Genomic DNA, 60,948 nt, shown 5'->3' with positions numbered 1-60,948 from the left:
CCTCTGCAGATGGGGAAACTGGACTTTGGAATGCACTTGAGGGCTGTCTGACTCCAAAGTCAGTGCTCTTTACCATTACATTCCAGATCTCTTAGCACATAGAGTCATGAATTTAATAGGAAATTGTGAACTAGGATGCATATGTAAAATTAGATAAGTTTCAAAGATTTTTCTCCTTTATTTACCTGAAAAATGCATGTAGTAATGCATACTTTGTAGATTTTTGTGGAGAGTTTAATAGCTTCCTGAGAAGTATTATGAGATTCTTATTAAGAGTTAGAGTATGAAAACAATGCCAGTTTCTAAAAAAGAGGTTAATTGAAAATCTGCTCCTTAGTAATAGTCTCTCATGAATAAGCAAACATCCTAAATAGACCCACTGATATCATTCTACCCTCTAAATTAAGCAGTATCAAGCCCCTCCCTCCACCCTCTCCTATGCATAATACATCCTGGAAATGTGATCTTCTCATTGGTTGAATATGTTGTCAGTCACAAGGCATGGAAAGTACTGCCTCTGCTCCGTTTGCATTTATGAATTAACAGATGTGCTTGGTTTGAAGAAACTGATTCATTTCTTGATGGGAAGAAAAATCTTGCTTAGCTTTTCACTTATTTCTTTTTGTATGGGATTTTCACTAACTTTGGACCAGATTCTTGCAAGGAAGAATGTAAGGTGAGTCATTGCACATTTTTTTAATTTGGTGCATCTGTGAACTTCAATGCAAGTGTGAAATTAGATGGTTCTGTAATTTCTTTATATTGTTGCATAGCTATATTTGTTTATAATTCAAGTTGGATTTATTAGATCATTCAGTAGCTTATTAAATCATTGGACTAGAGTTTATAAATATGAGATGAAAACAAAGTCTTTATTATAAGAGGCAAGGATTATTCAAAATGCACAAGAAACATTTGTATTGTGTATCAAAGTATGTATCTACGAGAAAATGACCACAACAGTATTCAGGTTTCTTTTAGACCTACGAGTAAATATTAATTTTATGGTTTTCTCCTTCCATTACTATGAGAGGAGAGAGCAAGGAAAAATGTAAAAACTTCAGAAATATATAACCTGTCCTTTGGAGAAAAGGTGATGAATCATTTTAACTGGTAGGAGATGATAATTGTTTGGAGTACGTACTATTTAAAACTAACAAGCAAAACTTCTATTTCTGTGTCCTTTGTCTTTTTTCTCTTTCCATGTCATATAAGGGAAACTAGAGATTTATCTATAAGGGAGACTATTTGGAATCTGAATATCAATTAACTTATGTCATATCTCCTAATTGCTCATTATGTGCCATCCCAACAAATACATCAGGGAATTTAGTGTGAACACCAAGGATAGCGCCAGGGAGAATGGTCTGCCAAAACTTGTTAAAGAATCTTTAAGTCACCAGCTGATAAAAACTATACGTGTAGGTATTTTCTCATTGTTTCTAAGTTAATTAGTGCTTTTCTTCAAGTTCATTTTCAAATAATAAGTTAAGGCTTAATAAAGTGTCCTTACTTCATTTATACAGAAATGACTTATTTGTGCATTACACTGGTAAAATGTACACCAAATACTATGAAAATCCCAGTTCTGTTTTTAAAGCAAGGTTAACGGGTTTAAATAATCTTGGCTTCAGAAGGGACCCTAGAAATCACATCAATCACTGATCATTTGAATCTAATAATATAGCATATTAATTTATTATGAAAGAAACAAGAGTTGCTGTTTTGTGAATGTCTTTCAAATCATGGATCTGAGATTTAAAACATCTTTCAGGGACACCTAGGTGGCTCAGTGGTTGAGCTGCTGCCTTTGGCTCAGGGCGTGATCCCGGGTTCCTGGATTGGGATCAGGGATCAAGTCCCACATATGGCTCCTTGTGGGGTGCCTGCTTCTTCCTCTGCCTATGTTTCTGCCTCTCTCTCTCTCTCTGTGTGTGTCTTTTGTGAATAAATAAATAACATCTTTAAAAAAAACCAAAAAACCCCCATCTTTCAGTTCTATGGGTCTTTTCAAGGTTATTAAATCTCTAGGAAGAATGATTGTATTTTAAGCTTAATACTTGTTTCCTAAGCTTAGAAAGAGTAGGGGTCACCACTCTCTCTTTACATATTCCTTCCTCAAATTGTATTTAAAGCATTCCTTAAACAAAAGGAAATGTTTTTCCTTTTCTACCCAGCATCCTGTGTGATCTCCCATTTTCTACTTCCCTTTCAGACTTCATTCATTAATCTGTTAGTTCATTCATGCATGTAGCACATAATGTTTTTAATACTTGGTACTTTTAAGTACTAGGCACTGGGCTAGGTACTGCATCTACAATGATGAGCAAAACAGATATAGTCCCTGCCTTCATGAAGCTTTAAGTCTAGTGGGGGAGGTACGATCATTAATCAAATGTGAATTATGCTGTGAAAGAAAAGTGTGGGAGGCTATGAGCACGTATAATAGGTGGATCTGAACTGATCTGAGATGGTAGGAATAGTGTTCTTACGGAAGTGACATTTAAGCTGTGATCTCTAGCATAGGGAGGAAGTATCTAGGAGGTAAGGGGAAGGGGAGGCTAGAGAACATTCTAGGTAGAGAGAACAGCAAGTAGTAAGACTCTTATGAGAGAAGAAGGGAACATGAAGCTGAACTAAGGAATGCTGGTGTAGCTAGAGCAGACAGAGGACTAGGTCAAATGAAGTGAGCACAAGTTTTTTTTTTTTTTTTTTTTTTGTGTGTGTGTGTGTGTGTGTGTATTTTTTATTGGAGTTCGATTTGCCAACATATAGCATAACACTCAGTTGAAGTGAGCACAGTTAACAGGTCTTTGAGGGCCTTAGAGGCCATGGTGGGAATGGGCTCTTCATGCTGCATAGAACCATGACAAAACTGCTTCTCCTTCACCTTCATGAAGGCATGACTTTGCAGATTCATGATGGACTACCTCGTATATAAAAAATGTGGCACCAGGGATCCCTGGGTGGTGCAGCGGTTTGGCGCCTGTCTTTGGCCCAGGGCCGATCCTGGAGACCCGGAATCGAATCCCACGTCGGGCTCCCGGTGCATGGAGCCTGCTTCTCCCTCTGCCTATGTCTCTGCCTATGTCTCTGCCTATGTCTCTGCCTCTGTCTCTCTCTGTGACTATCATAAATAAATTAAAAAAAATTTAAAAAAAATGTGGCACCAGCTACTACAAGCTTAGGGCTCTTGATTACGTTTCAAATGCAGAGTTCCCGTCTACTGGACAAGAATCTGAATGTTTTAGAGACAATGTAGGTTTTCTTAAATTTTTTATTAAAAAAATTTTTAACCAGTGTTTCTCATTTTATTCATATACATAATTTTATTTTTAAAAAATGTTTTAAATATTTTACTTATTTATTTATTTGAGAGAGAGAGAGTACAAATGGGTGGAAGGCCAGAGGGAAAGAGAGAAGCAGACTCCTCTCTGAGCAGGGCTCCTGACATGGGTGTGGGGCTTGATCCCAGGACCCTGAGATCATGACTTGAGCCAAAGGCAGATACTTAACTGACTGAGCCAGCTAGGCGCCCCACACATAGATAACTTTAACCAGTAATTCTTTGCAATTCTTACTTTAGTTCAGAGATTATCTTTGGTTGCGATTGTGGTTTCCCATAAAACCCTGTTAATTCAGTCATATGGGTATGGGAAAGACCTATCTAAATTATAGTTCATTAAAAAAAAAAAGTATGTGAGTGTTAACTGTATATTCATGACCATAGATTCATTGAAATGAAAATAAGCCTTTGTTGTCTTCTAAAAGCTTTTCATTTGTGAACATGTGAAAACTTCTAATGAGTAGAGCAAAATCTCAAGCCAAGCATATTATCAGTATGGTAGCTCATCCATCCATCTATTCATCCACTCATTCATATACTTTTTCTCAGGAAACTTTTATTAAACTGTTCTGCTAACTAGGTATGTCCAAATGACTTGATTAATTTATATCTTATTTAGATAAAATATATCTCATAATTTTCTGTTTTTGTTCATTAAGACCTTTTAAAATTGAATACTTAACCATGTATCATGAAATGTGATTTTTGGATAAATGAAGTTTAAAATAAAGAAATTTAAAAAGTCTATTTGTTTATGATGATATCAGAAAGCTTGAAGCTCTTTAAGAAGTTATTGCCTTGATATTAGTGTTCCTTTCATGTATTTAGTCACTTTGTAACTTGTATAGAGTTTGGAGTTAGGGTAAGATAGAGATCTTTTCTCTAAAGCACATCTCTATTGTAATTACATGATTACTGATTGGAGTCTCACTTTTGCTGCTCAGGAAATTAAATATCTTAGTGCTCCTAGGTGTAATGGGCCTCTGAGGACTGATTTATGCTAATGATACTCATCAGAGACTTACTATATAAATCTGAATGCTAGTTTATAAATTTCAAAAGGAAAACATCTTTTTTCTTCTTTTTTTTTAAGAGAGAGAGAGAGAGAGAGAGTGGTGGGATGGGAAGGGGCAGCGGGAGAGGGAGAGAATGTTAAGCATGCTCTATGCCCAGTGCAGCGTTGGATATGGGGCTCCATCTCATGACCCTAAGATCATGACCTGGGCCTAAATCACAAGTCAGGTGCTTAACTAACTGAGCCACCCAGCTGCCCCAGAAGGCATCTTTTTAAAAAGAATAAACTAGAAAAATCCATCAAAGTAATGCATGTACATGGTTTTAAAAAAATCTGGGGTTACCAAGACATAAATTATAAAAAAAACAACTGTCTCCCATTAAGTCATCTTTTCTCTAGTAACACACAACTTCAGCATTCCAGAACCTTACAATCTCAAACACGTATTTCTCACTCATGTTACATATTGAAGGCTGCAAGTAGCCTGTTGCAGACCTGTTCCAGCTCTGTTTCCCATGTCTTGTCATTCCAAGACCTAGACTGACAGAGCAGCCCATGTTCGGGCACACCATTGTGGCAGAGGGAAGAGGGCAAGGAGGTGCAGACACGTGCAGCACCTCCAGAAGTTTCTGCAGAACTGCTATACTGTCACTTCCACTCCTGTTCCCTTGGCTCAACCAAGACATATAGCAGAGACTTATGGAGCCGGAAATACTCTCTACCTGCAGGGAGGTGCTGCAAAGCATATGGCCAAGGGCAGGGATATATACATTTTGGGTTGTTTCTGAGGAGTTGGGAACAGTCATATAACCCACCAACCTGCCCCCGTAGAAAAATGCAAACTAACCTAAAGTGACAGAAAGCAATTCTTTAGCTTTCCTGTGGCTGAGAGTGGATAGAAGACCACTCTACTGCAAAAGTGCATGGGGAAACTTTGGTGGTGTGGAAGTGTTCTGTGTCTTTACTATGGTGGTCTGTTGTGGATATATGCATAGGCCAGAACTCGTTGGATTATACACGTGGAGTGATGTCATTCATTGTCCTTAAATTATATCTCAGTAGAGTTGATAAAGTGAGAGTAAATTGTATGCATGCATGAATTTATCAGTAGCAATGAGTAGACATCATGGTCACCAACTTGTCCTCTCCAGAAATTCTCATTAGATAGGGGCGCCTGAGTGGCCCAGTCAGTGAAACGTCTGTCTTTGGCTCGGATCATGATCTCAGGGTCCTGGGATCAAGCCCCATGTCAGGCTCCCTGCTCAGTGCAAGCCTGTTTCTCCCTCTCCCTTGGCAGCTCCCTCTCCTAGTGCTTTCCCTCTCTGTCAAATAAAGAAATAAAATCTTAAAAGAAAAATTCTCATTAGCTATAGATAGTAGTTTCATTGCCCTAAGAGAATGGTACATTCAAGTGTAATTGGTTCCATATAATTCGTTTTAAAGCACATTCTGATACAGGTTTAGTAACTCTTTAGCTAAAATTATGTTTTGCATAGGGATCATGATATGTACTATATATATTTCTAATTGTAAATATATTGAGCTTATGTAATAATTATATATAATTGTCTTGAATTGTAATGTCTTAAATACAGTTTGGTCTGCATTCTTACAAACAACAAGGTACAAGTTCTAAACTACCTTGTACTACAAGGTACAAGTTCTGAAAAATTTTAGATAGGCAATAAACTAAAAATTTTTATGACATTTATGATGCAATTAGAGATTTAAGCACTGACATGATATTTAATGTTAAAAGAAATTAATATTTTCTATATGTAATGGGCTATTGGTTTAAAAAGTCCTTATCTTTTAGAAATATATACTTAAATCATGTAATTTCTGACATTTCTTTCAAAATAATGCCAGAGAGGGGAAGTGGGTGAGCTCAAAGGTGAGATAAGATTGCTTATAACTTGATAATTACTAAAGCTGTTGGTGGGTACAAGTACATGGGGGTGGGAAGAGAGCTTATGTTTTTCTGTTTATGTTTGGTGTATGTTTACAATATTCTATGATAAAAAGATATATAGACCTTCTAAGTTAGCAATTTCACTTCTAGGAATATATCTTAAGGAAAATCTTGGGGATACGAATGAACAATCCACAATAATGTTCAATGTAGTATTGTTTATTAATTGAAAACAACCTAAATATTAATGAGAATTTGGTTGAGTAAATTGATACATTTCTATGATGTAATACCGACAAGAAATTCAAAATTATGTCAGAAAATCATATTGAGTACCAGGTGATGTATAGAATTGTTAAATCACTATATTGTACATCTGAAACTAATATAACACAGTATGTTAACTAACAGGAATTAAAAAGTTAAAAATTGTCAGAAAAATATATATTATATGAAAAAATATTTATGATCTATTTTTTATTTTTTACTTTTTAAGGATTTTATTTATTCATGAGAGACACAGAGAGAAGCAGAGACATAAGCAGAGGGAGAAGCAGATCCCCCATGGGGAGCCCATGTGGGACTTGATCCTGGGATCCCAAGCCAAAGGCAGACACTCAACCACTGAGCCATCCAGACATCCCTGTGATATGTTTTTAAGTTGAAAACAATTTTGCAGGCTCCAAAACAGGATGTTTATACATATCTGTTTTTTAATTTTATAAAAAGTAAATTTATGTGTGTTGTGTGTGTACCTCTGTGTGTTTGTGTGTATGTAGAGTGCAACACTGGAAGGATATGTATTATAATTTATATCCCCATAATTTTCAGAAAGAGCTTTTTGGCAATAGAATCTTTTTTTTTTTTTTTAAAGATTTTATTCATTCATGAGACACAAAGAGGCAGAGAACATAGGCAGAGGGAGAAGTAGGCTTCCTGTGGGGAACCTGATACAGGACTCCATCCCAGGACCCTGGGATCATTACCTGAGCCAAAGGCAGACGCTCAACCACTAAGCCACCCAGATACCCCTAGAGTCCTTTTTTAAATAAAAAGGATTGAATATTTTTGTTTTAATATGGTAAAATTACAATGAATATAAAATTTCACTGTAAAAGATTTTATTAGTTGATTATTTGGTTTATTATTTGGTTACTATTTATTTTGGTTAGACCTCTGTAGCACACTTTTTTGCACATGGTAGGTCTACAATAATAATATTCAATGGGTAAGAATTTGGGTTGATGTTTACAAATTTGAAAAAAATCCTGACTTTCCTTATTTTCTTTGAAGAACATGTATTACTACTTTTTTAAAATCAGAAATTCACTATGAAAAAGTGGACAGTTTTGACAGGTAAGGTTCTGTCTTTTACTCTTGAGATGTAATAAATTGAAATACCCTCCTTAAAACTTCCTGTGAAATCTGAAATATAGATATTTGTTCAGCATCTTTTTATTTTATTTTCTCTAGTTTCATCTCTCGAACATCTTCAAATAAAGAAGTGATTATAAATGGTAAGATCTGTGTTTGCCCGTAAGATTCCTTGAAGAGTTGAGAAGAGTGTCGTCTGTGGTGGGCTTCCCTGAGTATTGGTGATTGAAGCAAGAGTCTCTTACATAAAAATCTCTTAAACTGGTATATTTTAAATAATGAACCAGAAGAGGCTCAAACCTGGTAGATTTTACAGTGCTTTGCATTTTATTATCATTCAGTTACATGAATAAATCTGACATTTAGCCTTTGTACTCATATCATTTGTTTAACAGATCATCAGAGTAATGGAGATGTGAATCCAATCCAGAATTTCACAATACCAATCATAAAGGTATGGATATGTTAGGAAACTAGATTGTATCTTTAAAAATATTTTTTAAAACACATTTCAATCAGGTCAGAGCAACTGTGAAAATATAAATAATATGAATATTAATAACTAACATTCTTGCTTAAGCTTTGGGTGGGGAAATGTATTATGGTAGTTTTATAGTAAATAGAAAACTAAAGTTTTACTTGCTCTTGTATATTGTTTTACAATAGTTGCTTTCCAGACAGGATCACTATAGTAACACTTTGTCTTTGGTTACTGGTAAGCTTGGATGGCTGCTGCCTCTTTAATTTCTCTTTTTTCTGTACTTACACTAGAGTAATTGGTATGGGATAATTGATCTAGATAAGTGGATCTTCTTTCAGATATAGTCCTGTCTTTGTGACTTCTGGAGTCAAGTACTGAAGTGCATTGTCTTGGGCTTCCTAAGTTTTCATAAGATGAAGAATGGTATTAGCATACCCTGCTAGTTTATGTACATTAAATGATCTGGAGCTGCACTGTCCAAGGCAGTGGCCACTAGCCACAGGTGCCTATTTAAATTAAAATTCAAATGAAATAATGTTAAGTAAGATTAAAAATTAATCTCCTCAGTTGGACTAGCCACATTTCCAGTGCCATGATAGCTTTAGAAAGCCAGTGGCTGCTGCACTGAGTAGGACAAATATAGAGCATATCCGATATTGCAGAATGTTCTATTGGACATTACTGGTCTGGAGAATTATGCTGATATCTAGAATCCTCTTCTATGTCTTTTTGCTTAACATGCTAATTTCTTTATTTTTAAATCCTGCTTTCTTTGGGTTCCTATTTTCTGAAGAGATTACTGCTATTAGTTTCATGGCATGGTGAATTTTTGTTTTTAATTACTAAATTTTTTTAATAGTTTTAGGTTTACAGGGAAAACATGAGCAAAATAGGAGGTTCCTTCCTATGTGGTCCCTCAAACCCTGCCCTCCACAGTTTTCCCTTTGTTTAACATGTTGTGTTATTGTGGTACATTTATTAAAGTTGATGAACCAATACTGATACATTATTATTAACTAAAGCCCATAGTTTACATTTGGATTCACTCTTTGTGTTGTACATGTTATGGGTTTTGACAAATGTATAATGCTATCTACCTACCATTACAGTATTATACGGAATATTGCTTTTGTGGCCCTAAAAATCTCTGCTCCACCTATTCATCCCCACTCTCTCTCTCCCAGCCTGGTTAACTTTTGAAAGTCTATATTGCTAAAATTATTATTTGCAAAGTTGGCTTTTTTTTTTCTTAAACAATTTGTTCCTTTCCAATCTTGGTGCTTTATGGAACTAGGTTCAAGTACTTTTCAGGTATACCTATCAGTTTAGTCTTGTTAAATAATTAAGTAAATAATTAAGATGAGTCTACCTACCTCCTCTGTTGTTTTTTTTTTTTTTTACCTCCTCTGTTTCACTGTAGTGTGGACTCTGGAGCTAGAGAGATGAGAGTTTCAACAGGTTGTGAATTAGCCCTTTTACTTCCAAGGAGCCTTTTGTGCCATGGAAACAAATCCATCTCTTAAATTTTGTTTATTTGGTTAACTAGGCTTCCAACTACACTCCGAGCAGACAAGGACATTTAGAAAAAGAACCTTGGAATGGATTCAACCATCATAGCCCAGTTAATGTCTCCTTGGATGGAATTCCCTGCATTCTTTTCTGGGCCAGAGGAATAACAATAAAATTTAAGAATCAGACCTGGCTGGACCTTACAGATGAAGCTTTTGGCCAGAAGGCAACCGTGGACATTAGCAACTCAAACTGCAGTGAAGAAAGTGCCACGTAAGTTGACTGCTTTGCTGGAGGAGGCCCTTCGGGCGATTTTAGTCTGTTAACTGGGAGATCCAGTTTTCTCACATTTCAGAAAATGGAAGTAGGTTCCTTTGTAGTGAATTTGAAGCACATCTCTGATGAACTGTTTAATATCTAAAATGAAAGACCAAGTCAGAAATTAAGTTGAAAAAATAATTTTTCCCAGCAATTTTCTTGTTAAAATACCTTGTCAAATCAGAGTTGTGAAAGTGAGGGTTTTCCAAACTCGTTCTGAAAGATGAACAGGATTCCAGGCTTGGTATCAACTCCAAATGTGAGGTGTCAGACTACTTTAGTCCTAACAGGGTGGAAATCATGTATCAGTACGCAGAGTCCTATATCTTCTAGTGGGTGAAACAGAGAAGGCGGACTCTAGCCAAGGCGGATGTCTGCTTCTAGGGAGTGCTCTGAAGCTGTGGAATGATGCCAGTTTGCAAATGTGCAAGGGTACCTTTGAGTGGCAAATGTCAGAGGATTCTTTAGGACGTTTGTTCAAAATGATTATAATAATTCATTTTGATTCAAGATAAGCAGATGGAACAAATATGCTTTTTGAAGAAGAAATCAATTTCCAGTACCTTTCTCTGCTTTCTAGTCATCCAAGCGAAAATTTTTTGCTTGTATTTGTTTTGGTTGAGGAGGAATAAGTCTGGCATATCCCTCTTGCTTTCTGTAAATCTCCTTGCTTTCAACATTTGCTGGTTTAATGAAAGCTTTTGGAAGATTGTCTGCATTTGTTTTGGCCTGGTTAAGATGGGCATAATGCTTTGTATACTGTGTATTTGTGTGTGTGTGTGTATTTATTTTATGTAATTTGATTGGAAACACTTTTTTACTCCTAAGCTTTACTTTTCATTTAAAAATTATTTATGATGGGTAAAAATGGATTATATGAATATTACAAGTTTTAGTAAGTAGCTTGCTATTCAGAATGATGATCTCTTATTAGGGAATTTTAAGTATAAGCGTCCAGAGTCCTCACAGATTTGTTTATTCTGTTGCAGCACGGACTACCAAAGAGATTCCAGCACTGCTGAGAGCTCAGGACTTTTTTCATGGACTCTAATTAATTCCCTACAGGGCTCTTTATTTGTGGTCAGTTGCCTGAAGAGAGGCTGATTGCCTGGGGATCTTCTTGCTTGTCTGTGGCTGACTTGCTTGCCTTGATTCCATTTATTCTGACCCCAGGATATTTGTGGGGAAGATCAGAGCACCACAGTTGTGTTTTTTGTTTTTTTATTTTATTTTATTTTATTTATTTATTTTTTTTGCTGGGCTTTAGAAATCTTAATGATCTCCGGGAACCCAGAGACAAAAAGAATAAAACTTGGCTTCTAGACCCAGTTCTGCTAGTGAACTTTGTGACTTTACAAATAGGAGCCACCATAGCATCATCTATGAATGGAGATGATGCCATCTATTAATTGTAACAGGCCTGGAGCACTTGCCAGGGCCAGGCACAGTGTGAGGACTTCACAGGCACAATATCTGTTATTCCTTACAATGCTATTTGTGAGTAAGTCCCCGAGTCACAGACTGTTACCATCCAAAATCAAGGCTTGTAGAGGTTAGGAAATTTGATAAGATCATGCAGCTTATTTGGTAATAGATCTGGGACCTAAAATGTCTTTAAAAATGACATTTCACCTCCTCTTTCTTGGCCCTGTTTTATAGCATTGTGAAAATCACCTGGGGAAATGTATGCATGAGAACTTCGAGAACTCGTCAAAGGCTACTCAAAGTAGTAGTATTATCTTAGACCTAGTTAGGGTAAAATAGTGCCTATGCCAGTTACCTGGTAGAGAGACCCAGAGAAAGTTTGGTTTTTACAACGCAAAAAGGAATGATTGGGTGGGACCTGACTTTTCTTCTTGGTCAACACCTAAGAATTCTAGTAGGATGAGTCCTGAGTGAGCAGCATCCACCTCCTGGTGTCCTGTTCAGTCAAGTGTGCAGACATTCTGGACAGCCCACCCACGGGGGTAAATGGGAAGCTTCCTAGTACACGAGGCATGCAGGGACCAGCTACTGAGACCATCCCTCATTCTTATGAAATCTTATATTCTCAAGAACCAGAGGCAAAGATGCTGAAAGAATAAACCCCAGTAAAGACATAACCATGTAAGGTCGAAAGCACAGATTAAAAAAAGATGACCTTATTTTAATGCTTGGAAACAAAATGTTCAGGGAAAGGCAAATTGTTGGCAGACAGATTTGCTACGGAAATCTTTTGAAATAGTGAAAGCCCTACAAATAGAGCATAATCTGAGCATCTGTACTTATTTTGAATTTAGGCAATTATAGTCTGAGGAATTCAGAGTCTGTTTTAAACGTGGGAGGTTAGGGCGCTTGGAAGAGTAAAAGCAGCTCTTTTTTGAGTGACTTACTAGATTATATATCTCCTTCGTGTTCCCAGGTTATGGTGCAGTGCCTGGCACTTAGGAGGGTCTCACTGAATCATTGTTGAATTTGCTTTGTTGAAATCAGGCATTTTTTTACTCTGTAGCAGAGCATGTTAACAGCTTTCATCAAAACCAGCGCTGCTAGAGAAAGCTCTTGGAGTGTCAGAAGCTTAGAGGCCATCGAGCTGCTCCCTCAGGAAAAGGGGATAGCAGTTAGACGGGCTCAGTATCCCTTTGCTTTGAGGTTTTAATTCATCAGCTACAGAGTCAGTTTATGGATAACTAAGCTATTCTGATTCCTTGGAAGAAATATAAAAATTTCTGTTAAAGTAAGTGACCAGTCAAGTTTACAAGAAATAAGTTTTATTTCTTTAAAGTATCTTAAGTTCTTTGTAATAGACTATCAGAGTATTTTTAGAGAAAGGCCCTTTTGGAGACTTGCTTTACTGAGTTAATTTGCTTACAATGTGTTCATAAATGAATGCTTCTCAGGTATCTAAGCTTGCAATGTTAGGAAATAAAGATAATTCTCTTAGTAACTTTATTTATCTGATTTATTTTGTAAATACCCCTTCCCCTTTCCCCATAAATAGTATGAGGATAAATTTCAGCTCATTTACTGACTTTTCTATTTCTTGATAAGTAAGACCAAATATCACATTTGTGTGATATTTTTTCAAGCTTCTAATTGGATGTTTTATGGCTATCCACTCTTGCTTTTTTGGTTTTATAATGTATATTTAGGTGTTATAACCTCTAGACATTATAATGTCACATAATTGCATCATCCTTTCTGTATTTAAATTTTTCACATTTTCTCATTTCAGTTATTTAGTTTTTTCTCATTCTTATTTTTCATCCTCATTGAAATATAAATAAAATACACTAAACTGCACATATTTAAAGTACACAATTTGATCAGTGTTGACATATTTGTACATCCATGCAACCAGTACTATGATCAAAACAGCAAACATTTTCATCACCTCAAAAGTTTCCTTGTGCCCCTCTATAATCTTTCCCTCCTACTTACTCCCAACCCTCCAGGTAACCACTGATCTATTCTCTATCATTATATGTGATTTTACATTTTCTAGAATTTTATATAAATATGATCATATGGGGCACCTGGGTGGGTCAGTTGGCTAAGTGTCTGACTCTGGGTTTTGGCCCAGGTCCTGATCTCACGGTTGTGGGATTCAGCCCTGCCTGTGCTCAGTGTGGAGTCTGCTTCAGATTCTTTCTCCTTCACCTTGGCCCTTCCTGCTCACACACTCTCTTTCTAAAATGTATGAAAGTTTTTACTAAATAAAAAAAGTTCTGTGGTGTGTACTCTTTTTTAGTCCGGCTTCTTTCACTTAGCATGGTGATTTTGATATTCTTCTACATTGTCACATGTGTCAAAGTTATGTTTCTTTTTACTGCTGAGTAGTAAGCCCTGCATTATATGGATATACCACAACTTGTTGAGCCACCCACCTCTTGATGGAAATTTGATTTTGCCCAGCCCGTTTTTTGATAGCTTTCCAAGGAAAGTTGCTTTAAACATTCATGTAAAAGTCTTTGTAGGAGTGTATATTTTCATTTTTCTTAAACACCTAGGAATTGAATGGCTAGAGCATATGGTATATGTATGTTTAGCCTGCTTCTCTCTCTGCCTATGTCTCTGCCTCTCTCTTTGTGTCTCTCATGAATAAATAAACAGAATCTTAGAAAAAAAGAAACTGGCAAATTGTTTTTTAAAACAATTGTACCATTTACCTTCCCAGTTGCTTTTACTGACACTTGGTATGATCAGTGATTGTAAAAGAAAACAATTTTCTGCGTGGTTAGCAATTTCCGAACAAATTTGACTGGGACTTGGGTTAAAAAATAAGCCTTGGAGTTAGTAAGAGATTTACCTTCTTAGAAGAATGTGTTTACCTGTCAGGAAGTAATGAAACTCAGAACCATGGAATCATTCCAGCTCTTGGAAACCCACAGAGGCTACTTGTCTTCCTCTGAGAGACAGTTATTTACCTTCGTGGGTATTAGACATGCAGCCATTTGTCTCCCTTAGGGTGAGCTATTTGTTCCATCCAAAATCTGATAAAAGTCATTGGCTTACATTGTGAGGTAGGTACCTAGTACCAAGGTACCTACCAAGTGTGCCAAGGAAAATTTTTGACATTCAGGAAGCAAATATTTCTCTCCCTCTCTCAAGGGGTGAAGGGGGACCACTGTCTCTCTCTTACATAAACTCCCAGATTCAAAACGTTGGTGTCCCTCACCTGTTTTACCAATCCCAGTACGTACAGGATGGTATCTGGCTCTCATCAGTTGCCCAGGCAGAAGAGTTAGGTTAAAAGGGGAACAAATGTGGTTATTGCTATAAATTGGTAATATTCTGTGTGACATTCAGGAAATTCTCATGTTAGGTTTCAGAAAAATGTGAATAAATATGGATATTAAGAGCTTAAGGTAGATTTTTGTTTGTTTTATAGAGCAGAGATGCAGGGAGGGACAGAGGGAGTAGAGGGAGAGGGAGAGAGAGAATCGCACACAGACTCCATCCCTTTGCTGAGCCTCACTTGGGGCTTGATCTCAGGACCCTGAGACCACTACCTGAGAGGAAACCAAGAGTCGGATGTTCAGCTAACTCAGCCACTCAGGGACCCCAAGAGTAGGCTCTTAAAGTTTTAATTATTTCAATTACTTTGCGATGATGCTTCTGTCTTTTTTTTGTTTGTTTTGTGATCCTTCTATCTTATTGTAGTTTTATTTTATATTTTACTGATAACTAATGATGCTGAGCATCTTTTCATGTACATATTACTTCCATGTATATCTTCCTTTGTGAAGTGCCTATCTTTTTACCATTTTTTAAAAAAGATTTTATTTATTTATTCATGAGAGACGCAGATGCCCTGCCTGATGTGGGACTCGATCCTGGACCCCAGGATCATGCCCTGAGCCGAAGGCAGACACTTAACCACTGAGCCACCCAGGCATCCCTCTTTTTACCATTTTTAAGTTAAATTGTCTTATTGAATTGTTAGTATTATTTATTATATTCTGTATACTAGTTCTTTGTGTATTGTGAATATTTTCTCTTGTTTCATAGCTTGCCTTTTTTACGTTCTTAACACTGTCCTTTGAAGAGTAAAAATTTTGAATTTAATAAAGTCCAATATGTGGATTTTTTTTTTAATAGTTTATACTTCTATATTTTTTTCAAGAAACCATTGGCTAGTCCAAGATTATAAAATTGCTATCTGTTTATTCAATAAATTTTTATTTTCAGCTGTTCCATTTTGAGCTAATTTTTTAGAGTAGCATGACATAAAGGTTATTTCTATTTTGATAGACTGTGTTGTTTGTTTCCTTAGTTTGTCTCTGAAGTTTGGTGATGCTGAAATTCCCAAAGGTCTTGATATAAGGTAGGTATGGATACTACTTTGGAATGTCATAGATTCAGCACTTCACATTGGCTCCATGTAACTTATTCATTGAACATGTAGTATCAAGGGCCTGCATGTGCCAAGCACTGTGACACATGAAATGCCACACATAGCTAGCTATACAAAGTTAGCGATATTATGGTGGAATCATATAGTAATGCTTTCTTTAGTTTCTATGAAAGCATCTATATAGATATTTCCTTCTTTAGTTAGGACTTAGAATTCACATGAGCCTGAAAATGTGATACTCGTTAATAGATAGTGCCTTACATTGAATTATATTTATCATTTAATAATAGCAAAAAAGTCTTTGTTAGTTGATGTCTCAGCAGACAACACAGGCCTACATTTCACTGTGTTTATGTGTGGAAGAATGCATCTGCCAACAGTAATTTATTTAAGGAGTTAGGAATTGCTCCAGGAGTAGGGGACATTACATTTTTTTTCTTATAAAAATAAAATGTCTCTGTTCCTATAGGACCAACCTCTTAGTGGAGATAAACAGCTGTGTCTTTAACATTACTTGAACAAACCATCAGGATGTGCTAGCGCAGTCTTGCCTAAGCTATGTTCTGTGGAACACTTCTGCTATGTAAAAATATTTATAAGATTCCCCAGGAAAGGAGTTCTGTGGTCAAATGTGTTTGAGAAAGACTGTACACCATGTCCTCCCTTTGGAGATTCACAGCATAAATTTGTGTATTCAAGTTACTGTAAAGACATGCTCTTAAGGAAGATTGCTGCACTTGGTGACTTTGATTAACCTCTCATTTCCTATGTTTACTTTGGAAAGCTCTTTCCTCAGAATATTTGCCTACATATCATGAAGCACTAGTGTTTTACTGGTCGTAATGTAGAAAATACATGTCATCACCTTTCAGAGAAACTTTATAAGGAAAATAGAATCCCACAAGGTGAGCAAACATATATACAAACACAAATATACATATCTGTTTGATATAGGAACGAGGAATAATTTTTATTCAAATAGTGCTTTTTTTCCCCTGAAAGGAAAATAGCTATATATATATATTTTTTTTTTCTAATGATAAAGGTATGTGGCCAACACTGTCAGTACCTCATCTATATCACTTGAATGTTTCTATTTGAGAGCACTATAGTCCATTGCTCAACTTTGAACTGTCAGCCTTTCTTTACCTAAAAGTTTTCTTTAGCCAAAGGGATCCACTGCCTCCAGCAGTTCTCAACTGATGATGGGAAGAAGTGTATAAATACCCCAGCTCCCTCACCCTCAGGTCAGATAACAGGCATGTAAACTACCCTGGCTCCCAGGGTACCCTGTGAGTGTTAAATCCCACTTGCCCACAGTGGAAACTTGCTTAATAATGTGTCCTTTTTGGATGTCTTCCATCCTTCTGTCATTTCTCTTTTCTCCATTTGACATATTTTGAATTCTCAAATAAATTTGAGACTATCTTTGCAAATACTTCTTCTATTCACATTGTTGTCTCAGGGCTTCTTTAGGAGCCCAATACATGACCAGAAAACAGAAAAATCAGAAAATACTTATATATAAAAAGAACATGAAAATCACTCATAATTTAACCACTATTTGTAACCATTAACATTTTAATCTCTGTCCTTCTAGAATTTTTTTTACACAGTCACACATTTGTTTTTAAATGAAAAAATGATCATGACATATTATAACTTTTTATTGCTGAGTAATATTCCATTCTAAAATGACTAAGAGTGAGGGCTCTGGTCTCAAATTGGATTTGGAGCCCAACTTTAATACTTAATCTCTGAATAAACTTGTACAAGTTATTTTTTAACCCCTCTGTATCTTGAATCCTCACCTGTGAAATGAGGATAATATTATCTATCTCAAGTTAGGGTAAAATACACATTAAAAACATAGAAGGATGTTTGATACAGCATATGCTTTCATTATTATTTTTGACCATTGTTTATTTAGCAAATTCTATATTATTATCCATTTCATTTTTTCAACTTTTTTGAAATAATAAATCAAACTTTGATTTTAAAAAAGAAAATAAAATGAGCTTTTTGTGTGTTTTTTTTTTTTTAAGGAATTTGTACTGTTCACATTGGGGGTCTGCTCTGACATTTGTTTTCATTAGTACCTATTAGATTATGGTTCAGAACTAGAAGTAAACTCTCTCTCTGAGTCAGTTCTACTGTTTGACAAGAGAGGGTGCAATTGCACTGTTCATAGATGATTTCCTGTGTCAGCAAACATCAAAGGATTTTAAGAATAATACTGTTTGTAATTATTTTCAGATTCACCCTTACCAATTACAATAAGTTGCACCTCCAGAGCTGGTTTAGTCTGCATCGAGTTGAGATTATTGTCAATAATTCAATCCAAGCAACTTATAACGCAACTGGTGTATATGCTCCGTCAAGTTATTCCTACCACTGCCAGCATGTCAGCAGCCTGCAGCGATATGATGCCCTCTTGTTGCCCAGCGACACAGACGATATGTCAAGCCTGTGGGAGGTCACCTTTGTTGATTTCCAGGTAACAAACTGAAACATATGCTCAGTGCACCTGTATATTTGGTGCCAAAGAAACTCGGTGTTTGAAAAAACCTGAAATACAGATATTTAGAGAAAGGAGAGGAATGGATACCTTTAAAATGATATTGGTATTTTTTTCTTTATCTTCCAAGTTATGAAACGGAATAGGATAGAACAGTATCCACACCCTATGTTCCCCCTACTTGCGTTTACATTCACATTTATGCAGTCACTAATAATTATCAATGAGGAATGCCAGCAATCCAAGCTGGAGGGAAGCTGTGGCACGAAGCCCAGTGACTGACACTTCCTGGAGTGAGAGGCCCTTCTGGGGAGAGGAACTGTTGGATAATTATTTTATTTCCTTCAGGGAGTGGAGCAGTGATCCTATCAGGACAGATAAGAAGTACATCTGTGGCATGAGTGACAGCTTTGGCAGTTAGCACAGGAATGGAACTGTCAGCCAGGGAGTCAAAAATATCCCAGGATCCTCTTGAAAGTATTTGGGGAAAGGCATGGGGGCATTAGACATTTCTTTTCACCACCAGAATGTCAGGCGGAGAGACATCTGTCAACTTCCTCTGTCCTGTTTACCTACGAAGAAAAGCTTCACTTGTTCTTCCAACACACTGAAATGGGCGGGATTTTGCATGTCCCATTTAAGAGCACTTTCCAATCTCTTGCGAATGTAAATGGGTTTACTTCCAACCCCCCCCACCCCCCCACCCCCCGCCCCCCAGCAGCTTGAAGAGGTGTGGTGTTGAGAGGCAGTGTGGGATAGGGAAGGAGCTTGCATTTTGGAGACTGAAAGAAAGGCTTGGTTTCAAATTGCTTGTCAGCTCCCTGGATAAGCTAGTTTACCCTCTTAATATCTGGTCTTTGTTTTATGGACGTAAAGAAGTCATGGCCTAACATATGTGGCAGTACCCAGGACTGTGTCAAGCATGGATAACAGTAACTACTACTTCTGAGTCCTCTCTGTGTGTCAGCTCCATTGTGGTTGTTTTCCATACTTTGTCTTCAAGATGTCATAATGTTGCAAGATTGCTCTTGTTATCCCTGTTTTAAAAATGGGATGACTGAAACGCTGATGATTATATATTTTCTTCAAAGTGATATAACTGGTAAATGGTAGAAGCAGAATTCGAATTCTGGGCTGTCTGACTTCAAAGGCACTTATATATATATATATAATATATGTATTTATTAATATTTATAAAGTATGTATTATATATATTTCTCTTACGCCTTAAAAAAGAGAAGCAGGCACAAAGAGCAAGAAGTAAGTAATAATGGAGACAAAGAATAATTCACACATAATCTTGCCTGATTAGAACAGAGGAATTGATCAATTTATACCTCTACCTTGTTTCAGGAATGATTTAAGGTGACTTAGAGAAACACTGGAAGAAAACTGATTTTGAAAAATTTGCAAACCACTTCATAGTTTTTAGGATGGTTATGATAAGAAAACAAACAGGCAAACCCAAAATAGAAAATAAGAATTGTTGGCAAGGATGTGGAGAAATTAGAGCCCTTATATATTGCTGGTGGGAATGTAAAGTGATATAGCCTCTGTGGAAAATGGTTTGGTAGTGTCCTCAAAAAATTAAGTGAAGAATTACCATGTGATTCATCAATTCCACTTCTGAGTATATACCAAAAGGAATTGGAAGCAGGGACTTGAACAGATATTTGTATACTCATGTTCATAGCAGCATTATTGGCAATAACCAAACGTTCATCGATGGATGAATGAAAAACAAAGGCTAGTGTATACATGCAATGGAATATTACTCAGCCATAAAAGAGAGGAAATTCAGAAGCAGACAGCAGCTTGAATGACCTTTGATGCCACGCTAAGTGAAATAAAGCGGACACAAAAAGACAAATATTTACATGATTTCACTTATATGAAGTATCTACATTAGTCACATAGAATAGTGTTCTCAGGGGGCTGGGAGAAGAGGGGAAGGAGGAATCAGTGTTTAATAGTTACAGTTTTGCAAGATGAAGAGTTCTAGAGATGGATGATGGTGATGGTTGCACAATAATGTGAAAGGACTTAATGCCACTGAACTGTACACCTAAAAATCATTAAGTTGGCAAATGTTATGTTACATATATTTTACAATAAAAAATGTAAAACAAAAAAAGGGCAAAGATATGGGACTTAAGAAAAAAGAAGAAAGGATCAAGTAGAGACACCGATGAGGTTGGTCCATAAAACCACAAGACCATCTATCTGATCTGGGTGGAAACAGCACAGTGATTTGGCTCTGAAGCTTTGGAGCATCCAGTATAAGAAAGAATTGCTCAATTACATGTTTTTGGGGCTCATAAGATTATTAAAAATGTGCTTGCGAGCAGTACATTTTATGGCTGGTATGGTGCAGCCTATGCCAGTATCTTCAATAGCAACCTTATAGTGAACACAGCAGGGGATGCCAGAGGTGGGCCTTGTTAAAACACATTTAATATAAGAAGATGCCAAAATGCAAGCTCAGTCTAGGCAAGAGGTGGTAGCGCTAGTGATTAAGGTATACGTACAGGAGGCTGCATTCCACATTGGTGACTGCCCATCTGGCTTATTCTAAGAATAAAGTATAGAGTAATGCCATGTGCATGGCAAACAGATGCCTTTGGTGGGCCATTTGGGGACTGGTAAAGTGTAGGCTGCATCACAAGGAGTATATTTATTCAACTCCAGTTAAGTCTTGCTTCTTAGGAATGCAGGCTCAGGGTTGCTGGATCTTTGACTTTTCAAAAGAAGCTAGAAGTCTGGATTTTAAAGGGAAATCTCAGGATGTTCAGAAATCTGGGCCTAACAAAACTAACCTGTGGGCTAGATAAAGCATGTTTGCAACCAGTAGTCTAGAAAAATGGATGGACAACATACCCTTCAGGCATTCTCCACAGATACCATCTTAAGGATTAAACCATCTCAACCGTCTTAAGGATTAAAGTAGAGGCAATGTGAGGACATTTTCTTTGACTGGAGTTGCAGCATCAAATGAGGCCATCTTTTGTCATTTTGTCAAGAGCTTGATTTTTCAGGCACTAGTCTGAAGAGAAGACCACTTTGCCTCTCTGGAGAGGGGTGGGCCAAGGATCCCAGAAGTCAGGCCAGGAATCTCCTTTAGGAGCTGTTTTGGATTCAGTCTAGTGTATGGACAAGGCCTCTCCAGTCTATGGCTACAGTCATTTTAGCATGAAAAAAAAATGGGAAAGCACCCACTGAAGTCATAAAAATGAGTTCCCAAAGCACCCATGGATAATTTGGTTTTCTGGTGTACTCCTTTGAAACCCAACTGGGTGACTGAGTTGCTATTGTATAGGACTTTATTCTAAAAGCCAGCTAAATGTGGGAGCTGCCTTCCACAACTGATTGGTCTTAATAGAGTAGTCACCCTGTAGCCCAGTTTCTTTCATTGTGACTGTATTTAGATACAGAGCCAGTTGTCTGTTTGAACCTCTTCTAGTTCTAAGTACTTGAGCTGTTTCATTTGCACATGTGAGAAAGCTCTTCTTTCCATTCTCTGGGCAGGGTGCAAACAGGGACTGGTATACAGCTCTTCCAAAAACAGTACCAAGTCTGTATGGTACAATTGATAAAGAGTGGGGGGTAATGTCCGGAGGAAGAAGATAACAGAACATACCAGGGCTTGTAGAGTTGTAAACCAAGAAGTGACTCTGAGGCCAAGCTGCCTGGGTTTGAATCATAACTTCACTGTACTTAAATAAATGATCAAATCACATAACATAAAATAAATTTAAAAAAATAAATTCACTGCACCTACTGCTGTGTGACTCTGGGCAAGTTACTTATCTTTTCTGCGCCTCAATTTCCTCACCCATAACATAGTAACTTATTCATAGGCACTTGTGAGTTTTAAATGAATTAAAGCAGCATCTAGTACATAAAAAAAGTTCCATGTTGGCCTTTATTGTCTGTATTTTGCCTCATTGGGGATCATGCTATCTTCTCCTATGAGACTCTTCCCGCCTACTTCCTTTCAATAGAATCAAAGGCAGCGGAAGTGAGATTTAATTATTCTTTGTGATATTTACCCTAACATTTATAAAATTTTGAGTGCACTTTGGATTTTAGAGACATCACAAAGTTACTTTTTAGATGGGCTACAGTATTTCTAAGGATCAGATTAAAAGAGGTTTTATTTCAGAGCCTTGAACTTCATGAGCCTTTTAATATGATAACCATGCATCTCAGAGTGTCTGGGTCAGGCTTGGTTTAAAATTGCATCACCATCCCCATAAGCACACTCACGTTTGTTAAATCGTGTGCTCAAATTACTCAGTAAGTATGGCCCCCATATCTTAAATTTGGTTAATTCGGAGTCCAGAATCCTCAGCCCAGCTGAGAGGTAGATCTTAGGAGAGAAAGAATATGTCACTTCAGCTCTTTGTCCTGACAGATCCAAGGCTTTACCATCAAGGGGAGGCAGTTTGGCAAGGCCCGAGACTGTGCCTCCTCCTTCTCACCAGCCATTCTGATCGGCCTGGCCATGTCCCTGATCCTGCTGCTGGTGTTGGCCTACGCACTACACATGCTCATCTACCTGCGGTATCTGGAGCGGCACTATGGTTTCATCACCTCTCCGGCCCACTTCCCCCAGTTGAAAGCTCGAGATGCAGCAGAAGAAAAGGAGCTGCTGAGGAGCCAGGGAGTCGAGTGCTATGAACTGAGAAGCCAACAGATCTGCAAAATTTATGTGTAATAGCACAGGCCCCTCTTCCTCACAAAGTCCACAATGGGTTCTGAAAGGAGTTATTTCTGTTCTGTCCTCTTTGGCTTGTGATATAAAGTTTTAACCTCATGGCTTGATTTTCTTAAAAAAGGAAATACATGCAAAAAAAACATTTTGGAGCATCCACTGGCCTATTTAGATAGACTTGAGGTAATGAAAAAGTTGTCCCAGGAACCCCACAGAGATAAATATGATTGTTGCCCCAAAACTACTTTGAAAGCAAAGGGATATTTCAAGTTACAAAGACAGAAAAAAACAATGATGTCATTTAGAGAGGGGAAAACATTTGGTCTTTCTTGTTTGTGTCAGTTCAGATGTGATAATATAGAATAATAAATCCAACTTTGGAAGTTCAGAAAAATAAATCCAACTTTGGAAGTTCAGAACTTAAAGTTATTTTGAAACAGTTTGCATTTTTTGAAATTATATCCTGATTTTGTCTTAAAAATTAATCTTAATCTTTCCCAGAGCTGTTTTGGGAAGACCATTGTCAATATGGTAGGACACTTTATTCAAGGGCTTTTTTGTCATTTACTTTGCTGTTCAGAGGCAGCCCAGTTCAATTTGTAAAAGATGGGTAACAGTCTTGCAGTTTCTTACCTTTTCCATCTGGTTGTGGTGCCAAGGCTTGTCTCATCTGTCTGATGTAGACGTCCATTAACATCTCCTCGGTACTACTTGAAATAAGCAACTGAGCTAACAACAGTGTGCTTGCTATGCAAACACAGCTTCAAAGCAAATCTCTTAAACCCGCTTGCAATAAGAGGGTGTCCCTTAAGCTCTCCTTTAATAGATATTTTGCAGCCATCACCATTCTTCTTACATATGGATTTCTCCATCGTCTTTGCCAGTTCTTGACAGATACTGAAGATTGGCTTCCCCTGAATTTTCACCAAAGATTCTCCAACATCTCTTGCGTGTTACAGAGATCTTTTTTTTTTTTTAAGATTTTATTTATTTATTCATGAGAGACACAAAGAGAGAGGCAGAGACACAGGTAGAAGGAGAAGCAGGCTACAAGCAGGGAACCCAATACAGGACTTGATCCCATGACCCCAGGATCACACCCTGAGCCAAAGGCAGACGCTCAACCACTGAGCCACCCAGGCGTCCCTGTTACAGAGATCTTATGTATAAAAGGTATATTGTTTTGGTATATTGTCCCTAACTAGGGTTCTACACATGACCTGTACAGAACTTAGAAAGCAGATGGGAACAATGTGGGGTAGAGGGTCACGCACAGAAAAATTGAATCTTTTGGGCAGCTGTGATTGATGAGTTTACAGTCTGGTGCCATCTTTGATGCCAAACGTGAATGGCAATGTTTGGGGTTTCTAATAAAACAGTCTTATGTTGGACATTTCTCTTGGCTGTGAATATAGGTTTGGTTCCAGCCCTCTCAGAATTCTGTAAGCTCTTCATACTCTATAGTGAATTTTTGTTGTTGTTGTTTTAATACCTGGAATAGATTCTGTAGTTTGTATCTAAGAATCTTGATTTGTGTACTTCTACTAAAGACAGTTATAGGGAACAAACCTTGAAGAACATAGGAACCTAGGATTGATTTTTTTGGCCCTATTGAGCAAACCAGGGAGGACTCGTAGCATTAGAGAGTGGGAAACAGCTCATGTCATTCCATAATGAAATTTTCATTGTGGTTGTTTTGAATGTCCACTGGTGGTATAAATGGTTGGTGTGGTAGGCTATAGAACTTGAAGGGTAAACATAACTTATGGTCCAACTGGGGCACTTTTGAAAGTGAAAGTCATTAACAATTCCAGGATAACAGACATAAGCAGAACGGTGCCAGACAGACTGGGGTAGTCACCCTAGATATGGTAAGACCCTACAGGTATGGTCATCACTCTATAGGGTGATATCCTGTAGGGTAATCTGGCTCTTTCTAACTGTGCTAGAGGGCTTACAGAAAGAAAATAATAGCTTGAGATTTAAAATTCACAGCTATAGGGCAGCCCGGGTGGCTCAGCGGTTTGGTACCTGATCCTGGAGACCCGGGATCGAGACCCACGTCGGGCTCCCTGCATGGAGCCTGCTTCTCCCTCTGCCTGTGTCTCTGCCTCTCTCTCTGTCTCTCATGATTGAATAAATAAAAATCTTAAAAAAAAATAAAATTCACAGCTATAGATGTGGTAAAAGAAAAATCCAGGGAGTTTCTATGACTGATCTATAAGGATCTTATAAAGGGGTTGACATAGTTGCAAATCAGACACACAGGTTTGATCTTGCAAATTGGTAAAAGGCAGTATAGGTAGAATTCACAGACTTGCCAGCTCTTTAAAATTTTTAAAAATTTATTTATTTGAGGGAGAGTGAGAGAGCGCATGTGCAAACAGAGGGAGAAGAAGACTCTCTGTTGAGCAGAGAGCCCGACATGGGACTCAATCCCAGGACCCTGAAATCATGACCTGAGCCTAAGGCAGATGCTTAACCTACTGAGCTACCCAGGCGCCCCATCGGATCTTAATGAATATGAGAACGCTGATTACAAAATAGAAGGCATTTGAAAAACTTTGGGGATAATTTAGACAACTTTAAGGATATTACCTGTAAACTCCACTGGTTTTCTTGCTAGCAGAAGCAATCCTGTGAAATGAAGCTGTTCTGGTCTCACCAGGGGTGCCGATTTTCCTCAATGTCTTTAGACAATTGGAATCACACTCTAGTATATCCCAGGGAACCAATTGCAAAGTCAAATATAGGGGAATAAAAATTTCAAGGTTTTACTAATTTATGCAGCAAAAGACTTGGAGAATATATGGAGGAATTAATTCTGGAGGTGCTAGCTCAGAGAGGGAAGTGCATAATTTTAGATTGAATTGAATTTTTTTTAATAGGTCCTCTTACCAGATTTTGGGTTAAATATTCTGGTTTGAGCAGCTGGGAATATTTCTAACCGTTTACTTGGTTGATTAAAATATGACCTCGACAGTGACATGCACTAAATGAAATAGACCAGAAACTCATTGGCATAATATATAGGAAGAAAATGAATTTAATAAATTAGAGAATTGGAATATAGGAATGGATTTATCATGCATGTCCTGCTCTCCATCCCAAAAACGATTTTCTTCTCTGAAGGCCCAGAGGACACTTATAGCACTGAGCTGAAAAATACATTGGGAACACAGGATCAGGATTTTTGAGAGGTGCTTTAGAGGCTGTCTGTAGGCTATGGATGAAGGCAGGAGTATCTTTGATTCCTTAGTCTCAGTTGGAATGCCGGGATCCTGGAGTGGCAGAGGTCAGATAGCAGCATAGCAATGTTAAGGGGCTGTCGGGCAGGAGTGTTAATCAGATTAGATGATGTTTGTTAATGGTAAAGTGACGGATGACAGAGGTAGTGGGCTAGTCCACTAAAGAACTCATTCATCTGAATAATCATAATCTTAGTAAGATCTAGTCCTCATATAAAAAGACCTTATTTGACCTATCATGGTGGATTTCCAGAGCTGAGTCTACTGATAACTCAGTAAGAGAGCTCTTGACTGAAATGGAGACTTTTCATTTTTCCTGAAAAAGAATCTTTGCTCTTTGTATTTAATGTTGAATATTATGAATGATATTATGTCTGTCCATTAGGTATCTTTTTTTTAAGATTTTTTATTTATTCACAAGAGACAGAGAGAGAGAGAGAGAGAGAGAGAGAGAGAGAGGCAGAGACACAGGCAGAGGGAGAAGCAGGCTCCGTGCAGGGAGCCCGATGTGGGACTCGATCCCGGGACTCTGGGATCTCGCCCTGAGCCAAAGGCAGGCGCTAAACCGCTGAGCCACCCAGGGATCCCCCGGTATCTTTCATTTTGTATCACTTCTAGTATGTTCTGATCTTGAGGTAAGGAACTTAGATTATTCCCATGGATACCTTTATTATTAACCCAACAGTATGTAATTGTTAGTGCTTCAGGAGCATAGCCTAAGAGATGTCTGTCTTCCTGAGAGGTCTGGAACAGTATGTCAATGAAAGTAATGTTTGATATGAGTAGGAGTTGACCGGGCAGGTGATATGGAAAAGGACAGATATGGCAAAAGGAAACGCATACACAAAGACTCGACTATCATGTGAGGAGAACTATGAATACATATCTGTGGGAAGGCACATATAATGTATTTAAAGTAGTGAAAGAGAGATTAGCCTGGAAATAAGGAGAGGGAACAGGTCATTTTGTTCCTCAACTAAAGACTTAGAATCTTGACTGGAGGTAATGGAGAGGTTCCTCCATTGGAGAAGTCTCCAGTGGAGATTTTGGAGGATTTTAAGCAGTGGGATTAGCATTGCAGGTAAGCATGAGTAGAATAGGGACAGATACTCCATTAAGAAGATTATTGGAATATTTCAGATGAAAAATAATAGGACCAAACCTAGAGGTGGGGTGAGAGGAAAGAGCAAGAAGAGGTATTTAGGAGGTTGGTTCATTAAGTTTTGGGAACCAACTGGCGAATCACAAATGTCTGTTAGGTATCTTATTTGGGGTGCTTGGTGGAGAACGATACCAATTTCTGTAATCAGAGAGAAATAAGAGAGGGTAGGAATTTGATATGGGAGATACCTTTAGGCAGATCCTATAATAGAGGTCCAAGTAGACAGTTTGGTTTATGAATCTGGGGCAGAATAAAGAGATCTGGCCTAGAAATTTGGAACTCAAGCAGAGCCTGTCAGTGTCCTACCCATATTTCTTTGCCTCCTACTGCATCCTGACCTATATCTTCATTGCCAATTACTGCCCCCTAAATCGACTCTCCTTGTGCTCATGGCAAGCTGGAAGTGCTAAAGATTTAATGTCTCCTGGGAGTTAACCCTCATGCAGCAACTCTCAGGAGTTGTGGATAAATACCCCAGCTCATTTGTCCCTTGAGTAGAACATTTCTAGAGTGTGTCTTACACCATTTCCTAGAGCTCCCCAGGAGGACTTAACTCTTTTGCCCATTGTGGTACTTTGCTTGATAATGTTCACTTTATTAACTCCCTTCTCTTTCTTGTCTTCCTTGCTTCCCTAATGATGTTTCCTAATGATGTTGGCATTACCTCCAAAATAAACTACTTCTGTTTAAATCCTTGTCTCAGGATCTGCTTCTCAGGAAATCCAAACTAAGACAAGCAGTAATGGGCATAGAGGAAAAGTTGACTGGTTGACTACATTTGGAAAACAGCTTATTTTTACATCTTTTACAAAAACATACAATTGTTAGAACATGATGCCAGAAACCTTTCCAGGGTCCTGGACAAGAGGCTCTATAAATGAATGTGTGTGTGTGTTTTCATGAGAAAACATGAGATTTGAGATTTCATGAGATTTGACCTTTTATACAATACTTAACACTGGTTAAATAGCCTTGGTGAGTTGGTTGTCTTTATCTTTGATGCTAAAATTTGAAGTTTAGCGTAGCTGGCAATTGGAAAGAGAAAATTGATGTGAGGCAGCGGAGAGCAAGGGCAAGCTAGAATTCATGAAGAAGAGCTGGGACTGTAAGAATGAACTAGAACCTGTGTCAGTTTTCAGTAGTACCCTTTGTCTAAAATGGCGCAGGGCCGAATGAATGGCCCAAGGATTGAAGATGTTCAAGAAAGATCCAGGAGAAGGTGGAGAGCCTGCCAGCCTGGTTGCTGCCCTCCGCCAACAAAGGGAGCCAGCAGATAATTGACAGTTTGCTTGAGCTACAAATGGACCTTGATCCCACCATTTGAATGTTAGAAACAATATGGTTCCTGCTTCACTTCTACGTTCTAAATCTCATTCAAATAGTTCTCTCTAATATGGCTTACCTTAACCGGAAACATTTCTGTAGGGAAATTATTTCTGGGAAACATAGTTCAGCTTAGCTGTATTTTCCTTCCAGGCAAAATGAACAGTCAGGTACCATGCTTAAAGTCCTGTCCACGAGGAGGATTTCCCTTTACCTCTGTCCATCAAGGCCAACTTGGCATAGGGCTGTAGCGTTCCAAGTGCCCACTTATAGGATGTGCCTGCATTTATTAAGCAGAACCATCTTCAAACTAAGCCTGAGTTTTTTTCTTCCTTAAGAGCTGCTCACAAAGGACTGCCTTCCTTCCTACACATTAGGCCATAGGTATGGGTTGAGACAGTGAAGGCAGTTAGTAGGAGTGGGAGACATGGGCATCTAGGCTACTTCCTCAGGCAACTGGCTTGTGCCTCCAAGACTTGCTTGAGTCTACTTTCTGATCCTGGAATGCTGATACTGTGCATGCCTAACTTTGTGGGCTTGGTGAGTCAGACAGTATCGACTTCATGATGGGTGCCTCAGGTCACATGGTAACTTGGTGGCCCATGGTCAGATGTTCTGTTTCTACTAAGGTCAAATAGAAAGTCAAAAAGCCAAAAGCTATTTCTGAAAAGGAGAATAGTTATCTTCATAGGATGGCATGGCTCTGTTGTGACTCGCTAATAGTGCTCTGCCACAGGCTCCATTCAACATCCCTATCCACCACTGACACTTTAAGCTCTTTATGCACGACCTCACAAGATTGCAGCTTTTGCTCCTTGTTACTGTTAATTTTATTTAGTTCTAGGGGAAGGATATATAATCACTAAACTCTTGGTGTATGAATGTTTGCTATGGACCCTGTGGTAAGAAGAATAGTGCTGGGGATCCCTGGGTGGCACAGTGGTTTGGCACCTGCCTTTGGCCCAGGGTGCGATCCTGGAGACCCGGGATCGAATCCCATGTCGGGCTCCCTGCATGGAGCCTGCTTCTCCCTCTGCCTGTGTCTCTGCCTCTCTCTTTCTCTCCGTGTGACTATCATAAATAAATTAAAAAAAAAAGAAGAAGAAGAATAGTGCTTCTCATCCAGGGTTGTCCAAATCCTAACTCCTACACGTGTGAATAGGTCAGCTTTCAAGGCATAAGGGGCTTTGCAGATGTGAATAAGTTAAGTGCTTTGAGATGGGGAGATTATCCTGTTTTATCCAGGTGGACTCCATGTAAAGATGAAAGTTCTTTTACTTTTTTAAAAAGATTTATTTATTTGAGAGGGAGAGCAAGCAAGGGGAGGGGAAGATGGTGAGGGAGAAGGAGAGAAGCAGATTCTGTGCAGAGCTCTATGTGGGGCTCAATCCCATGATCCTGAGGTCATAACTTGAGCTGTAATCGGATGGTTAATGGACTGAGCCATCCAGGGGTCCCCATAAAAATTCTTTTAAGAGAAAAATGGAGTCAGTACACAGAGAGGAGGAGATGGATGCGACAACAGAGGTAGAGGTTGGAGTGATACAAGGAAGGAACCTGGAACTAAGAATGTAGGTGGCCTCTAGTAGTTGGAAATCCAAGGAAACGAATTCTGTCCTAGTGCCTCCAAAAGAAATGCAACCCTCCTGAAACCTTGATTTTCAGACTGCTGACCTTCAGAACTATAAGATACAAATCTACATTGTTCAAAGCCATCAAGTTTGCAGCAGTATGTCCCAGTGACAACAGGAAAGTCTGATGTGAAACTGGACCCAAGAGGAAATGAAGTGTCTGAGTAGAGTCCTCTCCCTCTATGTGCATTCCTCCTCCCCTCCCCAGTATCCATCATTCTCCGCAAGACTGGCTCCAGGCCAACTTACAAAGGATGCAGGGCGGGTCATCATTGCAAGACTTACTTTTCTCCCTTCTTCTGTGCCCTGTGTCCTTAAGTAAACTGCTGGCTACTAGAGGTCCCTGCCTAGTGGCCCCTTGGTCACATCATTTTTTTTTTCAGCAAGCCTTTTTATTTTTAATTCTTTTTTTTTTTTTTTTTTTTTGCTTAGGATTTGAACTCTAGTGGGAAAATGATAAGTTGTTGATGAAGCAGTGACTTATATTTTCAAATATATTTGAAACACATATTTTCATATGTGTTTTTCACAGACTGTCTTAGCCACATAAAGAATTACTTTAGGGTGGCCCAGGTGACTCAGTGGTTTAGTGCTGCCTTCAGCCCAGGGTCTGATCCTGGAGACCTGGGATCGAGTCCCACGTTGGGCTCCCTACATGGATCCTGCTTCTCTCTCTGCCTCTCTCTCTCTCTCTCATTAATAAATAAATAAAATATTTTAAAAAATAAGAATTACTTTATTGGTAGAGATTTCAGTATTGTGGCAGGCTAATCCTAGAAATTTTGGAACCTCTCAAACTGCATCAGGTAAATGCCAGTCTGTGTGCAGGGCATTTTCTGACTCTTTATTGTTTATCCCTGATGTCCATCAATGAATGTTTACTGTTGTTGGGTCCAGCAAATCATAAAATCTTCAAAGGTTTCTGTTGTTTAAGTACAAACTTGTGTTAGGGCTATGATTTAGAATCCACCACCCAGTGAAATAACTAAGTTCTCTTCCCTAGTTTGTTTGAAGTCCTGTAGATGTGAGAGTGACACATTTTCTGCTGCTCCATCCTCCGTATCACTCAAAATGTGTTGCTGGTCTCTTGGGGACTGGATAGCCTAGGTAAGTAGAGTTTGTGTTAGTGGCTCTATAAGGACTGTGAGTCAATGCAGGAATGGGCAAGATGTACTTCCATCTTTCTAGCCAAGGGATTCTAATTGAAATAGGACACACAAAAAAGATACTTTTCTTTGTACTTTTTTTTAGTCCAGTTTTATTGAGATACAATGACACAGAACATTTCATGAGTTTAAAGTATACAGTGTGTTGCTTTAATACTCTTTCATACTGCAAAATGATTACCACCATAGTATTAGCTGACACCTCCATCATGTCACGTAATTACTTTTTTTTTTTTTTTTTTGTGGCAAGGAAAAATAAAATGCAATCACTTAGGAACTTTTAAGCATACAATACAGTATTATTAGCTTTAATAAAATACATACATTAGATCCTCAGATCTTAGTTATCTCACAATTAGAAGTTTATAGTTAAAGAGATACTTTTAAATTGCCATGGTCAAAATGTACCATCTCATACCCTGACAGTCTTGACAGTGCTGTTCCTTGGATAAAGTCTTCTCTTTGACTATTAAAACAAACTGTGTCTGTTTTCCGAGCTTCTAGCCTCCAGTCTTGCAACCTTCCCATCTCTCCATCTCTATCCCTTGTGATACCCCTTCACTTAAAAAGTGGAATGAATATACTTCCCCAACATTTGAATCTGGCCTGGCCTGGTGATTTGCCTTGACCAACAGAAGAAAGCAGCAGAAGGCGATGGAGGGCCGATTCTGAGCCTAAGCATCCACTTGTTCTTCTGGAATCCTCTTTAGCTGCCAAGTAAACAGTTATGGGGCAGAGCCTGCTAGAGGATGAGAGACCACCTGGAAGAGACGAGCCATCTGAGCTGAGGCCATGCTAGACTAGCAAGCCTCCAGCTGACCCAGCAGCTGACCGTAGATGTCTAAGTGAGCCCAGCTGAGACCTGAAGAACTGCCAAACCGAAGTCAGCTTAATTGCCCACCTGCAGAGTTTTGAACTAAAAAAATTATTGTTTCAGTCACTTTGTCTTGGAGTGGTTTGTTATGCAGCCAAAGCTTACTTATTTGTCATCAAGGTTGGAAGCATTTTGAAGTTAGGAGTTATATCCACATCTGAATTATCATACTTAGCACATAAAAGGAGAGAAAAAGCAGAAGATGAAGCATATATTGAAGAGAAGAGATATGAAAGAAGGAATATATAATCAGGCTGCTATTACTCTCAGCCCATTCTGGTTGTAATCCAGTTTCTTCTCCCACTAAATAGATCACTTATAATTCAGCAGGAATCTTTTGTTTTCAAGACTCAGAAACTCCCCTCTGGCTTAAGTAAAAGAAAATTAGTCTTTGGGCCATCTCATGGATTCCCAAGAGTTCTCTATCTCAAGACCTAGCTAGTTCTTCTTGAGTGACTAAACCTGGAACTGACCATATAATGTGAAACCACGGGAACTACTTTCTCTGCTTTGTTGTCTTTCCATCTCTTTTTCTTTGGTATAAGATCTCAGATCACTTCTGCCTATTTGCTTCACTTTTTCTCTTCTCAGTTCTCTGCTTGCCCATAGCTTTGGCATGCCTATTCCAAAATAGCAGCCTCAGCTTTAAGTCTTCATGACCTTCTAGCTTGCTTTCCATAAACTCAAATTTCCAGTCAGAGAGAATCCAGTTGATATGCTTGAGTGGTAATTGGTAGGGCCAATAAAAATACCCTTTTGTTGACATTGGGCAGGCATCTTTTGCAAGAAACAGAGGATTTTATTGCCCTTCTTAATATCTACTGTTGGCAGGAGTCACCACACTGAATTTCTGGAACTCCTTCTAGACAAGTCACCAATAAATTTTTACCTCTGTCTTTCAGTAGAGGATTGCCTTCTGCATCCTTCCATTGAGGAATGTGAATGAGAATGATCAGCAGTTTCCTTTCCTGATCAGGTTGGGGCAGGGATTAGAAGACCTTTCTTAGCCCAGTGCCCTGCCTCATATGTGTTTATAGTACTCTTGGTATGCCAAGATTTAGCAGTTCCAGCCTCTCCTTCATATAAAGCTGCTTCCAATGCTATAATGTTCTATTCAGCATCTGGGTCTGTCCCCCCCCCTTTTTTTTCTTTTAATTCTGTTTTTGTTTTGTTTTGTAACAAAGTCTAAAAGGCTGCTGGTTGAGACATTCTCTAGTGGCAGTTTATAGTTACATGGATTTTGTGGACTCAAAATTTAAAAAAAAGAAATCTGGGTATTGACATATGGTTCCCAGGTCTGTATTTTGCCACATAAAGTCGTTACAAGCTCCCATATTCAATTCAATCATCATCATTTAATGTTGTATTGAAACCTAGGAAATTGCCATTTTTGTAGGTCAAAAATAGCTAAATATTGGCAATTTCCTGTGGTTCAGTATGGTATATTAAAGCATATTTTAACTTGAGAACTATAGAAAGGATATAATCTTGCAGTGCATTTATTTATGAAAAATGTGCTACACTTTCCTTAATTTTCTTGTTTCATGATGGACCATGAAAACTGCATCATGGTGTGACACTAGTTTTTGATGTGTGTTTTTAAATCTTAATCTTAATTTAATTTCTATTTTTTAGTATCCAGATTTTATCTAAATTCCGGTTAGTTAATATTTATGTGTCTTTTCTTTTTTTCTTTTCTTTTCTTTTCTTTTTTTTTTAACACAGGTCTAGTGAAACATGTCTGTGTGATCCTCCTAGGATCACTTTCATTTCTTAGAATGCTTTTTTTCCTAGCCTCTGAGGTAGGGTTGTGGCCTTCCCTTGGTCCAAAGTCATGCTCAAAGAGCAGTCATGTTCTCTTAGGTGGTTGTCGGGTAGATTCTTTGTTGCACCTACCTTGGGAAGCTGGGAGACATGCTTGCAGCATCCAGCTCATTTCCACATTCCCCCTCATATGGTACCTGGTCACATTTACAAAAGGAGCTTCAGGAACTTTCCATGCCTTCTCAGTGAAATATGCAAACTGAGTTTTCTATCAACCATGAGTTAAAGATTCTTCCCTTTAGACTGTGTTTTTTTACACAACTTTTCTATCATCTCAGACAACTCCCTCATCACCCTCTACTTCCTACCCAAGGGATCTTCGTCTCTCTTATAAGCAAGATCCAGACAGATTGTATAACAAACTGGCTTTAGCTATTAAAAACATCTTTTTGGCTCTTGGCACAACAAGCAAAACCACTCCTGATGAAAAGAAAGTCTCTCTCTCCCATATGGTTCTCTAAAGAAGTACAATTTTCTGAATTTACTGTACATGTGAAAACAATAAACAATTTGCATTTCTTTCTTTTTCTAGTAATTCAAACTCTAACCTGAGGGTTTTTAAAGAATAGATTTAGTAATTTCTACATTGCACCATTTTCTGAAATATTATTGATTCTCAGTGAAGTAACTAAGCCTTAGCCAAATGTTTCAGTTTATCTTTCTTTCTTTTTCTTTTTTCTTTTTTTTTTTTTTTTTGTGAATCTGCAAATGCGTCAGAAAAACGTTTACTGTAATGTTAGAATGTGCATGTGTTGGCATTAAAAGTGTGGTTTTGTCCCTACGGGGAATCAAATAGAAGCAAAATTACAGTTAATTCCTGGTATCTGTGGTAATGGAGAACAGACTGAGTTTGTACCAAATAATATTTGAGAAATTTATTTTAGAAATTAAGTTGAACCTTGTTCTTCACTAAACCTGCCAGAGATTCACAAGTAGTCAAGTTGTGCTGCTCTCCTGCTGGCTCAGCCAGAGTCTGGGGGAGAGAAATGGCCAGCAGGGAAGAAGGGTAGAATCAAAAGACTTATTCACAAATCTCATGGTCATTAGATTTTCTCAACATGTTGACTGCAGCTCGTTTGTGGGAAAAGGAAACCACTCTGTAGTAAAAAAAGATGACAGCCTTTCTACTCCTCTGGTAAGGCGTCTTGTCTTTCCTTATGATTTAAGAGATGATCGTCCACCAAAATTCATGTTACCTCCTTTCCAAATTCAGTTAATAACTGAAAAAAGAAGTAGACAGATTTCCGAGAGTTCTCAAGTCTCTTTAAAGCTATTCTCTTGGGGCACCTGGATGGTTCAGTCGGTTGAGTCTGCCTTCGGCTCAGGTCATGATCCTGTGGTCCTGGGATGGAGACCCGCATCAGACTCCTGGCTCAGCGGGGAGTCTGATCTCCCTCTCCTCCTTTCCCAGCTCATACTTTCTCTCTTTCTCTCTCTCTCTCTCAAATAAATAAATAAATAAATAAATAAAATCTTAAAGGTGAAATAAAGCTATCCTCTCAAAAATGGAAGATTTGAAATGCCACCACAGAACCATCTACTTCTAGCAAGTAGCCTGCAAGAGAGAGGATTTATTTCATCTGGTTGAGTCTCTGACCCTTTGGGAGAGGAGATGATATACATGTTCTCTTTGACCTCTCAGCTTGCACAAGGGTTTTCAATAGACCAGAATGGTAGGGCTTCACTTATTCTGGATCAGTAATATTTCCTGAATGCAAAGAGCTCACATGCTTGCAGAGAGAAGAGTGCATTGCACTCGCTCGTGGTGTCCAGATGTGATGCTCCAAGGATGTAAGCCATTAATTTGTTCTGGAACTATTACTGTTATCTGTTGAGGAAGATTTAGAAAATGACTTACAGTTTTAAAAAATCATGGAGAATTTTGCAACTCTCTGCCCCTCATAGCAGCAATCTTGACATAGCTGCAAATGCTTTGGAGATATGTGATTATGAAATATTTTATGATTATGGTAGGGATACGAGAAACTTTAATTAACTACATTAGGGAAACTCGAAATACAAAATGAAATGATGGTTTTGAATGAGGCTGGATATCATAATTAGTCCCAGATGGTTCCTTTGTAGTCAGGAGAGTTCTCCCAAACTGCTACATTTCTTTGTTTGAATGTCAAAAGTGAAACTGAATTAGTCTTCTGCATTGTGTTCTCATACTCACAGCTTGTTTGGGACCTTACAGGGTAGGCCTTGTGAGACAGCCATTGAGACAAAAAGATTGTGTCCTCCATGACATGCTCTTTACCAAGTAGCAGATGGTCTTACATCCAAACTCTACAACCTCAGAACTAAAGGTTTCTCTTTCCTTCCAGTTCTCTGTATTAGCTTTCGGTAAAGGAAAACATTGTCTCTTTCTATGGTTCATCTACTCAGTGTCCATTGCCCTAGAGGAACAGGCCTCAGAGGTCTCAAGGTGTCATCCCCATTTGCTGTGGGAAACCAGACTCATCAGAAAAATAAGGAGCTCTGATTCCCATGAAGAATACCGGGTAGATCAAGGGAGAGGTGTCTATAAGCTAATTCTGTTTGCCAAGGAAAACCAGCGAAAATCAAACCGAAGGAAACATGCAGCTGATTGCCAGAGAGGGCGTTGTCTTTAGTCCTTTCCAAGAGACATCAGTTGTTTCTTGCTATCTCTAATAGAAAACTTGTCAGAATAAATAAACTTGTTTCCAGTTCTGTCCTACTAACAAGTTTTGCCAATTAAATTATTTAATTGGTTGCAGTCATCAGTAAGGAAAATATAGACACACCCAGTCTTTTCCTATAAATGATTCCCCCAAATCTGCATTTATTTGTTTTTGGGATCCAAGGTTCCTATTAAAAATTTTCAGAATATTTCCCTTTTAAGTAGATGGATTAACACACACAATCTGTTTCTTCCTTAGTCAAAGAAAACTACGTTAATGATTCACTGCTTTTCTGTCAGCTAGTACTTGATTCAGAGCAGTATGAAATAGGCCTTACCTCCACAATGTTGGTGGTGGATGACTTAAAAAAAAATTTTTTTAATTAAAAAATTTTTATTTAAATTCAGTTAATTAACATGTAATGTATTATTGGTTTCAAAGGTAGAGGTCAGTGATTTACCAATCTTATATAATACCCAGTGCTCATTATATCATGTGCCCTCCTAATGTCCATGACTCAGTTACCCCATCCTCCTACTCCCTTCCCCTCCAGCAACTCTCAGTTTTTTCCCTATGATTAAGTGTCTCTTATGGTTTGTCTCCCTCTCTGATTTTATCTTGTTTTATTTTTTCCTCTCTTCCCCTATGTTCCTCTGTTTTGTTCCTTAAATTCCACATATGAGTGAGATCATATAATTGTCATTGTCTGACTGAATTATTTCACTTAGCATAATATCCTCTGGTTCCATCCACATCATTGCAAATGGCAAGATTTCATTTTTTGATGGCTGAGTAGTATTCCATTGTATATATCTATATCTATATCGCACATCTTTATCCTTTCATCTGTCAATGGACATCTGGGCTCTTTCCATAATTTGGCTATTGTGGACATTGCTGCTATAAACATTGGGGTGCAGGTGCCCCTTCGGATCACTACATTTGTATCTTTCGGGTAAATACTCGGTAGTGCCATTGTTGGGTCATAGGGTAGCTCTATTTTCAACTTTTGGAGGAACCTCCATACTGTTTTCCAGAGTGGCTGCACCAGCTTGCATTCCCACCAACAGTGTAAGAGGATTCCACTTTCTCCACATCCTTACAAACATCTGTTACTTCTTGACTTGTTAATTTTAGACATTTTGATTGGTGTGAGGTAGTATCTCATTGTAGTTTTGATTTGTATTTTCCTGATGCCTACTGATGTGGAGCATTTTTTCATGTGTCTGTTGGCCATTTGTAGGTCTTCTTTGGAGAAATGTCTGTTCATGTCTTCTGATCATTTCTTGATTGGATTATTTGTACTTTGGGTGTTGAGTTTGAGAAGTTCTTTATAGGCTTTGGATAATAGTCATTTATCTGAAATGTCATTTTCAAATAGTGAGAACTCAGAAATGGACCCTCAACTCTGTGGTCAACTAATCTTCAACAAAGCAGGAAAAAATATCCAATGGAAAAAAGACAGTCTCTTCAACACATGGCGTTGGGAAAATTGGACAACCACATGCATAAGAGTGAAACTGGACCATTTCCTTACACCATACACAAAAATAGTCTCAAAATGGGTGAAAATCCTAAATGTGAGACAGGAATCCATCAAAATCCTAGAGGAGAACACAGGCAGCAACCTTTGTGATCTCGGCCACAGCAACCTCTTACTAGACACGTCTCCAAAGGCAAGGGAAACAAAGACAAAAATGAACTATTGGGACTTCATCAAGATAAAAAGCTTTTGCACATCAAAGGAAACAGTCCACAAAACCAAAGCTGACAGAATGGGAGAAGATATTTGCAAATGACATATCAGATAAAGGGTAGTAGACTTCTTAAAGTCCACATGAGAGTTAACAAAGAATAGAGGAGGCATTTTTCATCTAGTTAGATTCATTTGTATTTAGAGTCAAGGAAATGATATTTATTAGGTAACATTTGGGTTAATAAACAGTGCTACTTCCTTCCTCTCTCTAGATCAACATATTCATTAATTGTGGTTTTTAAATTTTTAATTTTTTTTTATTTATTTATGATAGTCACAGAGAGAGTGAGAGAGAGGCAGAGACATAGGCAGAGGGAGAAGCAGGCTCCATGCACCGGGAGCCCGACGTGGGATTCGATCCCGGGTCTCCAGGATCGCGCCCTGGGCCAAAGGCAGGCGCCAAACCGCTGCACCACCCAGGGATCCCGGTTTTTAAATTTTTAATCAGTAATATAATACAACCTATTTTGCAATAAGTGCAATGCATAGGAGCCTAATGAATCACACTAAAACTAAGGTTTCCCATGGACTAAAGGTTACTCACTACATGTAACTACCAGTTTTTTAGGAGAAAACTGGGGTTATTTCCCAGAGCATGTGAAACAAAACCAGTCCTTAGTTTTGTATGGGCTATTTAGTAGACTAAGAAAAATACAGTTCCTCTTTTGAAATATCTGGATAATTGCTGAAATTCTTCACTTTTCTCTTGAGTGGATACAGAACCCAAACCTGCAATTTTAAAATAGATAGATCTGTTTCACTTGCTGATATAAAAAACACATTATTTCTGTTTTTAATCCCCCCCTAATTTGTATTTTTCCCATAGGACATCTTGCTTTTATAGCTAATTTAAAACAAATTATCCATATTGAACAACTAGCAAAATTTTCATCAGCAAACATTGATCAGCCAGCAAAATTGTCATCAGCTTGGCATTCTCTCATTAATGTCAAGATGATCCGGAATGCAATCAGGGGTTATCAAATATTTGAGTAGGAAAATAGCGTCTAAATTATAGTGCATATCTTAAATTATAGTACATATTTTATTAATATTCATATATTTTATTAACATATCACACATATTTTTTGATTTCAGGCTCTGTGCTTATCAGCTCACATAGATTTGCATGGCCCTATTATTATATTTAATAATTTGTTGTTGGAGCTGATTTTTCAACGGTAGCATTCTTTTTTTGAGCTTAGAAGCACTAAAAGATTGGAATTAGAAGTGTGGAAAACTGGGCAAGTCATTCAAATTAGTTTTATATTATTTAAGATTGCAAATGCTATAAGACAGAAGGCAAATGTGAAAGTCTGTTATTAATGCTATATAGCATTTTTCTCCTTAAAAGAGATATTTGGAATAAGTGATCTGTCATTTGTTAATTCATTCATTTACTCACTCATTCGCTCACTTATTCGACAAATAGATATTAAGCACTTATTATGTGCCACACTCTGGTAGATGCTGAGACAAACTGATGAGAAAATTTAGATACAGGCCTTATAGAAAGTCTGGTGGAATAAGAAGTAACATTTATTGGACATCTAATCTCCAGTGACCTTGAGAATTTTGCAATTGATGAATCTGACAACTATTTAGTTATAAAATGGAATCTGTAATCCTGACAGAAGTCAAGGTGATGGAAGTCTTCCTATTTCTATTTCTCACCCACACTCTTGCACCTGGAGAGTCAAAGGCTGGGAAAGGGAACATGGCAGCAATGTTAGTGGAAGAGTACGCAACTGCCCCTGGTAGGAATGGGTTTATTTTTGTTGAAGGGTAAGGGTGGCTATATGTGTGCGAGACATACTGTGTAGGTAATGGTTATGTTCAGATTAAGGAAATGCAAAGCTCAAATCTCCTCATTTTTCAGTGACTGAAGGAAAGTCAGCACCAGCTTAGGAAATATGAACCCCAGAAAAACACTTCTGAGGTCTTTGTTTTGAGGTCTTGCATTTCTTCCCTTGCCTAAAAAATGTGTTTCCTCTGAGATCTCTTTATTGTATGGAATGAGGAGTAAAACAGATTCCTTGAGGCCAATGAAATAAAGGAAGTCCGTTTTCTGAAGGGAATTCATGTGGTAACCCCTCTCTCATCTCTGGAATTTCCTGGGCTTGCCACTAAAGGAGTGGATAATAATCTTGCACATAGTTGTGTTGCTAAGTGAGCAACTCATTTGGATATGCTGAGTACATTTTTGGTATAGTAGAGTTGTTAGAGGACTAAAGAGAGTAACAATAGATTATTGAGTAGATTTTAGTGCAGCATTCTTTTTAGGGTTTGATGAGCTATTACCTATGAGGTGAGCTATGGATGTGTTAAGCTGTATGTTTTCTGATCCATGAATGAAACAGACCATGAGAATTGAGAGCTGAGACGATATAGATGTCCACTCCACTGTGGGGAGATGTTTTAGGCATTAAAGAAGTTGTGAGGTGCAGGCTTGTTGAACATCTTTAGAATATTTTGGTGAAAGATGTCAATAACACATAACTGACACTGGGTGGAGAGGTATATTAGGAGTCAGTGAGCACAGGGAGACAGCAAAGTCTGAAGCTTGGGAGATAATTTTTGGAAAATGTAGTTCACTTGAGGAAGATTGAAGGCAGAATGACATGATGAGCTGGATACAAAGCTGGTGCTCATGTGGACACCGATGAATGGCAAACTATGTGTACTAGGAAAATGACTCTTTTTTAATCAAAAAATTAAAATTTAAAACATTTTAAAAAATATTTATTTATTTTAGAGAGAGGGTGAGTGCACTTTTGAGTGGGGGGAGGGGCAGAAGCTGAGGAAGAGGGAGAGAAGTAGACTCCCTGATGAGCTCAATCGCAGGACCCTGAGATCAGGACCTAAGCTGAAATCAAGAGTCAATGTTTAATTGACTGAGCTACCCAGATGCCCCAGAAAAATCAGTCTTAACCTGAACCTTGATTCCCAAGAAGAGCAGATGAACAGAGAGAAGTTCCAGAAAGGAGCAATTCAAATGAAGAAAGTAAGAAATGTTTCAAAGAAACAAGTAAGTAGAATTTAATATGAAAATAGAAACTTAAGGAACTCAATATATTATAGTATATCAATATGCTATATATAATGTCTTATATAATCTGTATATATATAATTTTTTCCAGGAGGAAAAGGGTACTCTAAATAAGATAAGTATGCTGAGAGGGAGAAAGAGTAATAACATTTAAGACTCAGAGTAAAGTCCCTTCTAGAAGGGGACTATTTTAGTTCATATAGTAGGTAACATTGTCATGGATCAAGGAATCCAGCATGTGGTCCCACATATAGAACTTTCCCCATACCCAGTTCAGGAGCAGCAGCTCCCTGACCCCTCAGTGTGACTCCTTCATATGGGGGTATGCCAAGAACTTGTCTTCTGACCACTTCATCCTCTCCTATCTGAGGGCATGGAGGACGGCGTCAAGGACCACCACTGACGATGTGCTGCTACACAGATTCTGAGATGAATGAGATGCAGGATCGAGGCCACCAGGTGACAAGCAGGATTCATAATGAGCATCTGCAAGAGTAAAGAAATGTTAGTGGCTTCTTTACAAATTGGTTTGACTGCATGTTCACATACAACTTAGATAGTGAACAATAACATTCTTAACGTGTTCACTTCATTTTGAATAACCTGACAGATATTCAATAAATATTTGAAATGAGTCTGTTATAAAGTAGCATTTATTACATGTCTGGGATGTTCCCAGAACTGTGATAGAACTGTAAGACATTTTTAAAAAAAAGCTCCAAGGAGTTTATAATTTTGTTGACTTGTTTAAAAATGGATGTACTAAATTCTTAAATTTTTTATTTAAGACATTTATATAGAGAATTCTGTGTGCCAGGGATTTTTCTAAGTGCCTTATAGATGTTAACTCCTAGATTCATCTAGATTAAATGACCTAGTGATTGGAAGTGCATTTATGAAGGACTTTTATAGATAAGCCTTCTTGAACAGAGGGAATACAAAAGGTTGGATATGTACTGTGAACATATGAAAGCCTAGAAAGGGACTGTGTGGTACTATTTTTCATGTTGAGAGCCCATTCTATGTAAATTTGTCAAGTAAGCAAAATTTGCCTACATATTACTCTGCCTTTAGATATCAACTGAGCCCTAAATTTGTGTTTTGTTTTGTTTTGTTTTGTTTTGTTTTTTGCTTCCTATAGTCTCTCATTCTGGTTTCCTGGTTGAGTTTATCTACCTGTGATTTCTGAAACCTTGGGGTAGGCCATGCACTGATGCCCGGAATTATGGTAAACTGTTCATAGGCATACCTGGGATGAGTTTTGAGAAGGTGTCCAATGACTCTCCTTGCATCTAAAGCTTTTGTCTTTTATAAATGGAAGATGTGAATTTAACAAATTACCATGTTGGTTAGGGTAATGCTGACTAGAAGTATCCATCACCTTTTTAAAAAAAATTTATTTATTTATTTATTCATGAGAGACACACAGAGAGAGGCAGAGACACAGGCAGAGGGAGAAGCAGGCTCCATGCAGGGAGCCCGATGTGGGACTCGATCCCAGGACCCCAGGATCACACCCTGAGCCAAAAGGAGACTCTCAACCGCTGAGCCACCCAGGCTGCCTACCCTTCACCTTTCATGAGAAAACTCAGAACCATTGGTAAATTATGTTGAGGAGTTGGATTGCAGGAATTTCTGTTTACCCACAAGATGGTTTAAAATATTCTCACTGAAGTTGCAATCCCCATGCTCCATTCCTCACCAGAACAGACATTCCTCTAGTGGAGGCGCCAACCTGATCCCATCCAAATTCAGTGTCATTCCTAGAATAGCTAACAACCACTGCCAAATATTTCCCAAGTAAGCCCAGCTAAGAATAGTGTCTTACTTCTAGAGCTCTGACATGAGGAACTCAACACCCTGTTGGAGTCAGATAAGCTGAACTTTTTTTTTTTTTTTTTTTTTTTGAGAGCTTTGTACAAGTGAGACTGAGGAGGTTGAAGTCAGAGAAAGATTCAGGTTGACTGGGAGTAAGACTGTGTATCATTTTTTTTCTTTAAAGATTTTTATTTATTTATTTGGGAGACAGAGAGAAAGAGAGAGATAGTGAGAGAGAGCATGAGTAGGGGGAAGAGGGAGAAGCAGGCTCCCCACTGAGCAGGGAGCCCCACATGGGTCTTGATCCCAAGACCTGGGATCATGACCTGGGCCAAAGGCAGACGCATAACCTACTGGGCCACCCAGGTGCCCCGACGCTGTATCACTTGTGACATGGCATTGAGTGACGTTGTATGAGACCAGAAGTGCCTGTGGGCATGCCTAAATGATGAATCGACCACTTGTCAGTGCCTTGGGCACCAAAGAGCCTTTCATTAATTCTGTCCAAAAATCAAATACAAGTTTCACTTTTACTATCTTGTGGTTCTTAAACAGTTGATACTCTATGATACCTCCCCTACTTGTTCTGCTACAATTTGTTGAAAAGTAAAATCTCCATCTTGCTTTCTTTAAGCTAGAAAAATTTAAGAGATTCAATTTATAAGGGCTTACTATTAGACTCCAAATTTACTATAACCTTGTAACTGATATGATCCTGGATCCTCCCAAGGACTTTGAAAGAGCAAGAATTATCATCCCATTTTTATTAATGAGAAATAGAGGTACCTACTCCTGGTTCAGATTTAGCAAATAGCAGATTTTGAACTAGACCTCAGGCCTTTAGACTTCCTTATGTGATATTCTCATTACTTAATCCAGTTTTTGCCCACATCTTTAAGTGTCCAAGGGCTAGTCCCCACCTCCTCTTGCATACGTCTCTGCTTTAGTTTGGCAAGGGAAAAGGGTTAGGGATGGGTCTCTAACCATGGCCCAATGTTTGAGGCAAATGGTCTTATTTTTCCCAGTACCAAAAAGGATCATTTCTATATATTTCTTATATGATTCTCTGCAACCCACGAGAGTATCACAGTATTTTTTGGTCTGAAGTACAAACTGTATTGTTTCAGCATGGCTGCATTTGTTTAACATAGATGGTTTGTGTTTAGGCTGCCTTGTGCTTTCTTCTCTGGCCTAAATTATTCCTTCCAAGTTGGGATATTTTTTTCTTCTTTGGCATCCATTAAAAATCATCAGCAACATGGCCACTCTCCAGAAACACTTCTGTAATGCCAACCACAGGACTCCACGTCTAAAAATACAAATTGAAAATGAGATTTAAGTTAATGCCCAGAAAGAAACCTTTCCATGTGTCTTTACTAAAATTTGGTAAAATGTGTCTAGGGAAAAGTGTGAAATAAATGAAACTTTTATTACTACTTTCTATAAAAACTTTGGCTGAGTAATTAGTGAGAGCTCGTCCTTTTCAACCTTTTTCCTATTAGCCACTTTTCATCTTTTGACTTCAGGTTATGTAAGTTCAGAAGAGATTCTCATTCTGTCCAGAGCCCACAGCTGAGCAGTCTTAACTGGGAAGAAGCAGGGCTCCTCAGTGATGATTCCCAAGCTCTTGAAGTTTATATTTTCATTTGGCCATCATTTCTGCTTCCTTTATGGAACTGATTAAATGCGCCAAATGATGAAACACGAAATAAAATAGTTTGGGAATAGTGTGGGCAGTTCAAAATTTCTTTGACATTTAGCGGGGAAACTGTAAAATTTTTAAAAATATCAAAATTAATTATCTGGGATTTCCTCACCCTTTCTTCCATCTAAAACTCCCTTCCAGTTCATTCCATAAGAATGATTATATCCTATAATAAACCATTCTTAGTTGCCTTTTATGTCTTTACTCAGCTTTCCCCTACATTTTTCATCTTCTGTTTTTCAAGTACACAGTCTAATGATAAAGCCCTATAGAACCAGTCCAATCATTTATAATTCCTCAAATGCTCCAAATCCAGCATATTACTCCTCTTCCTTCCCTCCCCTCTTTCTTCGCTCCCTCCCTCCCTCCCTCCTTCCTTCTCTCCCATCCTTTTTGCGCACAAACTAGCATAGAGATTCTTAGGGCAGGCTGTTAGGAATTAGTTATAATTACCTTTCCTAGAAGATGTAAAAATAAAAGGCTGAATCCAAAGGTGAGACAATAAACTCATTTAATATGTAATGATTGCTGGCTTTTTTCCCTTATTGTATTTTCTTATTTTCACAGCTTTTATGTGTGGTTGGAAAAATGTTATGGACTTTAATTCTGGAGAACAATGGGACAGTTCCACAGCTGTTCTCTCTCCTCAATAGTCTGTAAACCTCATGGCACCACATTTCCCACCCTTACTCGGATTTAGATTTAGATTAATGGATTTAGTCAGTCAGCCGGGTTTGAAATGTGTCAGCCTTATTGCTACTTTTGAAAGAAAACTTGGTTTTCTTTCTTCTAAAATTGACTATCTTTATCTACTGTGGATTATTGTGGATTTTTACAAACCTAAAAATTAATTATTTTTTCCCAGAATACTTTTTTTTCTCTCTTGGTGTTTTGGACTCGGATACTTCTGGCAGACTTTTGTGCGCACAAGTGATGATGTCACAGAGTTATAGATTTTAAACTTCTGTGGCAGCCCTTTGGCTGTATCTGTATTTTTTCAATAAGGCAGTCTTAGCTTTTGTCCCAGGCTGAACCTAGACTGATCAGTTTTCAAAATGTTGAGTTTTCCCTTGCCAAGGAGACCAAGCTAGGACCCACTGAACCAAAAGGAAGATTCACAAGTCTATGGCTTATTGCCCATAGTTCTTGGGGGATTTTTTTGGGGGGGTTTCTTTTTTTTTCTTTGTCTATTTTCTTTTCTTTCCTTTCCTTCATGTTCATTTCATGTTTTGCCCTAGTAGATTTCTACTGTTTTTTCAACTTTATTCAGGTATGGTTGACAAATTAAAACTATATGTTTAAAGTACATGTTTATATATATATATATATATGATTACCACAAATGTGTGTGCAGTGAGAATACTTAAGATCTATTCTCTTAGCAAATTTCAAGTATACATTACCATTAACAGTAGTCATCATGCTGTACATTAGGTCTCCATACTTATTCATCTTATAACTAAACCTTTGTACCCTTTGACTAACATCTCCCCATTTCTCCACCCTTCAGTCTGTGATAACAACAATTATCTCTGCTTCTGTTAAAAGTTCTGTTCAACTTTTTTAGATTCCACTTATAAGTGGTACCAGGCAGTGTTGGTCTTTCTCTATCTGGCTTATTTCATTAGCATAATGTCCTCCAGTTCATTCATGTTGTTGCATCTCTTTCTTTTTTTAAGTTTGAATAATATTTAATTTTGTATGTGTGTATGTATGTATGTGTGTGTGTGTATTACACTTTATTCATTCATCTGTTGACAGACACTTAAGTTGTTTCCGTATCTTGTTGATTACAAATAATTCCCATGTCATGGGATTGCAGATATCTTTTTGACGTAGTGATTTTATTTCCTTTGGATATGTATCCAGAAGTGGAATTGCTGGATTCTATGGTAGTTCTATTTTTAATTTTTTGAGGAACTTTGGTACTGTTTTCCATTAAGGCTATACCAGTGTACATTCCCATCAATAGTGTAAAAAGGGTTCTCTTTCCCCACATCTTTACCAAAACTTTTTATAGCTTGACTTTTTGATAATAATCATCCTAAGAAGTAGAAATTATATTTCATTATGGTTTTGATTTGCATTTCCTTGATGATTAGTGATGTTGAGCACCTTATCATGTACCATTTGTAAGTCTTCTTCTTCTTTTTTTTTTTTTTTTTTTGTATGTCTTCTTTGGAAAGATATCTATTTAGGTTTTTTGCCCTACTTTTAATCTGGTTATTTGTTGTTATTTTTTGATTGTTTGTCTTAGCTGATGAGTTGTATGAGTTCTTTATATATTTTGGATACTAATTTCTTATCAAATATATTGTTTGAAAATATTTTCTTCCATTGCATAAGTTATCTTTTTGTATTATTGATTGTTTCATTTGTTGTGCAGAAGCTTTTTAGTTTGATGTAATTCCATTTGTTTATTTTTGCTTTTGTTGCTTTTGCTTTTCACCTCAAAGCCAAAAAAATCATCACCAAGACTTATGTCAAACAGCTTTTTCCCTGTGCTTTTTTTCTATGAGTTTTATGGTTTAAGGTATTATGTTTAAATTTTTAAGCTTTTTTTTTTTTACATTTTAAAAATTTAAATTCAATTTGTCAACATAAAACACCCAGTGCTCATCTCATCAAGTGCCCTCCTCCATCACCCAGTTACCGTATCCCTCACTCACCTCCCCTTCCAGAGCCCTTTGTTTCCCAGAGTTAGGAGTCTCTCATGGTTTGTCTCGCTCTCTATTTCCCACTCGGTTCCCCTCCTTTCCCTTATAATCCTTTTCACCATTTCTTATATTTCCTGTATGAGTGAAACCATATGATGATTGTCCTTCTTCAATTGACTTACTTCACTCAGCATAATACCCTCCAGTTCCATCCATATGGAAGCAAATGGTGGATATTCATCTTTTCTTATGGCTGAATACTGCGGTTAGTCACTCGCGGGGAGCTTGACTCCAGAGCTGGAAATCTGGCCGCCGCCATTTTTTTCTCTTTTCTTAAGCCATTTTTAAAATTGTAATTCCATTGTAATTAATATAGTGTTATATTTGTTTCAAGTGTACAATGTAGTGGTTCAACAATTCCATATATTACTCAGTGCTCTTTAAGATAAGTCTAATTGTAATCTCCTTTACCTGTTTCCCCCATCCCCACTTCCACCTCTCCTCTGGCAACCATCAGTTCTCTATAGTTAAGAATCTGGGTTTTTGGCTTATCTCTTTTTTTCCTTTGTTCGGTTGTTTTGTTTCTTAAATTCCATATATGAGTGAAATCGTATGACATTTGTCTTTCTCTGACTGGTTTATTTTGCTTAGCATTGTACTCTCTGGATCCACCCACATGGCAAATGGCAAGATTTCATTCTTTTTTTTATGATTGAATAATGTTTCATTATATATATATCTTATATATATATGATATATCTTATATATATATCATATATATATCTCCCACATCTTCTTTATCCATTTATTTATCAATGGACTTAGTTGTTTCTGTAATTTAGCTATTGTACATAATGCTACAATAAACATAGGGGTAAATATATCCTTTCCAATTCGTGTTTTTGTATTCTTTGGGCAAATATCCAGTAGTGTGATTACTGGATTATAGGGTAGTTCTATTTTTTAATTTTTTGAATAACGTCCATATTGTCTTTCATAGTGGCTGCACCAGTTTGTATTCCCACAATGCACAAGAGGGTTCCTATTTCTCCATATGCTCATCAATACTTGTTTCTTGTGTTTTTGATTTTAGCAATTCCAATAGGCACGAGAGGATATCACATTGTGGTTTTGATTTGTATTTCCCTGATAATGAGTGATGTTAAGCATCTTTTCATGTGTCTGTTGGCCATCTGGATGTCTTCTTTGGAGAATGTCTGTTCCTGTCTTCTGCCCATTTTTTAATTGGATTGTTTGTTTCTTTAGCCTTGAGTTGTATCAGTTTTTTAATATATTGTGGGTACTAAACCTTTATTGGATATGTCACTTTCAAATACCTTCTCCCATTCAGTAGGTTATCTCTTAGTTTTGTTGTTGTTTCCTTTGTGTGCAGAAGCCTTTTATTTTGATGTAGTACCAGTTGTTTATTTTTGCTTTTGTTTACCTTTCTTCAGGAGACATATCTAGAAAGATGGCTTATGTCAGAGAAATTAATGCCTGTGCTCTCTTCTAGGATTTTTATGGTTTCAGGTCTCATATTTGTCTTTAATCCATTTTGAGTTTATTTTTGTGTATGGTGTAAGGAAGTGATTCAGTTTCTTTTTCTTTTTTTGGATGTAGCTGTCCAGTTCTCCCAATACCATTTGTTGAAGAGACAGTCTTTTTCCCACTGCATATTCTGCATATTCTTGTCACTTTTGTTGAAGATTAATTGACCGTGTAATTGTGGGTTTATTTCTGGGCTTTCTATTCTTTTCTGTTGATCTATGTGTCTGTTTTTATGTCAGTATCACACTGTTTTGATTACTACAGCTCTGTAATGTAACTTGAAGTCTGGAATTGTGATACTTCCAGACTTCAAGTTACATGACATTTTTTTTTCTTTCTTTTTCATATTGCTTTGGCTATTAGAGATGTTTTGTGGATCATTCCATACAAAATGTAGAATTATTTGTTCTAGTTCTGTGAAAAATGCTGTTGTTATTTTGATAGGGATTGTATTGAATGTTTACATTGCTTTGGGTGGTATAGACGTTTTAACAATATTTGTTCTTCTAATGCATGAGCATGGAATGTTTTTCCATTTCTTTGTGACATCTTCAATTTCCTTCATCAGTGTTTTATAGTTTTTAGAGTACAGGTCTTTCACCTCTTTGGTTAAGTTTATTCCTAGATATTTTATTTTATTTTATTTTTTGGTGCAATTGTAAATGGGATTGTTTTCTTAATTTCTCTTTCTGTTACTTCATTATTAGTGTATAGAAATGTAACAGATTTCTGAACATTGATTTTGTATCCTGCTGCCTTATTGAATTTATCAGTTCTAGTAGTTTCTTGGTGAAATCTTTGGGACTTTCTATATATAGTATTTAGTTTTAAGTCTTATGTTTGAATTTCTAATCCATTTGAGTTGGTTTTTGTGTATTCATGTATGGAGAAAGATAAGGCTCCAGTTTCACTTTTTTCCATATATATCCATTTTCCCCACTATTATTTATTGGGTGAAAGCCTGAGATGCATCCACCTGTGGGCAGCACATGTCCTTTGGGATGGCACACAGTTGGGCCTCACAGACGATCTATCACATAGTTTGCACTCATTTGATGAACTGAACATGTGGCTTGTCAGAAACATTTTTCTTCAGTGTTTTAGCATGTGCCTTGTAAGGGAAATTTAATCCAGATGTGTTGAAGATTCATTTACACTTAAATCATTAAAGCATTGTTCTGAGGTTTTGATGCCTAACAAGTCTTTTGACTTTTTCCAAGCCATCCAAAATGCCTTGCCAAAGGCAAATCTAATGCCCAGCACCAGAAAATCTAAGTTTTCTCCTTGAGTCTAAAATCCTTGCTTATATCTCAGGTAAAAGTTTGTTTGTTTTTTTTTAAGCAGTCAAAATCTACCTGCTTCTGTTTCTAAGTGTCTCAGCAGAGTGGAGCTCTGGAAGGCTAAAATATGATTTGGCATGATTTATACATCTGGCCCCAATCTGGGCCTGTTTTCTAACTTGGCAGGAGGTACAGGATGTATTTTACTTTCATCTACCCTCTGCTTCATTGGAGACGTTGTGTGATGCAAACCCCAGATGATTCTGAGTTCATGTGGTCAATGAAAATGGAAAGGAAGGAGCCTCTCTTCACTGCAAGGATTTGGGGTAAACATATTAAAGAGCATGAATGCACAGAGAAGTATTATGTTTCTATTGTTTCTAAGACAAGAGCCAAGCTCCCATGGATGAATCTGTGTTTTACCAAAAGACTTACATCCCTCACCTGGCTAATAACTTCAGTTACCTCACTTAGGTAACTGTGTTAGGCCTGGTTCTAAGGTAGTGTGGTGATGCCAGGAAGGCTTCTACCAGAAGGAATCTCTTTTAGTATCTTTCCCCTTCTTGTTCCCTTTTGGCATTTAGCTTTAACTCTTTCCTTGTGCTGAGAATTTCCCCAACTCCTTCTGGGCATCTAGGAAAACATGAGCTGAATCAAGTCCTATGAAGTTCCTACTGAGAACATACCACTTCCCCAGGACAGGTGACAACTTGAGGCAGGGATTTTGTTTCTTATTTCTGTATCCCTGGTGTTTAATAAAATACTTCCACATACAGTTGGTGCTCAACTCATGTTTGCTGAATAGACTTAGTATCTTTGTACGTGAGAGAGTTATGCTAAATTCAAAAAGCTGAATTCCTCACCATGAAATTTCAGCTGTTGACCTAATCTCAAAAAACATCTTGCCTTTCTGTATTTTGTATAGTGGTTTCATCCGTTTGAACCTCAATCCACAGCAGGAAATAAACCAACTAATGGCAGCCCATGGGGCTTTGTTTTTGATCTTTTTTTTTTTTTAATTTTTTTATTTATTTATGATAGGCAGAGGGAGAAGCAGGCTCCATGCACCGGGAGCCCGACGTGGGATTCGATCCCGGGTCTCCAGGATCGCGCCCTGGGCCAAAGGCAGGCGCCAAACCGCTGCGCCACCCAGGGATCCCGGGGCTTTGTTTTTGAATGGAAGTCTTTCCACTAGACAAGTCACATTTCCAGTATAGGAAATGTAGGAAATGTCCAACATTTGGGACAGAATGAGGCTGAGGCTTCTTTGCAGATTTGCTTGCTCTCATGTTGAGGCAGGGTGCGGGACCACTTATTACCTGTGAGATTCTAGTCTTTTATCTGTGGGTTGAAGTTCTCACCTCTGTAATGAGAGATTTAGATTAGTTCAGGTGTTCTATCTGTACCGTTGATTTTGTATGTCACTTTTTGTGAAGATAGACTTCAGAAATTATTTAGTTTCAGGTTATTTGGGGCAGAAAAGACAGTCAGTCTTTTTCTGGCTATGCCTATTGGTCTCTCTACTATAGTTTTTTTTTTTAAGATTTTATTTTTTATTCATGAGACACACAGAGAGAGAGAGAGAGAGAGAGAGAGAGAGGCAGAGATAGGCAGAGGGAAAAGCAGGCTTCCAAGGGGAGCTTGATGGGGGACTCGAGCCTGATCCCAGGACCCTGGGATTACAACCTGTGCCAAAGGCAGACACTCAACCACTGAACCACCCAGGTGCCCCTCTACTATATTTTTGAAAACTCATGTAAGCCAATTTAGCCAATGACAATATCAGTTTATCTTGGTGATTAAGGGTTGCTTCCAACAGTTAAAAAGACGTGGGAATTGGGTAGCTCCCTTCCCCACCCTAGTTACTGAGAGTTGGGAATAATGAAAGCAAGCCTTAAACCTAATTCTACTATAATCTAACATTTATTAGCCAGCAGTCATGTAATTGGCTTGATGAGGTCCTTGTCCTTCTAGGCACTCAGGCTGAACCAACTTTGCATAAATATTCACTTCAAGGCAGCTAAAACAGTATTCTTGAAAGGGGGGATGGCACATCTGGATGGCTCAGTGGTTGAGCATGTGTCTTTGGCTCAGGTTGTGATCATGAGAGGGGTCGTGGGATCAAGTCCCACATCGGGCTCCCTGCAGGGAGCCTGTTTCTGTCTCTGGCTGTGTCTCTGCCTCTCTCTCTGTGTCTTTCACGAATAAATAAAATCTTAAAAAAAAGGCAGGGGGTGGGGGGAGCCTTCTAGTGTGAATAGGCAAAAAAAGTCCTTCATCAAGTGATGCAAGACTGGACCAGACCTAGGGTCTCACATTGAAGGGGAAACATGACAAATTTTTATATTTTGTTCATGCAAAGGTTAAGGTGCCTGCATACAATTTCCATCTGACCACTATCTAGAACACCTGTTATATCACCAATGAAAATATTATCTGACCTGTTTACATGAATTCTGTCTTTTAGTACAGATTTGGAAAGCCATATTGAAAGCTGCTTGTAGTAGGCTTCTCAGAGAATGTCTGATAAGGGTCTTTTAAATGCTAACTAATCACCTCCTGAAGCCTTCAGGTTAGTTGAGTTTCACAGACAAATATATTACCGTTTGTGTGCAAGTATTTAGGAATAAGTTAGATAAGATAACATTAGCCTTGAGAACTGATCGTTTTTATGATCCTATCCATAAAAATGTGATTAGCCTCCTTCTATGTGTATGTAAAAGTCTAAAATGTCAAACTGAAACAATTTTGAACCCAGGTTAGTTGCATGGTTCTTTAACTTAACATCCAACAATATATAAGATGATCTCAGGCATCTGCTGTTTTTAATGTGTTTATTTTAAATGAAAAATGGAAATAATGCTTTTAAAAATGAAATTATTTATGTAACCAGCTTATTATTCACGACATAGTTAACATAGATATTTTTAAAGTTTTAAAATGAAATATTTTTGAATAAGTTATTTTGATAGTTTCAAAAATTATATAACATGACATCTTTGTGAAATCATGTGTTTGTATAAGGAAATGGGTTTTAGTCACAGCAGGGAAATTTCATATAACTCATTCAAGCATGACTCTTACATTTGTTGAATATGGTAATTGTATTCTCCTAGTAGAAGATTCTTTTATTCTGTCATTATATATTGTCATTTTTAAAAGATTTTATTTATTTATTCATGAGAGACACACACAGAGAGAGAGAGGCAGAGACACAGGCAGAGGGAGAAGAGGCTCCATGCACCGGGAGCCCGACGTGGGACTCGATCCCGGTCTCCAGGATCACGCCCTGGGCGGAAGGCAGGCACTAAACCGCTGAGCCACCCAGGGATCCCTATATTGTCATTTTTAGATGCAAAACTAATTTCTGTCATATCATGCCAAAAAATGGCCACATTTCCAAGCAATCACATTATTATTTGTACTCTGAGCATTTCTTTCTATTATAAAATGATCTCCCCTTTATCAGCCATGCATAAATCTGGACTTCAAAGTAAATAGATGTATACATGTGATGGTTAAATGTGGAGGGAGGATGACTTGCCTCATTCATCTGTATTTCCCCCCCAAGTGTCTACTCTATGCCAGGTTCTATGCCGAGCATGGGATTGGGTGTGAGAATGTAGCAATGAGCCGACAGATGTGTCTGTCGCCTCCTGGGGCTACAGCCAAATACCAAAGGAGAGATGTGCACTGGTTTAATGGGCCAGATGACAACCTTTGTGTCTTCCCACTCTGAGTTCCAATGTGAGGTCAGAGGTTGTTTTGCTAATTTTGTTTTCAGTGAGTGGGGAGGGGGAGGTAAAATATGACAGCAACTAATTCTGTGTGTTAAATACTGCATACACATGATCATATACTCAAAGACAGAGTGAAATGATCTTCCATGTGCCAGGCATATATGGAAGTCTCCCCAGGGGATCACACACACACACACTCTCAAGGTTTAAAATGTTACCCATATGCTGATGATGCCAAAGTATAAATCTATAGTTCTGATTTTTCAGACTTGTGCATACAAATGCCTTCTGAGCCCTCCACACAGACTTGGTCAAGAACCTCAAATTCAAAGTGAACCAAGGTGCTGCCCATCTAGACCTGTGTGCCTCAATAAATAGTAGACCCAGTGCTGAGGCAGAAACCAGGGAGCCATTCTAGACTTTTCCTACTCTTTCAGATCCATGTCCAATCCAGTATTAAATCCTACTGAATCTAGTTCTTAAATGCTTGTGATCATTATCTCCTCTTTATCCCTATGATTTCTGTTTTAGTGCAGTGCCCTCATTGCAGGCCACCTTAAGAATCAGAAGAACCATCTATTTGATCTGCTTCCTCCATTTATCTTCTTCAAAGTCAAACTCCATACAGCCCGTAGCATGATTTATTAAAAACACAAATCTAACCAGGCTACTTCTTTGTTGATGTCTCTTCAATGACTCTACCTCAATTATGGCAGCAGTGTTTATACTATGGGTGGGAACCCATCAGTGGGTTATGAAATCAGGTTAGTCACTTGTGATCAGATCAAAACTTTTTGTAAAACTTTTGTTGGAAATGTGTGTGTGTGTGTGTGTGTGTGTGTGTGTGTGTGTGTTTGGTGTGCATGTGTCTATTATTGGATGACTCTGAAAAAAACATTTCATTTTTCTTTTTTTTTCAAGATTTATTTATTTATTCATGAAAGACAGAGAGAGAGGCAGAGACACAGGCAGAGGGAGAAGCAGGCTCCTCGCAGGGAGCCCGTTGCGGGACTCAATTCCAGGACCCCAGGATCAGGACCTGAGCCACAGGCAGCCGCTCAACCACTGAGCCACCCAGGTGTCTCCTCATTTTTCTTTTTAACTGGGAATCATAATTTAACAAAAATGAAAGCTATATATCTAAAGGACATCTCAAAATTTGCTATAGAAATAAACTTAAGGATTGAAGAGGATAAATACAATCCCCAGGGAACATAGGGATATCCTCTTTATAAGTAAAAAAAAAAAAAAAAAAAAATCCAAATTGTCTTTACAATTTACTCATCAAATTTTATATTCTTCTTACTAACACATCTATATTTGTTTTATCATAAATGCAATGCTTTAAATTATTTACATGTGTTTCTTTATCCTGAGGATTTGCCGTATCACCTGAGATCCTCATTCCTGGTCTCAGAAGACAGACCATTGAATGTTAATGGTCAAGCTGCTCAGCATGGGCTACGCTATCTTTTGATGATCTACCCCCTCTCTGGGGACTCCTTTGATTGGAGTTTGGGTTCCAGAAATACCCAAGTGCCTTTGTGTCTCCCTGCCCTTCCCCTTCCATGACTATGACCTTCATGCCTTGCCCTTCCTCCAACTTCTGTTTCAAATATCCTCTCTCTTGTCCTTCTCCAGGAGTATTCCCCTTCTTATGCTAGAGCTCAGCTTAGGAGGTATTCCCCGTGAGAAGCCACCCTGACCCACATTACCTGCTGACATGGCCAGGCAGCTGCAGGTGCAACAATAGAATACAATCATGTTTAAAAGTATAGATCCCGGGGCGCCTGGGTGGCTCAGTCGGTTGAGCATCTGCCTTCTGCTCAGGTCATGATCTCTGGGCCCTGGGGTCACGTCTGGCTCCCTGCTCAGTGAGGAGCCTTTTTCTCCCTCTTCCTGTGTCCCTCCTCCCTGCTTGTGCACAATCTCTCTCTCTCTCTCTCTCTAATAAATAAATAAAATATTAAAAAAAATTATAGATCCTGGTGACTCTGTCATCAGCCTGGTACAATGGAACATTTATTTCCTATTGTGTTATTGAAGCAGAGTGCTACCTTGGAATATTAAGTTGTGTTTTGCTTGTTGCATGTTCCCATTTCCCCTTTTAAGCAGTTGGCTGACAGGCACTTTGGAATCATTACCTCCAGGAGGAAAGTAGAAACTGTGTAGAGTGAAATCTGCCTGCCTTTTGTCAAGTAATCACATAAAGTGTACTGGATGGAGAGAGAGCAGCAGGATTGTGGGGGCACCTTTGTGGACAAGCAGAAAGGGAAAAGGGAGACTCCCAAAAGGGGAGATGAGAGAGGCTGGTAAATATGGGCAAGCCCTTGTCCAGCAGGAAGACCACAGGGGTGGCTGCATGGGGCATTGATCACATGGTCTCCAACCTTGGCAAAGGCCCCTGATCCTCAAGAGGGTCAAGGAGGTAGCAGAGCTTCTGGCCCAGAGGGAATTACGTGGGCTGAGACTTCAGGCACTTCAGGAGAAACCAGAGCATCAGAGCAGGCAGGTGCCAAGTGGAGAAGGCTTCCTGGTGTCCTAGCGCTATGGAGGCTCAGGCCTGAGAGGTAGGGAGTCCAACAGTGACTGTGACATTTACAGGGGCCTTGAGTTGTGCTTTTTTTTTTTTTTTAAGATTTTATTTATTTATTCATGAAAGACTCAGAGAGAGGCAGAGACACAGGCAGAGGGAGAAGCAGGCTCCCTGCAGGGAGCCTGATGTGGGACCTGATCCCGGAACTCCAGGATCATGCTCCGGGCCAAAGGCAGGCACCAAACTGCTGAGCCACCCAGGCACCCCAAGTTGTGCTTAAATTGATTTAAAGAAAATGGGAGAAGTGTCCCCTCTTACCTAGCATTGTAGGCTGTTTCATGTCCATCATATTATCTTTTGTTGGCTTTATATTTGATATTTTGTTCATATCCCATGAAGAGCTGACTTTTGTATAAGTTAATGCCTTATGTACATTGGCTCATTGCAATCTCATAGTGGTTCTTATAAGGTTGACCTGCATTGCCATCTTTATTTTACAAATGAGAAAACGGCAACATAACAAACCCTGTCCTAAGTTCTGGCTAGAGTGCTGGAATCTGGATTTAAACCCAAACCATCTAGACTCACCCCTACACCACCCTGCCCCATCTGTTCTAGGTTTCTGGTGGATGCCATCCCTTTGAGAATCATACCTTATGCTCCTGTCTTCTTCACAATGCTTAACTCAGTGAGGGACATTGGAGATGATCAACAAATATGAGTTGGCATCATAGGCACTTACCTTTTGGAAGTAGCCCAGCTCCCCAGTTTTGGCCCCCATCTGACGTTGTTTGGTAAAGAGAAGAATGGTTCAAGATGAACTCTTCTCCATTTCAAGCCTCCCACTCTCCTGCCGTTTCTACTGCCTGCTCAGCCACGGAGAGAACAATAGCTGGGTTGTCCACAAACTGGCTGTGTATCCTTTCCATGGTTCTGGTCTTTGAGGTTCTGTGAGAGGGTACCCAATGAAGAGTTGAGGGCATTCCAAAACTGAATCCCACCATTACTCTTCTTTCCCTGACAAACTCCAGCATTCCTCCCAGGAGTGTCCCTAGTGCTTGGGGACAGGAACCCAGGAGATCTTCAGATGAATTGCAAGGATGTTTGGGGCTATGGTGGTTAAAGAAGGAATCCTTGAGAAAGTTTTCCTTGTGATCAGTGAAAAGGCATTTAGAAGTATCTTCTAGTGCAGAGAGCTAAGGCCCCCACAGAGAGCCAGATTCTCTCTCAAACTCACACTCTTATTTCCTGGAGAAGAGGATGCATTCAGCTTTTGTGACTTGATTTGAAACCATCGAAATTGAGTGTGCCATCAGGACAGGAGTGCTCTATGCAGGGGCTGTCTGCACAGCAAGAGCGACAGTGTGAACCTTCACAGCACACCACATCGGGGCCTAGTCAGGGGTGACAGAGGGGGTGATTCATGCCCATCTGGGGCCACTACATTTGGTGAACTCCGGGAGGAAGATGTGTGACTGAGGGCCTCTGTAGCTCAGGGGCTGGAGGATGAAATACGAATGACTTGTGTTGCCTTGCCTTGTTCTTGCCTAAGCCCAAGAAGTGCGTTGAGCTGAAGCCTGGGGAGACAGTCAAGCAAGCTGTTTCTGGAAGGTCCCCATAGGACTGTGGGACTTTTTCTGCTAACTATTGTCAGGCTCACCCCAACCTGTTCAGTCTCAGGAGTGTTAGACCTTCTTTCAAAGTCAGAGCAACTCATCGAACACAAATGACCACAGGTTGAATCAGCCTCTCCCTGAAGATTCAACCTTGGTTGTTTGGGGTATAGAACTGGGTGGTTTCTTTTTTTTTTTTTTTTGAACTGGGTGGTTTCTGAAAAGTGTTCATGCAGCTGCAGCTGATGCCGAGGGATCTATCACAGCTGTATGCTGAATTTTTGATTCTGTAGCTTGTGTGCTGGCCGTACTCTCAAGCAAGCGAAGGAGTATTATTAATAATAGGTTGTGTTTCTCTAAGGATTGCTGGAGAGAGCTAGTCATGAGCTAGTCTTCTGGCCTTTGTTATAAGTTTCATATTTGTTCGGTTGTACAAATTGACCCCCTCCCCAAAACTAGTAAGAGGGCCCAAGAGAGTCTTTATTTCTTCATGGTAACACCACATTTTAAACTTGAGAATAGAGTTGCAGGGTCCTCATTCACATAGCCTCACTCTGTCTTTGGAAGCCAGCCTTCAGGTAACTTCCTGATGCCCAGGTGGCCCCTAGCAGGAGGATCCCAGGTTTGGTGTTGGGTACATTGGTCATCCCACTACCTCCCACCTTGATGGACACAGGCTGACAGACCCTTCCTCGGCTTGATGCTGGGAAAGCCCTTGGGACCTGTGGATGGAGTGATGGGAGAGACGCACATTTACCTCTGCCCTCTTCCCCAGCACCAGAGCCTATTGTGGCTGCTGCAGAGTATGTGTTTCTGCAGATGTATCTTTGGCTCTCAAGAGGCATAGCATTGGCTAGTCCAGTGCTGGGGGCTGCCAACAGGGGTGTCATGTGTTCTGTGTGTTTTCTGTATATGTGATTTTAATGTTCCCAGCTGGAGTTTTCTTGCTCATTGCAACAAGGCCTCTCTTCTGTATATGTTCAGCTTTTTTTTTCTGTCAATGAAGTAGAGAGTTGGTTATAAGGGGACTGAATAAGGAAAGAGCAGATGCTCTGTCACTTTCTTCCCCCCCACAACCAGCATGCCTTCTGCTCTGCTTTTCCTGGCAGGACTTAGGTCTACTCTCAGGAGTCCAAGCCTGGGAACTGGCTGGCCATGTCCGGGATCTGTTTTGGAGCTCAGCCCTGGACCACATGGGGAGAGCATCCTCCACAGGAGTATTGTGGTCTCCCATTGAGGGCAGAGTTGGGGATGGACTGTCTGAAGGGAAGAGGATGCCTTCACCAAAAATGGTTTTGAACCCTTCACCCTTCATGACATCTGGGGCTGCATTCCTAAATGATGCAATGAAAGAATGACAGGGGAAAAAGGAGAAATATATATGCTTGTTTCTTCTGTAGTTGTCTCTTTCATTCCTCCAACTATGTGCATGAGATGAGAGGTGGAGCTGAGTGTCTGGCCCTCATTACACATCACACCTCTTCTACCCTCCTTTGCCCTGTGTACATAGCCACTTTGCAATCATGTCCTGGGTCACACTTGAAATCTCAGAGTTTCATGAATTTTAACCACCAGTCTATGCCCTACTTTGGATATAATCTTCTTACCTAGGTTGATAGTAGTTTCTCATTTATAGATATTTCTTCTTATGCGCAAACCTAGCTAATTAGTTTCTCTTAACTTTTGGCTTAAGGGACACCTGTAGGTACGAGCTTTTGTCAGAGATGATCTCTCTACGCCTAAGTCTAAACCATTGACTCTCAGAGAATGAGGGCTGGTTCTTGAATTTCAGACACTTCAGCATTTACTAGGGGAGAGTAGGAGAATGGACAGAGTGAACATCAAAGCTCTGTATTGAACGCCACGGTAGGCAGACTTGCCGAGGCCTGGAAATGATTTTCTTCTCCTAGTACTAGGGCAATTGGTCCAACTTGCCAAAAACCAATTTGCCAATTGTTAAATGACCAATTTACTGAATTTACCAAATTTACTAATTTACCAAATTACGTTTATGCATTTATAAAGACTTGAGCAATTGGCAGAGGGTGGGTTTTCTGGGCCTGAAAAAGCTTTGGGGAATCAGAAGCAATGGTCCCTCAGAACAGCACTGCAGGAGGCACACATTGCCTCTGGGGGGCGCCACTGACCAGACTGTGATGTGCATGGATCCGTGGTTGGGAAGTCATTCAAGGATTCACTACAATGGAATATTCCTCAGCCATTAGAAATTACAAACACCCACCATTTGCTTCGACGTGGATGGACCTGGAGGGTATTATGCTGAGTGAAATAAGTCAATCGGAGAAGGACAAACAGTATATGGTCTCATTCATTTGGGGAATATAAAAAA

At 38.7% G+C, this 60,948-nt stretch overlaps 1 protein-coding gene across 2 annotated transcripts; it reads left to right on the top strand.

Annotated features, from left to right (window-relative positions):
* The first annotated feature begins 405 nt into the window (after positions 1–405).
* Positions 406–28,124, top strand: LOC112915520 (V-type proton ATPase subunit S1-like protein). 2 transcript variants are annotated; one of them, XR_011997042.1, is made up of 8 exons: positions 406–676; positions 7,747–7,790; positions 8,043–8,101; positions 9,675–9,910; positions 15,711–15,761; positions 18,048–18,288; positions 22,724–25,034; positions 26,845–28,124. XR_011997042.1 is itself a non-coding variant. In XM_025992942.2 (7 exons), exons 1-7 carry the CDS (start codon positions 483–485, stop codon positions 23,024–23,026), a joined length of 1,128 nt encoding a protein of 375 aa, XP_025848727.2. In that variant the 5' UTR covers positions 406–482; the 3' UTR covers positions 23,027–28,124. The 2 variants fall into 2 exon arrangements, 1 of the variants encoding a protein (XP_025848727.2); XM_025992942.2 differs by having other exon boundaries at positions 22,724–28,124.
* The last annotated feature ends 32,824 nt before the right edge of the window (positions 28,125–60,948 follow it).

This window comes from Vulpes vulpes, chromosome 14, assembly GCF_048418805.1.
Source record: "Vulpes vulpes isolate BD-2025 chromosome 14, VulVul3, whole genome shotgun sequence".
NCBI classification, from domain to species: Eukaryota; Metazoa; Chordata; class Mammalia; order Carnivora; family Canidae; genus Vulpes; species Vulpes vulpes.
The sequence above is the reverse complement of the archived record's forward strand: the minus strand, read 5'-3'. Positions and strand labels throughout refer to the sequence as shown.

Excerpts from the sequence above, each read along its gene's own strand:
- LOC112915520 (XM_025992942.2), top strand. The coding sequence starts at position 483 with ATGTTGTCAGTCACAAGGCATGGAAAGTACTGCCTCTGCTCCGTTTGC. Across the intron at positions 677-7,746 it reads CTTGCAAGGAAGAATGTAAG|TTTCATCTCTCGAACATCTT; the intron begins GTGAGTCATTGC and ends TATTTTCTCTAG. Across the intron at positions 18,289-22,723 it reads TCACCTTTGTTGATTTCCAG|ATCCAAGGCTTTACCATCAA; the intron begins GTAACAAACTGA and ends TTGTCCTGACAG.